The sequence below is a fragment of the Protomyctophum parallelum genome, assembly GCF_964188405.1.
Source record: "Protomyctophum parallelum genome assembly, chromosome: 5".
Classification (NCBI taxonomy): domain Eukaryota; kingdom Metazoa; phylum Chordata; class Actinopteri; order Myctophiformes; family Myctophidae; genus Protomyctophum; species Protomyctophum parallelum.
In genome coordinates this window covers 49376334-49448422 of record NC_139702.1, presented here as the reverse complement: position 1 = coordinate 49448422, position 72089 = coordinate 49376334, and the positions used below count along the sequence as shown (strand labels likewise).

The 72089-nt window shown below is 44.7% G+C and overlaps 1 protein-coding gene across 1 annotated transcript; it reads right to left on the bottom strand.

Annotated features, from left to right (window-relative positions):
• Positions 1 to 18149: 18149 nt before the first annotated feature.
• Positions 18150 to 64990, bottom strand: hhip (hedgehog interacting protein). The gene is made up of 13 exons (XM_083764701.1): positions 64131 to 64990; positions 58809 to 59001; positions 51751 to 51895; positions 49834 to 50035; positions 40452 to 40603; positions 38361 to 38534; positions 37438 to 37581; positions 36421 to 36539; positions 34421 to 34544; positions 32253 to 32413; positions 29849 to 29930; positions 19420 to 19568; positions 18150 to 18355 (listed from the first exon to the last, which is right to left on the bottom strand). The coding sequence occupies exons 1-13, from the start codon at positions 64455 to 64457 to the stop codon at positions 18159 to 18161; spliced, it is 2169 nt and encodes a 722-aa protein (XP_083620827.1). The 5' UTR covers positions 64458 to 64990; the 3' UTR covers positions 18150 to 18158.
• Between the last annotated feature and the right edge of the window lie 7099 nt (positions 64991 to 72089).

Here is a 72089-nt window from a genome sequence, read left to right as displayed (position 1 = left end):
GGCCATAGACTGAATTATGAAGACCACCACAAAGAACGAAGAATGGCATACAGTGGACCCTATACAGTATGGACACAACTAGATGACCTCAACTTTGCGGACAACCTAGCTCTCCTGTGACACAACCACAACCAAATGCAGGACAAGACAACCAAGCTGGCAACTACATCCCTGGGGACCGGGTTGAGAATAAACAGGAAGAGGACCAGCCTAATGACGATCAACACCTCTACTATGGAGTTACATTTGTCTCTTTATTAACCAAACAAAATAAAAATTAACCAAACAAAAGAAAAACATTTGAGAGAGAAAAAATCTAAACAGAACAAAAAACTATTTTTAATTCAAACAAATTAAAAACGCAATCAAAAAATATATTTGCAAGCAAAAAAAAATAAGATTTGAAAGAAAAGAAAAAATAATTGAGAACAAAACTTTTTTTTTTTTTTTTTTTTTTTTTTTTTTTATAAAATAAAAAATTAAAATTAAACTACATAAAACAAAATACTTACTAAATGTTTGGGTAATAATAATATGTGTTGTGCTAAATAAAATGTTTTTAATGTTTTTTTTCCTTCGTTTGCGAATGAAAGTTTTTTTTTTCTCATTGCAAAATGCCTTCTCTCTCAAAACCTATGTCTTTGGTCTCGATTTTTTTTTTCTCTCTCAAAACCTATGTCTTTGGTCTCGATTTTTTTTTTCTCTCTCTTGGATTATTTGTGTGAGGGGTGAAAGTTCAGAAGGCGGGTCCTACGCTGAAAAGATGTAAGACACCTCTCCATTGGCCACTGTCTTAAACCCTTGCTTAGGGTGCAAATCTCAACTGTTTTGGACGGGGGTCGGCTCGTTGGAATCGTGTCGCCCCCCTGGGGGCGTCTTTGGGGGGCTCAAGGTTCAGGGACCCCCAGGGACCCCCTGGGACCCCCCAGGGACCCCCAAATGGTAACTCTGTCATTTCTCAACCGTTTTTGACGGGGGTGGGCTTGTTGTGATTGTGTCGCCCCCCTGGGGGCGTCTTTAGGGGGCTCAAGGTTCAGGGACCCCGAGGGACCCCCCGGGACCCCCCAGGGACCCCCAAATGGTAACTCTGTCATTTCTCAACTGTTTTGGACGGGGGTGGGCTCGTTGGAATCGTGTCGCCCCCCTGGGGGCGTCTTTGGGGGCTCAAGGTTCAGGGACCCCCAGGGACCCCCTGGGACCCCCCAGGGACCCCCAAATGGTAACTCTGTCATTTCTCAACCGTTTTTGACGGGGGGTGGGCTTGTTGTGATTGTGTCGCCCCCCTGGGGGCGTCTTTGTGGGTCTCAAGGTTCAGGGACCCCGAGGGACCCCCCAGGGACCCCCAAATGGTAACTCTGTCATTTCTCAACTGCTTTGGACGGGGGTGGGCTCGTTGGAATCGTGTCGCCCCCCTGGGGGCGTCTTTGGGGGGCTCAAGGTTCAGGGACCCCCAGGGACCCCCTGGGACCCCCCAGGGACCCCCAAATGGTAACTCTGTCATTTCTCAACCGTTTTTGACGGGGGTGGGCTTGTTGTGATTGTGTCGCCCCCCTGGGGGCGTCTTTGTGGGTCTCAAGGTTCAGGGACCCCCAGGGACCCCCCAGGGACCCCCAAATGGTAACTGTCATTTCTCAACTGTTTTGGACGGGGGTGGGCTCGTTGGAATCGTGTCGCCCCCCTGGGGGCGTCTTTAGGGGGCTCAAGGTTCAGGGACCCCGAGGGACCCCCCGGGACCCCCCCAGGGACCCCCAAATGGTAACTCTGTCATTTCTCAACTGTTTTGGACGGCGGTGGGCTCGTTGGAATCGTGTCGCCCCCCTGGGGGCGTCTTTGTGGGTCTCAAGGTTCAGGGACCCCGAGGGACCCCCCGGGACCCCCCAGGGACCCCCAAATGGTAACTCTGTCATTTCTCAACCGTTTTGGACGGCGGTGGGCTCGTTGTGATTGTGTCGCCCCCCTGGGGGCGTTTTTAGGGGGCTCAAGGTTCAGGGACCCCGAGGGACCCCCCGGGACCCCCCAGGGACCCCCAAATGGTAACTGTCATTTCTCAACTGTTTTGGACGGCGGTGGGCTCTTTGGAATCGTGTCGCCCCCCCCCTGGTGGCGTTCTCAAGGTTTTGGAGGTTCGGGGACCCCCCGGGACCAGGGACCCCCAAATGGTAACTGTCATTTCTCAACCGTTTTGGACGGCTCGTTGTTATTGTGTCGCCCCCCTGGGGGCATCTTTGGGGGTCTCAAGGTTCAGGGACCCCCAGGGACCCCCCAGGGACCCCCAAATGGTAACTCTGTAATTTCTCAAAGTGTGTGAGAGAGAGCTATAGTAAGAAGAATATGCAGATGAATATAAATGGTTCTCTCTGTCTCTCCCTCCCATCAATAAAGATCTATCATAAAAATGTCAAGAGTTACCATGTGGAAGTCCCCAGGGGTCCACGAACCTCCAAAACCCTGATAATGCGCCCAGAGAGGCAACACGATTCCAACGAGCCCACCCCCGTCCAAAACGGTTGAGAAATGACAGAATTACCATTTGGGGGTCCCGGGGGGTCCCCGAACCTACAAAACCCTGAGAACGCCCCCAGGGGGGCAACACGATTCCAACAAGCCCACCCCTGTCCAAAATGGTTGAGAAATGACAGAGTTACCATTTGGGGGTCCCTGGGGGGTCCCCGAACCTCCAAAACCCTGAGAACGCCCCCAGGGGGGCGACACGATTCCAACGAGCCCACCGCCGTCCAAAACGGTTGAGAAATGACAGAGTTACCATTTGGGGGTCCCTGGGTGGTCCCGGGGGGGTCCCTGAACCTTGAGACCCCCAAAGACGCCCCCAGGGGGGCGACACAATCACAACGAGCCCACCCCCGTCAAAAACGGTTGAGAAATGACAGAGTTACCATTTGGGGGTCCCTGGGGGGTCCCGGGGGTCCCTCGGGGTCCCTGAACCTTGAGCCCCCTAAAGACGCCCCCAGGGGGGCGACACGATTCCAACGAGCCCACCCCCGTCAAAAACGGTTGAGAAATGACAGAGTTACCATTTGGGGGTCCCTGGGGGGTCCCTGAACCTTGAGCCCCCTAAAGACGCCCCCAGGGGGGCGACACGATTCCAACGAGCCCACCCCCGTCCAAAACAGTTGAGAAATGACAGAGTTACCATTTGGGGGTCCCTGGGTGGTCCCGGGGGGTCCCTGGGGGTCCCTGAACCTTGAGACCCACAAAGACGCCCCCAGGGGGGCGACACGATTCCAACGAGCCCACCCCCGTCCAAAACAGTTGAGAAATGACAGAGTTACCATTTGGGGGTCCCTGGGGGGTCCCTCGGGGTCCCTGAACCTTGAGACCCACAAAGACGCCCCCAGGGGGGCGACACAATCACAACAAGCCCACCCCCCGTCAAAAACGGTTGAGAAATGACAGAGTTACCATTTGGGGGTCCCTGGGGGGTCCCAGGGGGTCCCTGGGGGTCCCTGAACCTTGAGCCCCCAAAGACGCCCCCAGGGGGGCGACACGATTCCAACGAGCCCACCCCCGTCCAAAACAGTTGAGAAATGACAGAGTTACCATTTGGGGGTCCCTGGGGGGTCCCGGGGGGTCCCTCGGGGTCCCTGAACCTTGAGCCCCCTAAAGACGCCCCCAGGGGGGCGACACAATCACAACAAGCCCACCCCCGTCAAAAACGGTTGAGAAATGACAGAGTTACCATTTGGGGGTCCCTGGGGGGTCCCAGGGGGTCCCTGGGGGTCCCTGAACCTTGAGCCCCCCAAAGACGCCCCCAGGGGGGCGACACGATTCCAACGAGCCGACCCCCGTCCAAAACAGTTGAGATTTGCACCCTAAGCAAGGGTTTAAGACAGTGGCCAATGGAGAGGTGTCTTACATCTTTTCAGCGTAGGACCCGCCTTCTGAACTTTCACCCCTCACACAAATAATCCAAGAGAGAGAAAAAAAAAATCGAGACCAAAGACATAGGTTTTGAGAGAGAAAAAAAAAATCGAGACCAAAGACATAGGTTTTGAGAGAGAAGGCATTTTGCAATGAGAAAAAAAAAACTTTCATTCGCAAACGAAGGAAAAAAAACATTAAAAACATTTTATTTAGCACAACACATATTATTATTACCCAAACATTTAGTAAGTATTTTGTTTTATGTAGTTTAATTTTAATTTTTTATTTTATATAAAAAAAAAAAAAAAAAAAAAAAAAAAGTTTTGTTCTCAATTATTTTTTATTTTCTTTCAAATCTTATTTTTTTTTGCTTGCAAATATATTTTTTGATTGCGTTTTTAATTTGTTTGAATTAAAAATAGTTTTTTGTTCTGTTTAGATTTTTTCTCTCTCAAATGTTTTTCTTTTGTTTGGTTAATTTTTATTTTGTTTGGTTAATAAAGAGACAAATGTAACTCCATACTCTACCAACAACACAGTAGGAGGGGAACCCATTCAGGAAGTCAACTCCTTCACTTACTTAGGCAGCATCATAGACAAGCAGGGTGGAACCATAGAGTATTAAAAGGATAGAGAATAAACTGACGCGAAGCTCCGCCCCCTCCGCTATTCATGTCAGTGGAAGTTGCTCAGTGGCGTTTTGAAGCACCCGGAAGGCTGCCGGAAGTACCGTCTATTTCCGCATTTTTTCGCTGATTCAGCATTTGGACACCAAATTTTGGTGTCCAAATGCAGAAGTGCAGCTGGGCTTTAACATTGAGCGCTCGATTGCACGGGGTTTCCTCGTCAAGAATCCACGGGTCCGCCTGCAGTCCTTCCTCTTACCACTAGGGCCCAGCGCTTCAACATTGGAGTGCATAGCTGGCCCCTTGGGTGGAACAGACAGTAACGTCATAGCCAGAGTAAAGCCATCAGGGCAGCCTTCATCATACTGAAAAACATCTGGTCCTCCATGGACAAAGCCACATCAACTAAAGTGCGTCTCTTCAACTCAAATGTAAAATATCTACGGTTCAGAGACTTGGAGACAGACAAAAAGAACATTACAGAAGATACAGACCTTTATAAACAGCTGTCTGAAACGCATATTTAGGATCTGGTGGCTGAACAAAATCAAGAATGAGGAACTGTTGCAGAGAGGAAGACAAGAACCAGTAGAGAAGCAGATCCTCAGACACTCTGAGAAACCGGGTAACCAGCACCACTCGCCAGGCCCTGACTTGGAATCCCCAGGGGAACCTAAAAACACCTGGAGGCGGGACACTGAGGCTGAGCTGAAGAGACAGGGAATCAGGGGAGAGGCAGAAAAGGACAGGAGAAGAGTCATAGATGGCCCATGCTACACTGGGAGTGATGGGCCTAAGAAGAAGAAGAGCTTATGGGGTGCAGTGTGGGCCATGCATCTATCACTCATTAAGGACCCCTCCAAAACTTTCACTTGCAACATGTGATAAGGTGTTTGGCACACACACACATGCCCACAGAGAGAGAGAGAGAGAGAGAGAGAGAGAGAGAGAATGTAAGAGAGGGAAAGAGCCTTGCCAGATAACAGAGTGGCAGCTAGGCATCTGTGGAAGGAAGAGACAGAGACACATGAGGAAGTTTGCTCAACGATCGAGTACAGCAGCGAACACCTTTTCAACTCACTGAACTTGACCTTTTATGCTTTTAGTTGGTCTTGTTCAATTTAGGCATTTAGCGGATGCTCTTAATCCAGAGTGATTTACAGTATGCAAGAACAACACATGGTAATACAGTACATCAAGTATATAGTCATCAAGGATCATACAGGTAAGTAAGCTGCAGTAAGAACCTAACAACCTGTTTTACACACCTCCGCCTCCTCAGAAAGAACAATCTACCCTGGCCTTGCATAGAGGCCATCAGAGTTGTCAGTACAGTCCAGTTGTTCTAGACTGGACTGTTCAGGTGTACTCCCAGTAACTATCCACGATTTACCACCTCCCCACGAATTATACTATGGGACAGCTGGAACCCTCTTGCTCGTGTGATAATCCACAACCGTCTCCTTGGTCTTGCCGGTGTTGAGCCGGAGGCAGTTCACCTCGATCCACCCCTAACTATGTTGTCGTGCCACCTCGTGTTACCACCTACGATGCCGCTGGTGACGGCAGTGTCATCAGAGAACTTGGAGGAGACAGGTCTTGGAGTTGAAGCAGAAGTCATGGTGTAGACAGTGAACAGGAAGTACACCTGTGTTGCTCACTAACACAGACCAACATCCCGCAGTCTCATGCGGTCTACCTGTAAAAGATAGATGGTGCTGAAGGCACTGGAGGAGTCAAAAAACATGACTCCCATCATGTTGTTGTCCTTGGCATCGATATGAGTGTCGGCCCTGTTTAGCCCTACAGTAACTACAAACTGAATATTTTCCTAAGTGTAAGCAATCTTGTGAGAACCACAGAAGATGTACTCAATGTCTATGTCTCACAATCTATAATTGTGGGAACATTTGGCCCTCACAATGTATAGTAACACTAGTAGGCCTACACGCACACACACACGCACGCACGCACGCACGCACGCACGCACGCACGCAGTGGTTGACCCTGCAGGCTCCAGTGTTAGCACTGAATCCAGGGTGGATGCTGCTCTGTTGACTCTGGGCTGATGTAAGCTGTGATGAGCCCTGCAGATTAAGAGTGAAGGCAAACAAAGGGCCACAGTGTGTATACAGATTAATATAACAATACAGCCACACGAGCGCTGCCGTAAACCATTTGCATAACTCTTTTTAATGTGTTTTGGAAACTTTCCCCCGCGCCTTTTGCTTGGAGGAGATACCCCTGCCTGGAAACTTATACCTAGGTGGTCCATTCCTGCCCACGCTGGTTGTTTAACTAGGATCAGAGAGAAGGGAGGCAGGCAGGCAGGCAGGCAGGCAGGCAGGCAGGCAGGCAGGCAGGCAGGCAGGCAGGCAGGCAGGCAGGCAGGCAGGCAGGCAGGCAGGCAGGCAGGCAGACAGACAGACAGACAGACAGACAGACAGACAGACAGACAGACAGACAGACAGACAGACAGACAGACAGACAGACAGACAGACAGACAGACAGACAGACAGACAGACAGACAGACAGACAGACAGACAGACAGACAGACAGACAGACAGACAGACAGAGTGCCAGAGAGACAGAGAGAAATGTCGCCTTTTGAAGGCCACACACAGAGAGACCCCCCGCCCCCCCAAACACACGCACGCACGCATGCACGCACAAACACACACGCACAAACACACACACACACACACACACACACGCACATTTGCCAGCAGCCTGTGCGGTGTGTTCCGTTCATCTCTACATGGACAGGTTTTCGTAAAGCTGACAGGGGACACACTCGAGATGAGGCACTTTCATCCCAGACGAGCTATAATGTGGCTCCAGAGGCTTAGAGAGCTTAACCACCAGACCATCAATGGACACGGTCATACCTGTCCATCCAGACCATCAATGGACACGGTCATACCTGTCCATCCAGACCATCAATGGACACGGTCATACCTGTCCATCCAGACCATCAATGGACACGGTCATACCTGTCCATCCAGAAGCCAGTCCTCCGCTCCCCTGTCCTCTCTTTTATACCTTCCTTTCGCGTCCCTCCTCCTCCTCCCTTCCTCCTCTCTGCCCTCAGCCCTCTGTGGGGTTTTGCGTGTGTTTACATGACAGATTGAGCCCCAGTGGGAACCGTAATTGCATCATTTCATGGATGCGAGTCAGTTTGCTGTGGCCTGGACACCGTAAACAAGCTCCCAATCCAGGACAACATGAGATGGAGAGAGGAGAGGAGAGATTAGTAGAAAATGTGCGATGAAAGAGAGGAGATAGGGGAAAGGAGAGTGGGAGAGGAGGAGAAAATCAAAATAGGTGTGTGCGGTATGTGTTTGGTATCGGTTGACGCTGTTCTTCATCATACAACACAAACACATCATTTGACGAATGTGAGAATGAAAGAACAGCTTGTGGTCTGAAACTGAAAACATTCAAATTCGTTCAAAAGGGTCAGAACAATGAGAGACGTGGGGGTGGAGAGAATAATGGAAAGAACGCTACGGGGGAGAGACATACACCAAAAGGCAGATTAAGAATGAACGTGATAGCAACGGAAGAGGATGAAACATAGAGAGGCAGTGAGGGATGGTAAAATACACTGAGGCAGATGGACGAAAATGGGGGGGGGGGGGGGGGGAGAGAGAGAGAGAGAGAGAGAGAGAGAGAGAGAGAGAGAGAGAGAGAGAGAGAGAGAGAGAGAGAGAGAGAGACAGATACAGAGACAGAGACAGAGACAGACAGACAGACAGACAGACAGACAGACAGACAGACAGACAGACAGACAGACAGACAGACATGGGGGCATGAACATACACTGGCTGTGTTACAATGATAAAAAGAACTGAAGGAAATACAAGAAGAGAAATTAGTTTATTGTGGGGCAGTGATAGGAATCGACAGCAAGGCAATAGCCTTGCATGAATCCAGTCCCCTCCTCTCTTCCAAGGTGGTCGCTTGCAGTGAGTGTGGTTTGTTTTGATATGTGATAAGCTTTGGGTTTGAGAGCAAGAGAGAGGGTGTGTGTGTGTGTGTGTGTGTGTGTGTTGGGGTGTGTGTGTGTGTGTGTGTGTGTGTGTGTGTGTGTGTGTGTGTGTGTATGGGGGGGGGGGGGGGGGCAGCAGCAGGAGCGGCAACAGCAGCAGCCGGCCCGGCTGGAAAGCATGTCTTCATTAGTCAGTGGTCAGGGACAGGACAGGGAATATGAGAGTTCAGCTGCCTCGCTCGCGCATTACCACAGTAGTGCTGGGTGAGTCAGCCCAGGGTAAACATATGAGATCATAGAATACACTACGCAATTAGGGGTGTGACAAAACCAGATATACAACCGAGGGAGTGACACGAACACACGTGTGTGTGCGCGCACACCCACACACACGCACACACGATCACTCACACACATACATTAACACATGCTGCCATACACTCATTGCGCGCACACACACACACACACGCACACAGCACACTGAGAAAACCACCATGAATGTTTACACAGGCCAAATCCAGCATTCTCACATAAATCAGCACGGTGGAAACTGGCTGGAGCTGCATTTTTGTCAATGTCACCGGGGACCTGCGCAGATCAATGGCGATGCACGCGGATGTAAAGAAAGTCAACAGATTAATCACCTCAGCGCTAGACATCATGACTTCATAACTTAACACATGGTATAATATGGGCCCGGCCCAGTACGTACTGTATACGGCATTAAGACCAGTTACAGTGATATTTTAGAAGTGTTATAGGCTATACTGTAGTGGCTTGTTTGTAAAACGGTACCATACAATTTAGATCACGACGGAAACAATGATTCACCGTGCAGCAGCTGCCAAGTGTTGCTCAGAGATGTCAAGCGATGGCTCGGAGCTGGAAGTCAGAAATGAGTGGATGTGGGCAGACATTCCACAGAAGTGTTGTGTTGTTGTGTTGTGGGCGGGTCACATTGACACTTGGAAATAATGCTCTCCCACTTTGATGCTACCACAAAAGGATTATGGGATTGCTGAAGAACACATTTACATTTATCCATTCATTATTTCCTTCCTTCCCTCCTTCTGTTCTTGCTTGACTCCTACCATCCTTCCTTTCCCGTTTGAAGTTTGCTCAAAGCATGTAACCGCTGCATATGAACGACATGCCAAACCCGGCCGGAATACAAATGAGCAAAGGGTTATATGGGATTGATCAAGCTCGTTAGCCAGTAGAACAGTTTTTGGGAACAAATTCACATGACACAAATTGTAAAAAAGAAAAAAAAAAGAAAGAAAAGAAAATACATTTGAAATGTATACCGGTAACTAGAAACATGAGGACATGCTGTATGTTTCTGTATTGATTGCAGGCAGCTAGGGGTCATCGCCATCACGGCATGCTAGCTTGTGCTGGACATTTGTCAAAATTCTATTTTTACCAGACTTACAAAATGAGTGGACAATTAAACATAAAGATGACCAATTCAGGTCTGTAACTCGATTGGAACAGCAGGGTCCATTTGGTTCCATTTGTACACTCTCAGAGTTAAGGGGGTCCTTGCAAAAGAACATTTTGAGAACCACTAATAGGCCTACTATAGTGTCGTAGTTAATGTGTCATACATATTCTGAAGTAAATAGGAGACTTGACACTCAGTAATTGCATCCTATGATTATAATGGTGTGTAAAAAAGAAAATCTAAAATTTGCCACAGACGTGTACGGACATATTATTGACGATCCCTGCTTGTAGGGCTTCATCTGGGCCCAGATTGGACCACACCTGAATATCAATGGGGAAACAGGAGGATGGTCACCATGCTTCCCTTGCATCTATTTTAGCATTGAATATTTGTTTTGTCAGAAACTTGACTGTCTCTGTGTCTTTGTGCCTTGTATCCATTTATATATATATATATATATATATATATATATAGACAAAGACTGACACAGGTGAACTGAAACAGACAATCAACACTGGGATAGGTTAACAGGCAAACAGAACACATATAGGGTTACAATAATACAGGGAACTTGGGAAGTGAGACGGTGCACCCAGCAGGTAAGGCAGACAGGAAAGCACTGAACATTACCACAAAATGTTGTTGATGTACTGGGAAAACAATAAAACAGAATACAACACTGAAACAGAACAAGAATACTTAAGTAAAAGTCCAAAAATAAATTAACACGTACAAAGTCCCAAGAGCAGAGTAGCGGACGATGACAAATGGAAGCAAGAGCATTCGCTCTAATGACTCCATCAGTTTAGTGGCGTCTGTGGAAAATAAAAGAACGCAGTGCATCTTTTTAATCTCCAAGACTATTGTTTTGTTATTTGCTCTCTGTGTCTCCCCCTGTCACCCCATCAGCAGGGGCCGTGCCGACTCTCTGGCTCGTGTATACAACATTATAGTATGCACTTCCAGCCATCTCGCTCCTACAAATATTTGGTATACAGGCTCCTCATGTTTATTCAAAGTACTGGGTTACACTGTTTGGGAAAGATAGCCAGACGAGGGTCCTTGGGGAAGGAAAAAGAAAACTATTCCAAATGAAAAGTAATGATTCATGCCATAGATAGTATATAAACTCAAATATACGCCGGACCTCTCTCCGCCATTGGCCAGTTCCACTTTATGCAATTTTGATTGGCTCTAAACAGTGCACAGACAACTTAGTATTGCATTACTCTAAATACAGCAGTCTCTCTCTCTCTGTGTGCGTGCGTGTGTGTGTGTGTGTGTGTGTGTGTGTGTGTGTGTGTGTGTGTGTGTGTGTGCGTGCATGCGTAAGTGCGTGTGAGACTGTTACTCGAGTGAGGTGGGTGGTCTCCTTTCACGATCGTTAAACAGCACAAAACCTGATTGATATTTTAAGAAGGAAATTAATAACGCCATCAGCCATACGCAGCTCGTGTGCCTGAGGGCGTTATGTGCACAAACGTGTGTGTACACTTCTGTGGATGAATTCCAACATTCCATTTTAAACAAAGAATTCATGCCTAAATTTAGGAATGAAGTGTATATAGCCTACTCTCTGAACTTTGTGTGGTGTCCTCCTATATATATATCACAATGAAAAACTTCCTGTCAGCACATACCAGTAGCAAAAATCACAAATTTAACTGAATTATTGTTGCCTTGTCCCAGCTGACAATGTATGGAGCTTCTAAGCTCCATAATCTTTAATATTGTCTTCCAATACAATATTGTTAACATTGTTTCATTGCTGTCTTTGGTCTCCATTTTTGTGGATTCTCTTGTATAAATGGTTCTGTACAAGTAAAGTTTATTATTATTACTGTTTTACACTGTGTGTGTGTGTAGATGGAGCTGCACCAGAACACTGCCCATCCTCCTCCTTCCACTTTCAGCCATAAACTGTGTGTTTTCCATTCGGGCAAACGGCGAAGGTTAAGGGGAAAACCATTGGGCTCATAGCCACCATTGGCCCTGATTTAGCCTAAACATTTTCTCAACATCCCTCCCTGTACTGCACTCTTTACCTGGGCGGAGGAAAAACCATTAGTGGAAACATCTTTGAAATGTGACTTACCAGAAATGAGCCCAGAGAGTTCCCAGCGTGGCATCATGACTGACAGGCGGATAGGGTTAGATGGGAAGTGGGTAATGTTGTGACTTCACATCACGTTACTGTGGTTAAGACCAACTAGTTACCAAACCATTCCTTTCTACTTCTATTCTGGTGGCTGAAAGAGGAGTAACCCTTGCTTTTAATAGTTCTTACAGTATATGCAGAAAAGGTTCACACAGGATGCTTAGTTGCAGTACCAACAAACTAAGTGGATAACAAAAATATTGATGTTAAACCTGGTAGAGTAATGTTAATACAATATAACCATATCTGCCCTGTTTACTCATTTTTTGTTTTTTACAAAATAGAAGTAAATTGAGAAATAAAAACAGAGTGACAAATACAAAAAAAACTAAAACACACACAACAAAACACAAACTCCAAATCAAGACAACCAAACAACATTCAAAACACAACAAAACAATAAAAACAATATATAAAAATAAAAATAAACTCTAATATAGTCAATATACATAGCAGATCATGGTCACAAACATCATCCAGACAAGACAGGTTGGCCTATACTTAACCCCCCGTAGATTGTGTGCTATGCGGATTTTAAATAATCACAACTGCACTTTCTGCACGTCAAACGCCATAGGTACATTCTTTCATATGGTGTGGGAGTGTCCGAGTGTCCTCACATTTTGGAATTTGGTTGCTACTAACCTTTCGACTATTCTACAAGTTAACATCACACCCTCCCCATTCTTATGAAATGATGTATCCCAGTTGCCATTAAATAACACCCGTATTCGTGTCTTCTTTGCTGGCGTAACGGCCGCAAAGAAGATGGTTGCTTCGCACTGGAAACCGCCTCATACATTGTCATTTCGCCAATGGGCTTTGACCTTTCTAGACATCATTTATCTAGAAATGTCTACAGCAAGATTGCATGGTGCAAAAGAGGAAAACATTGAGATTTGGTCTGGTATTGCAGATTTGGTTAAGGGCATGGTTTAATCATTATTATTATTATTATTATCATTATTTATTTATTTTTTGTTTCCATTGCACAGTAGTAGGAGTAATGACATTTTGTGGCATCTTTGGTCTCGGGGGGGAGGGGTGGGTGGGATTGTTTGTTTTTGTGTTCCTTGCTTTTGCTGTTATGTGTTGTTTTTTTGTTTTCTTTAAGTCATTCATGTTGTTAACGTGTATTATTGTGATTTTTGTCTTAAAATAAAAAACATTTGATAAAAAAAAAAAAAAAGACAGGTTGGCCAGTCAGGCGACAGTTATTCAGCTTCAATCGGGGGCACAAGTGTAAGGCGGTCAACATGAGATAGAAAAGGCACAATTTAGTCAATATACAAAGCAGATCTCGGTCACAAACATCATCCAGACAAGACAGGTTGGCCAGTCAGGCGACAGTCAATCAGGTTCAATCAGGTTCAATCGGGGGCACAAGTGTAAGGCGGTCAACATGAGACAGAAAAGGCTACCATGCTTTACTGAATTTGGAGATTGAGCCACGCAATGTATATTTAATTTTTTCCAATTTTAAAAAATACAGTATGTCAGATATCCAACTGGGATTGTGAAGGGGGGTATGTTTTTTTCCAATGCATGAGAATAAGACGTCTTGCCAGAAGCGTCACAAAAGCGACAAGGTCAGATTGATATTTAGGCAGGGGGATAGTATATATCTGCCGTGGTTAACTTGGAGGCTGCCGCACTAGCTTCTATTGAGAAATGTACATCCTGCTGGTGTTGGGTAGTACACCTGCTGAAGTAGTTCTGCCTGAAGCTCATGCAATATTTCCCCAGGAAGAAATTTGGTCTCTCATGTGGGACATCAAGGTTTGTATCCTGGGCAGGACTTGAAAGTTACACATTGCAGCTTTAATTTAACTTTGAAAGTATACTCTCAGATGAATGACCAATTTAGACCAGTTTATATACTAGAGCGGTGCAGTGGGTCCTCTACACTACAGCAGTGCCCGTGGCCTACTTGGAACGATGCAAGTTGGAAATGCATGCCCCACCCAGTCAGTGTCCCTTTTCTGCCCATACATGAGTTATTTGTCAGGCATGCCCAAAGATGTCAGAAAATAGGCCAGCTCCATATATGGACCCAGGGCAGGGGCCCTCTCAGAGCCGGGCAGAGGCCTTTTTGAGGCGGTTCTGGACAATAGTTGGTCCGACCGACTCGACACCGGCCACTGCCCCCCCTGCGGTTTTGTGGAACGCGTGTCGAATTTGAAGTCTGTGGGGTAAACGGTTCTCGAGTTACGTGGATTACCCACACAGACAGACAGACGTACAGAGACTTGGTGCATTTATAGATAGATAAATATAATATAATATTATATATGCCAGAACAGGTCAGCTCCATACAGTATGGAGATCTAAGGGTGGTAGCGGGGACATTCTCTTGAGTGTATAGGGTTTGATGAGGTAGCCTGACTAATAAGCCAGACCGAATCAGCCGTTGGCAAAAGATTAAAGCCTGCCGGGACAGTGTGATTTGAGTCTGCTTTATTAGCCAGGCTATTGATATATGGAATGTCAGAACAGGTTCTGACATATATCCATATATGGAGATCTAAGGGTTTGAGGTCAGATGTAGAGTTGCTGGCCAATATTGATGACATCAGGGATCTCCATATATGGGCTAAAAGGGGAATTCCACTCATTTTCAACATTTTACTGTCATTAATATACCTAGAAGTCCCCCCATTCTGTGTTGCCTAGAACTGGAGGTCTGAAAGAAATCATTAACAGAGCACAACATCTCTAAGGTATATTAATGACATAGTAGAATATTGTAAATGAGTGGTATTCCCCTTTAACTGCGACAGCAGGTCAGATTTACTATGACATACCCGGGCATAATATTTGGTGCCCGGCCAACACACTGATGGTGCCGACACACTGACGGGAAATGCACAATTCCATAGTTAACTGCAACCTTTGGTCGCAAAAAACAGAGACATGCAAGTAATGTAGACATGCTATAAACTTTAATAGACATATTGATATTTCTGAAAAGAAAATGGTAGCCCTAGTTTTTATTTACAATACATGAATAAAAAAAAAATGGTCACATACAGTACAACGGTAAAAACAACGTAGACAGACTTAAATAATTATTTTATTTTGCGTAACTACTTAAATAATGAAAACTGGTTATTCTATTCACACCATGCCGTCTCAGCAGCCACAATGCAACTTTCACATTAAGTGCTAAAAAAATTATAATTTTCCCACTTTATTACAGCATGAATATCATTTTGACGCATCCAGACCAGGTAGATCAGGTTTCTTTATGTCAAAAACAAAAAACAAAAAAACAAAGACATGTGAGGTGGGGGGTAACAAAAGAAAACAAAAAAACAGACCTCTTGTTTGTCAGTTGATGTGGATGTAAATCTAGACACAGACAACTCTGTTTGACTTAATGCTATAAAGGAATAAGAAGTCACTCCAAACATTGTGTTTGTGGTGGGTTGGTGTGGGGAACAAAGGCAAAGGAGAAATGTAAATGTTTGTCTTCTCCGAGACCTTAAACACACTGGCTGGCGTTCCAAGATTGTCTTGTGGAATTCAGAAATGGCAAAACATCAAATGAACGGATAAATAGTTTTGAATCAGTCGGCAGATGGATTGTGTGTGGGTCTGTGCATTGTGTGTGTGTGTGTGTTTTGGCAGGATGTATGAGCATGTGTGTATACCATTTTTGTCTATGTGTATGCATGGGTGTGTCAGTATATAAGCTATACCCTATCGTACATATTATGTAAATATTTATTTTGTGTGTATTAACCCCCCTCCATCCACACAAACACATTAAGGTGGCACCAGACAATATAGCGGTCTGCATTTAATTGTTGTCTGACTACTTTCTTGTCTAGAGCCTGTCATGCCACAGCGATCATCAGCCTCTGCATTTCCTTTCCCCTTCAGACTGTATCTGTATTAGACAGAACCTGGCTAATCTTTAATCTGCTCTGCTCTCCGATAAGATCTGGAGACTCGCGACTGTGAACCTCTTCCAGTGTCTCGGAGGTGGCCCCCCCCTGACCGGATCTTTGATCATTCCGAACAGCGGAGACACTTTACACACTAGTATACGAGCGGTGGAGGTGTCATTGTCAGAGAGTAAGCGGATGTACGTGTATAGATGTGGGTGTTTTGTTAGTGTGTCTATTTGTAAGTGTTATTAGATTGAGTGAAAATACTGTCGTCGTCGTCGTCCCCCAACCCCACCCACGCACATGTCCTTGAAGCTCTACAAACAGGAGAAAGGGGGGGAAAAAACTACATAAGGAAGGAGCAACATGAAATGACACTTTACAAGCTTAGTGTAAAAACTGCTTTTCTATAAACACCATTCTCTCCCATATATTATTACGCTTAAAAAAATAAACGCTCCTCTATGACAGCAATAGTAATGCTATAGTATTTTTTGCAAAGCTAAGTAGTACTTAGATCAGCTCTATAGGAAATAGACATATCTTCTCTCTATACTCTCTCTCTCTCTCTCTCTCTCTCTCTCTCGCTTTCTCTCTCTCTCTCTCTCTCTCTCTCTCTCTCTCTCTCTTCCCTTTATAGTAACTGAAGTTGAGCTGGGGCTCAGTGTGTGAGGCAATGACAGGAATCCTTGTTGCAAACAATAACAATAATTCATGTATTAGCATGTGTGTAAATGAAAAGTGTAAATGACATGTATTGCTGTTACTGTGTCCACTGTTAAATTGAACAAATCTATGAATGAGAGATTGAATGAAAGAATGAATGCATGAATACAGTGCATGAAAGTTGATGACTCCGTTCAAAATGTACAAGACTGGCTTTGATTTTTTCTTTTTTTTAAGTACAAAGGCATGTGATCTACTCACTCATCTCTTATTTCAGTAAGCAGAAAACAGTCTTCTGTCACAGATCCATTCAGTACATCGATAGCACGTCAAGTGAGCATCGCAAAACAAATCTATACCAATGTATACAATATACCAAGATAGCTTTTTTATGACAATGTGCCCACAAACTAAAATAGAAGCTGAACCCCACACTGTAACTGTGACAACATGGTTTGTCTCTCTCCTACTAGTGCCTTTAAAATTCTATAAGCACGTAAGATTGTGTGCTCTACACAACACATGATTATCATAAACTTCTCAGAATCCTTTTTTTCATTTTTCAGTGTTGCTGCTGTATTGACTGGCAGTGAGAAGCAGTGTCCCTCCAATGTCTGCGTATGTAGACATTTGCCATTCATGATTTGGACTGAAGTGGGTCTTCGGATGCCAACATTACTCCTCCTCAGAGAAAACTACTGGGCGAGCTATGGCCTTGGAAATGTCTTGGACCCCGTTTTATGTGGAGCCATTTGTAAGGCAATATCTTTCAACCCCTCCTAACAGAGAGAAGGAATCCAAATAGTCTTGTGCTAAAATGGCCATTCCTGTAGGAGAGTGTCTTGTGGACTGGAGGTCTCCACTGTAGCTCTGCAAAAAAAAAAAAAACGTGTCGTTCAAACATGGCGTCGGCATGACAAGGGGTGCAAGGACACCGTATATGAATGAGTGAGGACAAATCTTCAATGGGACCTCCGGAACCTGAAGGCCATGCTTGTCAATCACCATCACCACTGTCCTGTTTTTGTGGACCTCTGGAGGTGTGCGAGATCAGTTGACCCGGGTGCAAGGGCTCTGCCATCCAAGAGCAAGTAGCTTATAGGCAAAGAAAACGAAAGAGGAAAGAATTTTGCGCAGGGATGGTTGATGAGCAAATGGCCAATTGGGGGTAAGATGGCAGGGGGATGGAGGGGTCCTGTCTGTGTCTGTGTGTGTGTGTGTGTGTGTGTGTGTGTGTGTGTGAGTGTTTGTTTGTGTGTGCGCATGCACATGTGTTATGTGCGTGTGAGGGATTTGTGAGATTGATGAGGCTCCCCTTTGTCAGGTTGTGTCCTCAAAGTCTGCTGGTGGTGGCGTAGGTAGATTTGTTGCGGGGGTGTGTGTGGGGGGGTTATATGTTGAGGCGGTATGGACTAGTAGATGTTCCTCCACAGCCCGCCTCCCCCCCTGCCCCCCCCACCCTCTCCCTGCCCCTCTCCCTCTCTACACACCCCTATACGATGTAGCTGGTGAGGTCAAGCAGGTAGGAGGTCATGTCAATGATGTGGTCCAGGATGCCGTCTTTCTCTTGGTCGTTGGGCATGCCCCGCTCGCCCTTCTCACACTGAGCCCCTGAGTAGCCACTCTTGCACAGGCACTTATTCGGCTCCATGCACACTCCTCCATTGCGACATCCTGGTTCACATTTAGCTAAGAGAGAGAGAGAGAGAGAGAGAGAGAGAGAGAGAGAGATTGTGAATTGAAGTGTATGTCGATGTTCAAGTGACCTTCCCAATTCCAGATCACCCTCTTAGCTAAACTTGGATTAAATCGATATATGACCTTTTAGCACAAATGTCTGACTGTACCTTGTGCTGTTTTCATTTCTGTCTAATAGTATTAAATCAGGATAACATTCTAGAACCAAATCATGCTAACCTAGGATGAAATCTATAGCCTTGAATCCTACTTGCATGAACCAAATCATGCCAACTCTGGATAGAATCTGTTTACTGAATCACAGATTCTAAGCTGCCATTTGAATTAAAGGAAATATCTCGCAGACTATTTTTTGGAACACCTGAGGCATGAGCCGTGAGCATCAACGTTTTGATCATAAACGCAATCTGGGAAAAGAATAAGAGATATAAGGTTTTTAAGATTTCATTGAAGTCAACAAGCGGGAAACTTTTTCATTGACGGACCGATTTCTCCGGTTTATCTCCTAGCAGCGTAGACGCTGATCGCCATCGCTGGCACCGGCGATCTCCATTTGAATTAATAGAAAAAAAGAAAAGAAAACACGTCTTTGTGCTCTGGGGTTTCATGAAAAACACATAAAACACATCCTTGGCAGGTTATGAGTTAATGTTCTGCTGGAGTCTCTTCCGCTACATTCTTGGCTGTCTGCTTGTTGTGGTATAGAATATATGTTCTGTATATTATACAGTATTGTGCTACATTGTCTTATTGTACAAAATGTGAGGTGCATCAGCTGTGTCAGTTGTGTCAGTATGTACAGTACTTATGTCCAAACTTGTCAATATGTTCCTGCACCAGTGGTGCCAAGACACATTCCTCTACAGCTACTGTACTTGGCCAATAACGTAAATCTGACTGTGATTTTCCTTGGTGTTTCCTCTTCAAGTCCACTACTACGGTTCTGCCTGCTATAGGGAAAAACATAATCCAGATACTCCGATATTTGGAACGGGTCCTGCGATAGCAGTGACAGCTCCACTGACTCCACTGGGGGAAAACGGGCACTCACTCACCGATTCGGCAGAAGGGCCCTTCCCAGCCAGGACTGCAGCAGCACTTGCCGGTGGGGGTGCAGTGTCCGTTCTTGCAGTGCCTGGAGCAGGCTGTCATCAGCAGCTCTGGGGGCTCCACCTGCCGCTGGCACTCCTTAGGGGCCTGGGGCCTGGAGCCAGAAGGAGGTCGGGTGGGAATGTTACATGCAAGGGTTGAAAGCATTGGACAGATATAACAGAAACACATCTGAAGCGGTAGATGTTAGAGACGGGGCTTTGGAGAATTCCGCTGCCTTTTCTCTCCCACGGAATGACCACGGAATGCATTGGGAGATTTCCACATTTCCTCCACACAACAGAACAATAATGATAATGATAACAATGATAACACACACCTTTTGTCATTTAGATTCATTAATGACATTTTTGAGGGGTGCTAGCCCCTCCTAGGTCCAGCTCTGAGGGTTTGTGTAAATGCAAACATTGAAGACAAAAGTGTGTAAACGCAAACATTGAACACATAAGGACGCAAATTGTGATTGGCCAGAATGGGATGATGTATGATGAGTGATGATATATGAGGGTGTGATTTCATGCTTTAATAAATAGATAAGACACGGCAAAATGAGAGGCAGGAAATGCAGACCGGAGTCAAACCAGGAACAGTATAGAAGGCATTCCTGTGCCGAGGGAAGCTCCCTAACCATTTGTCTATTAGGTCGTCCCAATGCACACCTTTAAACATGCACACACAGGTTTGACAAAACAAATAGTACACGAGCGAGCACGCACGCACGCACGCATGCACGCACGCACGCACACACACACACACGTCACACACACACAAAGGGAGGTGGAACCAAGTGCTTGTTCGTGATCTGCATTGAATCAAGGACCAGGGATTTGGGTCCTTATCGGCCATTTTATGACAACATCCCTGCAGCACATGGGCCCATGCAGTCTGTGCAGCAAAACATGTTGTGATTGTTTCATATCAGGATGAACATGCACACACGCACACCAACAAATGAGCCATAGTCCAATTATTTCATATCACGCTCTGGCAGTCTGGAAATGATAGAACTTGTGCGTAATGAAGTTCAAATGTGAAGCGCCTGTTCTCCACTTGCATGTGTGTGTGTGTGTGTGTGCGCGCAGAAGAGTGTGTGTGTGCCTGTGTGTGTGTGCCTGTGTGTGTGTGTGTACAGAAGTGTTTGTGTAGGCGGGAGCAAAGCGTAAACATCCCTGCTGTACTGAGCTAAACAGCTAATGAGGCAGGACACGTTCCTCCATGAATTCTCATTATCCAGAAGTTGAACACGCACACACACACGCACACACGCACGCACGCACGCACACACGCACGCACGCACGCACGCACGAGGCTGGGAGTGCAGGCCCCATCAATCATGGTGCTGCAAAGAGTGAAAGCCTTTATCTAGTGATTGTGGATTAACTACAGTACATCATGGGGTGGTCATTATGGCAGCATCCTGTCATGTTAAAGGTCAGGGAGTGTACTGCCTGATTTATACATAGTTATATGTGACAATCTGCAGACTTACAATGTGTTGCGATGCATGACGTGATGCGTTGCGAGCTTATCAATAGAGCCGAGCCTAAAACAGGCATTATGAGTTGATAGATTAGCAGCAGTGGCTGAGAACTTGTCTGTTGTTAATCATGCAAGTGTGTGTGTATGCGTGTGTATGTGTGTGTGTGTGTTTGTGTGTGTACACAGTCCACACATGTGCCTATGTGTGCGCGCATCTTTGTGTGTATGTGCGCGCGAGCGTGTGTGTGTGTGTGTGTGTGTGTGTGTGTGTGTGTGTGTGTGTTTGCATGCACCTTTGGACTTCACAGCTTAGAAAGTGCTACTCTTGTCCACAGTGACTGATGGCATTGTAGGGCAGGACCAAAGGGGTGTGCGTATGGTGTGTAGCGTGTGTGTGTGTTTGTGTGTGTGTTCTCAGGGAGGGGTTGATTCCCATGCTCCCATCAGCACCCAACTCCAGCCTCTGTCTTCCCCATTTCCACATTGGCTTTTGTTGAGGGACAGGCTGCACGTAGTAAAAAAGAAAAAGAAGAAGAAGAGAAGGAGAAAGAAGGAAGGGACCGTAGAGAAAGAGAGCAAGAGAGAAGGGAGGGAGAGAGAAAGAGAGAGAGTCCCTGGAGGATTGGTGGGGGTCTGCAGTGAACACTGTTAATAGTAGACGGGGGTCAGAGACGCAAACCATACAGCCTGTATCACTGCCAGCCTGGCTGAGAAAACAGCACCTGCTGCTAGCGCCACTTGACAAAGGCAGCTGGGTCAACAGCCACTGTGGGAACTTATCAGCTTTGGGAGGGGTGTGAGCAGGCCTGTGACCAGAGAGGGAGGGAGGGAGAGAGAGGCAGAGGGAGGGAGAGAGAGGGAGAGAGAGGGAGAGAGAGAGAGAGAGAAGCAGAGGGAGGGAGAGACTCAGGTGGAAATAAGGATGGATGGATAGACCTCCAGACAGATAGATGGATGATGGGACTAGAGGATGGATAGACCTCCAGACAGATAGATGGATGATGGGACTAGAGATAGACCTCAGACAGATAGATGGGTGATGGGACTAGAGGATGGATAGACCTCCAGACAGATAGATGGATGATGGGACTAGAGATAGACCTCAGACAGATAGATGGGTGATGGGACTAGAGGATGGATAGACCTCCAGACAGATAGATGGGTGATGGGACTAGAGGATGGATAGACCTCCAGACAGATAGATGGATTGATGGGACTAGAGGATGGATAGACCTCCAGACAGATAGATGGATTGATGGGACTAGAGGATGGATAGACCTCCAGACAGATAGATGGATTGATGGGACTAGAGGATGGATAGACCTCCAGACAGATAGATGGATGATGGGACTAGAGGATGGATAGACCTCCAGACAGATAGATGGATTGATGGGACTAGAGGATGGATAGACCTCCAGACAGATAGATGGATGATGGGACTAGAGGATGGATAGACCTCCAGACAGATAGATGGATTGATGGGACTAGAGGATGGATAGACCTCCAGACAGATAGATGGATTGATGGGACTAGAGCGCAACTGATGCCAGATAGTTGGGTCCGATGCGATCCCGATTTTGGAGATTGGCCAATGTGTTCACCGATATGTTAATACCAATAATACATTTGAAATCAATTAATTCATGATTTAAGTACTATATAATTATGAAACAAACAAAGTACATGAAATACTCACATAAACGGAACATTATTTTACAAAGTCAGATTTGTTCTTTGTCATAAATAGCCGATCTACAGTACAAGCTTGAAAATGGTCGATATAGCAGACAAACCGATACATTGGGCTCTAGATTGGCCCGCAGATAACAGCACTCCTTTCAGGAGAAAGGTCCTCCCTGCTGCCTTATCTGAGATCAACGTCTCGTACGTTCAACTGCAATATGTATGCTAGTGATGGTGTGTGTGCGTGTGTGTGTGTGTGTGTGTGTGTGTGTGTCTGTGTGTGTATAAGTGTTTGCAGATAAGTGTGTGATACACATGTGTTTGCGTGTGCGCACAGGTTTAGCTCGTTGGCACACAGGGCCTGTTTGATTGACATGAGGTATATGTGAGAAAATGACCGTGGAGTGGTGTACATTGTGCACGGGGACAATGGCTTAATCAAACGCCCCAGTGTGGTCCCTTTTGCTGTTTTGTCATCTGCCTCCATTGTTTGGGGGCTGCCTTTGTCGCCTCGTTGCTTGTTTTAATTGTGCGAGGAAATTTACTGTGTATTGTAGGAGCCTGGGCTATTCAATGGGACTGGCAAGCAGCTTTGTCCAGGAGAGAACCAGTGCTAGAGCCCCAGGAAGATTTAGGAGGGATGGGGGAATAAAAGAGGGGGTGTTTCTTTTTTTTTGGTGCATGCCCACACAGGCTCCTGCACGTGCGTGCATGTGTGTGCACGCTCCTCCCACCCACGTGGACGATAATAACGTGAACGAACACAAATATGGAAGCGCAAGAGAAGAGAAACAAGTGCAGTCAAGTATAGGGTGTGTACCTTCCCTGGTCAATCTAGTGATTTGCGACATAAACAGTTTAATACACTTCATAAAACAGGACTGGTCTTTCTCAGTTCACTGTGTTTTCAAGGTTCTCTGCTTCTTTGTAAATTCAATCACACAAGGCAGCAGCTGACTAAACCCCAATGTGTGAAAAGTGCTTCGTGATAACATTACCCCCCCCCCACTCCCACCCCCTTCTGTTTGGACAGAGGCTGATGCAATGGAAAGACAAATGACCGCAGAAATCAGTAGGAGATTTGACAATCCGTGTAATGATTTAAGGACTCCCTGCAGGCTACGCTTCTGAGAATGAAGTTAATTCCATTTGACTGCGGATGGACCCACATGCACTCATGCATGCAGACAGTAATTCTGTCTAATTAGACACGATACTGTATGATAATGATAAACCTTTATTTATCCTGATGGGATAAATGCAGGTGTAGCAACTGCCGCAAGAGTGAAACATGGGGACATGTAAGAGTGAAACCCAGTCCATAACAATGATGTGCAACACAACAAGTTCGAGTTGCAACTTGCAACCAGTTGCAGTGGTTGTAAGTGTTGCATCTTTTTGCGAATCATTGGTGTCAACTGGCTTTACTAGAGTCAGGGTTGATTAGATGATTAGAGGACTCAAAAGCTCCAGAGTAAGAACCAAATTGTTACATTGTTGTAATAGTCATGATGTCTGGTTTGTGTGCACACAGACCAGAAAACCAAAATGAGTAAACATATTTGAGACTCTGCAGCCGCAACGAGGTGCATGCTCAGGTCAGGAATATATTAGATAAGAATTCATTTTTATTGGAAGCCTAGTTAAGTAATTTTTGTTTATGTTTACAGTTAGATATTGGATTGTTTGTGGTTGTAAGAGTGTATGAATGTCATCCTTTTGTCCGCTATTCATTTTCTCTTGCTTTAGTTTGCATGAAAAATGAATTGAATGTGTTCAGGAGAAAGTTACGAAACAATCACTACTAGTGCAGCGACTTACTTCAGACCAGTGTCTGTGCTCCACAAGCTGGTAATAAAGATACAATTTAATATAATTGTTAGACTTGAATGTGTTATAGCAGGTTACAACTACAGCATCCAATGACAAATAAGTTGCAGGCTACACCATCATTTGTTTCTTTTAAGGCAGTCTTGGCACAAAGTGTAATGCACATACATTTACTATGGATTAGTGAACTTCTGTTCACTGATCTGTGCATTTCTATGAAAATATAATTGCTATTTTATGAGGGAGTATTATGTAAATGTGTAGTGACTATCCTGTCCTATGTTCATACTGGGCAGATTGAGCAAAACATCCAGAGAATTTGTAAGATATTGTGCCAGCTTCAACTGTGTCTGGAAGTATAGTGCAATTCGTGTAATTAGTAGGATCTAATTAATTATCAGAGATTTGGAAAATAACTATCTCCTCCCTCCTCTTCAGGCCCACCGCAAACAGTGAGCCTCATTCTCTGTCTCTGTCACCTCTCTTGCTCCTTTTCAATCCTCCCTCGCAGCCTCACATTGCAGTGCACGCATGCAAGTGTTTCAGAATGCATGGTGGCCTATTTATTATTGGAGGGGTGCTCCAGCTGACAAACAAATACCTAGAAATGAAGTCATCTGTTCTGGACATGTTTACACAAACACCGCCGAGGGAGTTTATGGCTGACGTTTCCCCCTTTACGCCTCCTCTACCACCCTCCCTGGCTGTTCCTTCTTTCCCCTGTGCTCCTTCCTAAACATGCACATGCACGCACATGCGCACGCACACACACACACGCACACATGCATGCACACACACACTTAACCACTAACCCTGGGATCCCTATTTTTCGAAATGCAAAAAAAAAAGAAAGACAAATCACCCCAAATAAATACAAGACGCGTGCACGCATCCGCCTGAGTGACGGCAGACGGAAGACTGCTGGGCGTGGGGTCAGATCAACATATGGAATGAATTATGTACTGGCCATATATGGAGCGTGTCTTGAGTGTACGGTTTGGTGAGGTCAGATCAACTTATTGAATATGGAGATCTAAGCGTTTGAGGTCAGATATAGTACTGCTGGCTGGCTCCATATATGGTATGCAGATCTAGGTGATGATCCAGTCTTCTCCATGTAGAGGGTTAGATGAGGTCAGTGTCATGATCTTCATATATGGAGATGGCCATATATGGTGGCGTGACATGTCACGAGGCGTGACCATACATGGAGGTGTGATGTCAAGAGGTGTGACCATATAGGCATGGCATTGCTATGTGTTGTGAGCTTGTACATATATATGTATTTTCGTACGGGTTGGTCGTGGCCCCGGCTAGCTACAGCTGCATACATACTGAAGCGCCGCTCTGTTTTGCATGTCACCCCAAAGTTATCCATCCCTCCCTTCCTTACTTTGCTTTCCATTCCCTGATAACAAAAAAAAAAAACTAGAGAAAAAAAAAGAAACGGGAACATGGAAGTGGAGGAGAGGAGAAGGGAGATGAGGAGGACCACCCGACTTGATAACAGGCTGAGGTCAGAGGCGTTAGCTACTCCCCCCCCCCCTTTATCCCCACTCCTCCTGTAACAAGATCCTAATAACCAAGTGGCGAGTGTGTTAAGGAGTCAGCGCTCCAACACCACAGGGTCTGCGCAGACTAAACAAGCCCGATAGATGGTGGAAAGAATTGTTCTTGGGGAGAAAAACGTGGGCCGGCAGGCCCTGCCAGAGCACATAAATACAGACTGGGGCCGCCGCCGCCGGGGCCCCTTCCAGAAACATCTGCACCGTAATTAATTGCGCAAAGACTTGGGTGGTACTGTCATCACCCTCGGAGTAATTAGCCGGGGATATGTTTCTATTGTGATGCTGAGGCATACATACAGTACATACAGTACACACACACACACACACACACACACACACACACATTCGTATGTACTGTACATGCGTAGACTAAATGACCCTCCCTCACTGTCAGTCTCTTTTTGTATTTCAAATTCTCGACTCCCTCTCTCTAATACATCTGATCCTTGTGTCTTTTTCTGTCTCTCTCTGACTTAACAGCTTAAATAAACCCTATGGGCTCTATTTTCGTTAGCCGCTGCCCGCAAATGACCAGTATAGCAGCTTGCACTGTCCCTAAATGGTATTTTGGTGCAGCGTTACCCACTATCCATTATGCCGACACCGTTATTTGTGCCTAAAGGTGTGGCTGTGGGCGGGTTGGCACGCTCCCCCCAAAATATGCTATTTTGGCCACACACATTTGGGAAAGCGCATACCTGAGCAGAGTTTAAAAGCACCCGGAAGCCGTAATGCCAAATCCGATTGGTATAGAGCCTGCAATGGAGATGTCTGGAGTCAATGCTGCTTCAGCGAACAACATGCATCTCTGTGATTGAAAATGTCCTATAATCAGCAGAGGTCAATTCCTTGTGTCCATTGTGTTTCCTCTACGCCTAAATCTCTTTGGCTCGCCTTAAATAGCAAAGCTTGTAGATCAGCTGTTTTTTGCAGAACGTTCTCCCCAGATTGGGACACTAGGGTGCATATGGTCCGCCTAACGGGACATTACGACATCACGGCCCTTCTCCAGACCTCGCTCCCGCAGTGTAGTGAGTTCCGTGCGCTGCGTCGTCTCTAAAGAAGCCCCACCTGCTGACATGCAGCCGGATGACCTCACTGCCGACCACTGATCCCCGCTTCCCAGCTTCGCTCAAGCGTGTCAAATAAGTGCACAAAGTTCAGAAACATGGGAGGTTTTACATAGCAACAAGTTCAGCTTAATAAGCTATTGGTTTGAATAAGACAGCGCCGGGCAAAGTTTGCTCACGTTCAATGTGATTTCTTTACAGCTGGAGAGTGATACGTCAATGACAAACACGTATTCGCCATAGGGAGGACACAGCAGGGGGATTTGTGGAATACTTGCATCATTTCCCGGTATTCACGGACAAATGTTTTTCACATGTACATGGCTTGGCACAAACAAACATTTTATAGATCCATCACTGTGTAAAAGTGATTTTTAACAACGTGCAACATATGGGGCGAGTTAGAGAACAGTTTTGACACAAGCACACACACATATATTTCAAATGATGTGTTCGCCCAGATACAAGAACATACAGTACGCACGCACGCACGCATCCACACACACACACACACACACACACACACATGGGTGGAAAAACACAACACACACATATACACCGTAAGCTAGGCCGCAACACATAGCATCACACGGTTGTGCCTGTAAATTATCCAATTATGATGGAAGAAAGGGAATAAACCTGCATCTGCGTTGATTAGAAAGCTCTGATTCAAAGGCAACTTCAGTGCACTCCACAGTAAAACTAAGAAAATGCATCCCCTGTACTTGTACATGTGTTCTTTCATGTGATTAAATAAAAGTTCCTGCACCGGTGGAGGAGGGAGGTCTCTATGCTGTCAACAGGTGCCTTTGCAGCCAGTTTTTCCCCTTTCCCCCACCGCGTTTTCACCCAAACGGCTGTCAAACGTTCCGAAAATAACCACCAGGCCAGCGTTGTGCTAGCAGGGTGAAAAGGGGCCAGCTCGTACGCGTCTCTGTTAGCAATACCTTGCACTAACATTTTCAAACTCTGCGCTTACTCTCCAATTAATGCTCAGAGTTTGTCTTGGCTGAAGAAGCCAATGATTGCGTGATGATGTGTCGAGGGGGATGCAAGTACCAACTGGGTCCCAGCGATGCATTGTGGGAGATGTGTAAGGAAGGAACAGGAGAGAGGGATATGAGAAGGAATGATGTTCCTGTGATTCTGCTGTTCTTCTGAATGTTATGTTTAACACACACACACACACACACACGCATCAAGGTGGCTCAAATATCATGTTCTGTGTACTGTTCAAATATGTCTCTTTCTTAAAATGTATACCATGATGGTTATTATTATGAGAACATGATGTCCACATCAGCATCCACAGTGGAAAAAGCTGGTATTGTAACAGATGACTTCAGACTGGTTTGATGAAGTCACATCATCATTTTGATGATGACAGACAGTATTTGCGCAAACAACCGCAGACTCACAATTAAATGTGCTTTATAGGAATTAACATCACAGTTGGAACACGTCTTTGACCAATGAGACTGCTTGGCTGCTGTATAAACAAAATTTGAGTGATTGCTTACTTACTGTAACTAGACCAAATTACAACTTGAAACTACAATAAACTTGGAAAATAAGAGAATCTAAGTCAGAGACGAGGGGCTAAATTGCAAAACGCTGTGGATCCATTTAGAAAGAAAATTGTTGCCTCTAGTTGATTACTCAATCTTTCAAATGCAGGTGTGATTACATCCACACAACTGTTTCTGTTTTGTAAGCAAAGATTTCTTTTACTAAATTAATTCACTCACATTTTATCTTGGTGTTTACTTTAAGCCAACAATCATTTTGCTGGGAGTAGTTTTTCAAACTGCAATGACTCATCACTCACACCTAACTGTGAAACAAACTTTGACCAATGAGACGGCTTGGCTTAAACTACCTGTTGTGGGCTGTTCACAGGCGTAACAACATGGTGGAAATATTTTGTTTAGTTCATTACGCTGCTGATCACAAACACACGTTGAAACTAAGGTTATAGTAAAGATACCAAGGGCTCTACAGTGATGTCACTGTTATGCAACATCGAAGTAGTATGCACTTGACGCTGTTTATAAACCAGTCAGTGACATCATTGACGAAACCTTGGTGTCTTTCTTTCTTTTTTATTTCTTCTTTCTCCATGGGCCCCCACGACGTCCAGGCCCTGTTGATGTTTATGCCTGTGGTTCTGTTACTAGACTGGATTGAAACCACCAAGCTATAAAAATACAAGACACGGTACCAGTGGTTCCCAACCTTTTCTGGATCAGGGCCCACTTGAAAATCTCGAAAGTGTCCACATAATTCCCATTATCCCATTACTCCGACAACTTGGCTTTGCGTATGGTTAGGGTTAGGGACAGGTTTAGTAATGCGGTGAGTCGGACCAACGTGCCGTCGGAATAATACGCCATCGGACTAATGACTATTGACACAAAAACACATTATGTGTTTTTCAGTGAAACCCTTATTTTGACCTGAGACGTGAAAACTTTTTCAAACACATTACTTTTTTTTTTAAGGTTTTAACCCATTACAACTGGGTAAGCGTCCGTGTCCTTTTTGCTGTTTGCGTTGGCTATTAAAGAATAGCAGCCACACTGCGTTTGTGACAAAAAATAACAATGAGTGTGAGATCTACTTATTTAGAAGGCATTTGCACAATTGTAGCATCTTCAATTCTTCATACATTCTTTTAACATTAGGGCCCACCGGTAAGCCCCGGCCCACAGGTTGGGTTGGCCATTAAAAATGTTGGACTGTACCTTTTGGGGTCCACCAGCTTGTAGAGCTTCCCACTGTGTGACTGGACCATGCTTTTACTGCTCGCCAAGATGTACACCTCACCTGAGGAAGAGGAAAATATTTAATAAAATGTACACCTCACCTGAGGAAGAGGAAAATATTTAATAAAATGTACACCTCACCTGAGGAAGAGGAACAGATTTTCATGAGAAATACAAATTGAACTTTCCCATGAATTATTCACAACACATAGACTGTATATTATAATGAAGGCTGTACTGCCCAACACGTAAAAGTAGTAAGCACTTGTGCATGTTTATGAATTAAGTTGAACAAATGGGAAGATATCTCTGGTCTGTGTACTGTATGTTCTCATTGGTTTGAGGCTTCCTTTGGGAGGTGAGATTAATCTACAAGGCTTGATATACTATACACACACTCATTATGAGGTACGTACTTGCATGTGGTGTTACCCACTGAAAATAGTAGATCTACAAGATCACAGTGAGTTGTGCTGCAATGCGTTGACTTGGGAGCTTGTAGAACAGTTATTTTGATGGGTACGACACCAGCACGGGACTAAGTATAAAGCCAGCCCAACACTGCAGCATTGTACTTTCCAATTGACCTTCTTACGAGAGAATTTCATGGATCCTTTCACTGTATCCTCATGATGGGGAAACAGTCGGATCATTTAACGAGAAACAAGCCTCAAAGAGAGTCTGAGGGGCCTGCACTTTGGTTGGGACACGTGCCCACTCCTCCACATTTCTTGCACCACCACCAAATCATGAACAAATGCGGAAATCTTCAAAAGAACCCAGCAAGAACAATGAATAGCCATTACTGGTGTTTGCGTGAGGCCTCAATATCATGTGTTGCGGAGCAGCAAAACCAGAGTTGACAGCTAATCATTCTGTGGGTGATGTGATGAGGCGCTGTGGTGGGGGTCGAGTATCCTCCAAATGAAGACTTTCATTCCGAAACGCTGCATACCCATTCTGGAACTGTGCTAGCCAAAGTTCATCAGAGTCAGCAAGACCATAGATAATTCCATCCTCAATAGCGAAGCAATCTTTATAAGCCACCGTCTTAAAAATGTATCTTAACATACAGTAATTAGTAACCCATAATGCACACTATTGGCTGAAGATGGCACCACACTCCTTGGCGATATGCACGGCAAGTTTTAAGTAGATTGGCAGGAGGGGGCTCGAGATGCGCGAAGGAGTTGGAAAGATATCTCAATTTGTAATGGACCTCTGGACCATTCTGCACCTTATCATTGTTCAGCTCAATGCACTCTGGATTATCTTCAAGCTGCTGATCTTCCAGGTGTGGAATAACACATCTCAGATTGTGTGTGAAAACATTATCACATGCTAGGTGGTCACAAATACACGGCCCACAGTTAGTGGGCCCTTTGAGCAGTAATGCTATCTTATGGAAATTACTGTTAATCCAGTGGGAAGTGCGCAGTGTTTAATATCCTGTTTGGGAACGCGTTAAGAAGGTCTGGACACTGGGGTATTCCATTTCCTGCGATTGTGACTTCCTGTTTGCCTGTGCTCGGGTATTGGTTTGGAAATGGCTTGAATCTGACCCTGTGTGCACGTGAACACAAATGCTCACAAACACACAAGGGCCAGAAACAATTGCAACAACCCCTCCTAAACATAATTCTGGGGGTCAGAAGCAAAATATATATACCACTATGCTGGTGTCAAAACTGTACAATCCTCTTGGTAAATAATCAAGCGGAACATTTCCCCAACACAAGGGATTGTTCATGTAAATACATGTGCCATTGTTCCATATACAACACCCAATGACTCTAAACAATGGTTTCTCCAGAGTTTTGAGATATGTCACGATGAATAAACATGGCTTTCAAGCTGGCTCCATGTCCTGACAAGCAGTTGACTTCACAAGATTTGTTGACACTTTTGCTGTCACTCATATCGACTCTTATCAAGCGAGAGAGAGAGAGGGGGGGGGGGGGGGGGGGGAGAGGTGGGATGGAAAGGGAGGCTGAATGTGGATAGGTTGATTTGGAGTGTTATATTATATTTATATTTTGAGGCGAACGCGGCTGAGAAATAAACAAACAGCTTATACAAAAAGCATACAATGCATAAGGTGATACATATATATTATTGTCATACTACATTGTAATGCTAAATGTAGCGCATCTAATACAGTGGTTCCCAAACCTTTCAGGTCGACAATTATGTATTATATATATATATATGTATATATATATTTTTTTATATATATATATATATATAATTAAAGTGATATATATAAAAGTGACCCATAAATGTTGGTCCGTGACGCACAAATGGGTCCCGAGTCTCCCGAGTCCCCACCCACTGTTTGTGATATCATGGAGGAGGAGTACATCCGACCAAGGCAGATACTAACCCAGTTCATCCTCTCCAAAGCCCAGGATGTGTCCCACCAGTGTGGAACCACAGGAGGAGGTTGGGCCCAGACACAGAGCTTTCTCTTGCCACTGTTCGCCTCCGCTGGCTGATGTTGATGAAGGTGAGGATGAGGAAGACTTCTGAAGGATTCGCAGGTTACTGAGACAAGCGGAACACACAGTGGTGGGTTAAAATTGGAGGTTAGGTTATAGTATACTAATGTATATATAATACATGGTATACATTAGTTTGCAATAGCCTTATTCCTCCTTGTCTTTATTAACCTGCATTAGCCAATGAAAAATTACTTTTCACAATAAAGAGTTTTTAAGGAGTGGTAGGAAATATCACATTGATTAATAGATAATACACTGGAATAAGACAAAGTGATTGCTGCAGTTATCAATCACTGCAAATGCAAGATAAAATCCAATTCATCAACAGTAGCATTGGTAATGTGTCAGTCGAGTTGGGTCGGACACAACTACTTCTTGTTGTGTCACAGTTCATTGATCCATCTTGCATTTCCCAACCCGGAGCCCACATGGTGTCATTTAGGCTCTGGCTTTTTCAGTTTCAAAACAAACTCTGTGCCAGAAACCTTCACTCGCAGCCGCAACATCTCTGCTGCCACAGAACTGTAATAAGGCACAGAATCAGCCACGACCGCACAATTTTTCAAACTCGATGCCATCTACCGATAGCGCGCTTCCCTTCCCTCCTCTCCGCTATTTATTTCCTCTGTTTACGCTAGCGTCGATGTTTGACATCAGCGAAGTAGGATGAATTACAAACCAAAGAAAACTGTGAACAGTTCGGGCCAAGGAATCTAATCTCAATTTACACTGAATGAGCTGAGCCGTGGTGGTGACAGTAACATGATACTGGTGTTTTTTTTTCCTTGGCATATGCCAATGGAAACCACACGCAGAACTCCGGGTTTATGTTGGCATAGATCTGCTGAGGAAAGGGACAGATGTCAGTTTGATCATCTTGGAAAATGCCCCCGAAAGCTCACAGATCAGCTGCGCTTGTTACCGCAGCAGCAGATTATAAACTGGATTGGAAAAGGAAGCCACTGTGGCAAAAAGGGCTGGTTATGGTGCCGTGTCATTGTTCTGACGGCGCATTATGGCATGTTGGTCCGACTCGCCGCATTACTAACCCTGTCCTTAACCCTCCCTAACCCTAACCGCACGCGAAGCCGCGTAGTTGGAGCAATGGGATGTCGGAGTTATGGCCAGTCCTTGATATTATATTGTCTCGGTAGGCCTAACCCTGAGAATGCCACTTTAGTTTTATAGCTTCACTGACTGTAGCAGTACAGCATCATAATGGTAAGTGATGCTACTACAAAGGGTAAACATTTTGGTTCGACCTTTCCAGAAATCAGACAGTAGGGATCATGCAAGGATGCCAGGTGATTATTCAGCAATGTGTGATGCGCCCTTTTTACAGCATAGAACAGAAAGTGACAGTAGTCTAGAAGTGTTGGGACTGTTTGTATGTCCCAGCCTGCTATGCCAATTAAAGGTTAGCACTCATCTGATGTTTGCTCATCATTGGTGATGTGTATAGGCAACGCTCAAGATTATGCTTATGCCTATAGCCCAATGTAAAATAAAGCAGATGTCCCACTACAGCAATGAAGAATAAATGTTTTCTCTTGATATTTTTTATGTACATTGTACATGTTAACATATTAACTGCCAGGTATTAATTCATAAATTATTCTGTGTGGAGAGACGGACGATCGTCTTTTCTTTCACCGGGAAAGACAATCTTGTAACCGCGATCATCGGTTCTTTAGTTAAGGGCCGTTGAACATAGCTTGTTTTGACCATAAAATGCAATCTGGGAAAATAATCAGAGACAAATGCATTTTTGTAAATCTGTTTAAATCTGTTTGTGCTAAACCATTAGCACAAACACTGGATCTCTGTTCACAAACTACACACCTAGTAACTAGTAACATATACCTACAGATTGTACAGGGACCTTTATTAGACCATTTTTTGAAAGAGAGGCTCTGTCTAGACTCTAGACAGAGTCAAGCACATGTCTGACCGGAGGCTTCTACCACTGGACCAGCGAATGGCCAAAGCCTCATGTTTTTAATATAGAGTTGTTTACAGCCATTCCTCACCAGTGAGTTTTTCTACTTACCCACTTTTGTCTCCAAACACATAACTGCCGTAAAGTCTTCTGGACTGGCAGCCCCTGTAGATGAAGCCACCGACAGGCGCTGCCCCGCCACTGGACTGCAGGTCATAGATGGACGGCTCATTTTCTATAGAAAGCCAAGGAGGGGGCAGAAGGCTGGTTAAAGTACTGTGCATCTGCTCTGTATTTTAGACATATTTTAAACGCAAAATGTTTAGTCTTTTTCTTCCTTTCACTCTTGTATAATACCATACTTTTGTTTTAGTCCACGTTTGTTTATGCACGCACGCACGCACACACACACGCACACGCACACGCACATGCACACGCGCACACACACACACACACACACACACACACACACACACACACACACACACACACACACACACACACACACACACACACACACACACACAATATATATATATATATATATACTGTATGTACTGTATATCACCATATGGGTTACATTGCAGTACATTAATTAATACCATGCACACTCCTGTGGTTGGATGCTAATGAGTTGCTACTTAAGACCTTAGCGTGATTAATGCCTACAATAACGACAAGTGTTCCTTGTTTGTGTTGTGATCAAAAAGGGATATCCATATTTAGTGCAATCTGTCAGGAGTCCATTAGCACATAGCGCTGTGTGGTTTCCATTGATGAGGGTTTGCTTTGGTAAGGAAGTAAACTGCGCTATTTCAAAGGTACTGAAAAATAATTGGGGTTGATCTCATAAGCGACCACCATCTGTTCTTACAGCTATCTGCAATAGGGCTGTGTGTCTCATTATCCTATAGGCCAGTGGTTATCAAAATGGTGTGCCGTAAGTCGTGAGACAAGTCCAGGTGTGTAACAAACACAAACTACATTCTTGCCATTTATACAAATTCAAAAAGTTATGAATTATCTTCTATACTCTTATTATTACTATTACTATTACTATTCATTTTTTTCCTTCACATTAAAAAAAGAGATCCACAAGTTCACAAAGTGTCATCACAACACGTGAACTTGTAGATCAGTTATTTAATTTTCGCAGATTGATAGTGTCTATTTTGCACAGATATTAATACAGGTGTTTATTTGCCTGTTGATGCCTTGGGCACAGAAAATTCCAAAACCACTGCCCAATCCTACAGTACATGGCCATTTCCCTGAATCATTAATATAATGTGTCTTACAGTATATGATTCTCTATGTGTTTATGGCGAGAATATATCTCGTTTAACGACCACCTTGTTGCATACCACGTTTTCCACATGGAAAAAATAAAATCTTGAACTGAATTGAACTGAAAGGTGAGCTTTGCTTCGGTCGCATACATTCGTCAGGAGGAGGGACTTAGGATTCAGGGGTTATCTTGGGTGGTCAAGACGGCATTCAATATTGTCGAGTCCCTTCTGGTATTGATTATTGCCTCAGCGTGCGCCACATGAAGAGCTGGGCCTCCTTCTCAGCTGTGTTTTCAACAGCGCTAACCCATCATCGAGATAGTCATTGTTGTTGACAACTATAAATCATATTCATGGACACAATCTCGCATTCTCTTGGCAGCGCTGTACAGTACTGTAGGAAGGAATCTCTGCAGATCACAAAGGATTTTATTTTTTTTGCTCCACGATCAAACTTCACTCTCTCCGCACTTTATCTGGTGTGTTTCTGAGCTTGCTGGAGATGGGCCAAAATACCATGTTCTCACAATATGAAAAGACTGGCACCGGTATCCACACTGAGCTGACATGTGTAAAAACAGATGTCATTTTTTATGCAAGAGGAGGAATATGAAAGGTTATCCAAAGGGATAATAGAGGTTTTCATAAGATTCTCAAGCTGTGCGGCCATGAAACACAACGCACACAAAGGTCAGGCTCAGTCATTTTCATCAGGAGCAACATTACCGCACTGCCATAATGCGATCCAGATCCCCACACAAAACGTCAATAATATCATCAACATTTTGCAGTTGGGGCTGTGGGGGGGAAACTGCAACTCACCGTAATCCTTTCCCTTAGTGATCTCTAGTATTCTCCCTGTCGACGTATTTTTCCCGCTGGCATCTGTGCAGAGGATGAGGAGACTTCCATTGTCTGTTTGGAGGCGATCCACTGCACACCTATAGACATGAAGATGAGGGTTGAACGCAGAAGAAACAACGGCAAGGCCTCAGCACAGACTGTTGATGCTGTGATAAAAGAGTTTAATTTGTGGTCAATTTTAACCCACCACACTAACTACATTAGACTAAATAGAGACAAAAAGGACGAAGAGTACCAGGCATCAAAGCCTCAGACGCTCAGACGATGGGATGAAGGAACACACAGGCAGAGATGAGCTGAAGTGTATAGTTGACCATTTATTCAATCAAAAGACAGAGTCCAGAGTGACGGAATAGCATCAGCTTCCCCGTGGCCATGCTGTGCCACGGGAGCACACGGACAGACTAACCACCCCTTCTGGCTAGCCTGCTATAAGACTCCCCTATTTCACTTACAACAGGACATTATATGCAGTTTTCCATCAAACAGTTGGGTTTCTGGGTGTGATTGAGACTTTTACATACAAATGGCATGGAGATGCATACAGAGTGACGTCTGAGATTTAATCAAGTGGCCTCTTCGTTGAAACAATAGTATGCTAACTTCCTATCACACCTAGCCAGGTTACTTGACTATGTATGCGTGATTGCCTTCAAACTTGCAGACATTTGACTTTAGCACAGAAATGTAGTTGACCCAAATTACACGATATAGTATAGAATTATTGTCCAGATACGACAAATTCCAACGTAGGCCTACTATTGAGTGATACTCTTAGGAATGAACTTGCTCAAGCAAATCTTACTGAAGACATGTGTTTCAAATAAGGGTTAGCGCTTTTTAAGCTCATTGCATATATGGTGGGAATGAGAAAACCACTGAGAAAGACTTAATTTGCTTTAATGTGGTCAGAGTTAGCTATTGAGTTTCATTCTCTATATTTAGGTTTTACATTCTTGTGAATGGCTCACTCACCTGCCTGGGTCATGCAGTCCATGTGCAAAGATTTCTGGTGGCTGGTTGGTGCTGTTGAAATATGGGTTGTCCTTGGGTATGGTGTAGGGTGACGTACAACAGTTTGTGTCCACATCCACCCTCAAGACAGAGCCTGTGAAATCACTGCATTCAAACAAAGACAACAGATTTATAATGGCAGGAACACAAATAATATCCATATAGGCCTACTGTATACAGTATGTCATGTGGTTGTGCTGTCTGATGGCTAAGCATTTTGGATGGTGGTCAAGGAGCCAGACCTGTTTCCCTTCTGGCAGGTAGTATCATCTAGTGCAGTACAGTACATTGATTTCTACAATGATACTGTACAACATATTCAATCGGGCAATGGGCATCCCTATTTTGGGCAAGTCATAGGTGAACATTGTCAGCATTTTAAAAAAACAAATATTGGCTGGCTATATATATTGAATAAATTACAACTTCTTCTTTCACTACAAAACAATTAATTCCAAATCATTGCCAGATACTAAGCTAAAGTATATTTATTTACTGATCCCAGAGTGGAAATATTCTTTCTGCATTTACTGTAACCCAGTAATGAGCTTCTTCCACGGGAAGCCTGGGGGAGCCAAGGATGGAATCAGGGAACTTCTGATCCCCAGACAGCTGCTCTACCTACTGAGACACTTCCGCCCATAATCTACAGCTCATTTCATCCTCTGTATCAATGTGTGCGTAATAGGCTGCGTGGATACTCAAAGGGTGAGCCTAGGACAGTATGATGTTAAGAAACTTGTGTTGAAACCTATTGCATCATTTGTTTTTTTTTAAATAGATGAAGCATGTCTTGATAAACAGGGAGTCGTTCAAAACGAGTCACTAATTCCCACAAAAAGCGATTTATATTGGTGGGACCCCATTTTGACCTCGGGTCTCACCTGAGACCGTCCATCTCCTCCATGTCATCCAGTGTGATCATGCCGTCTCCCAGAATGATGTGCAGGAGGCCGTCAGGGCCGAACAACAGCTGGCCCCCAAGGTGCTTCCTGTGCAGTTCTGCCACCTCCATCAGCACCCGCACTGTCCTAGTGTCCACCTGGTTTGGGTTTTTCCTGAGACAGGGAAAATCACAACACGGTCATCATTGAATTTCTCATAACAAGATCTATAGCAGATGAAAGCTTTATTAGTTAGAACACCCACGGTAGCGCATCCTTAGATGCTACCGCAAAACAACTGGCAGAACAACCTGTGCTTTACGAGAATTTTGCCCTACGGGGCATTTTAAGGCAAGCAATCCGATTGGTCAAAGACACGTTCCAGCCGTCAACAAGATAAATGATACGGTTTTATAGGAGAATGCCTTTAGAAATTCAGATGGGAATATTCACCATAATGCCCTGTAGCAATGTGTGAGTAATCGGCTGGGGATGCTTAAGGACAGTATGATGTTAAGAAAGTTGTGTTGAAAGCTATCCCAGACAGTCTACCCAACACTGGGATAAATGGCATCTGTTGTTTTGAAATAGATTAAGCATGACTTGATAAACAGGGAGCCGTCAAAATTGTCACTAATTCCCGGAAAGAGCGATTTATATTGGTGGGTAAAATGATACTGCAAGTGCGCCTGTGAGTGAATATGAAACGCTGACAGGACAAAAGAAGCCAAATCCAACATAAAATTAGTTGACATAGTTTTGTTGTCTGGAGACGTTTAGTCTGAATCTGATGTATATCCAAAGCTCCCATCATATGGATAAGGCACTGGGTGGATCTTTCTTGCTCTCTAGCTGTAACTCAAGCTCAGAAAGAAATGTTGCACCACTCCAAGTCCAAAGTGAGGATTTGGCTGCATAGTATCAGCAACAAATATTTAATGATGTGTTATTTTGGGCAGGGTATTTGGGTAGAGAAAGTGCTGAGTGTTTTCTAAGAGCGGCACGCCAAAGAGTGATTGACTCTCTTACACTGCCATGAAATTACTTAAACTGGCAGTCATCTTTTATTGCAACGCCCCAAATTAAAGACTACAGAGTAAACATACCATGGCTGTATGTATACCCTATTATATATAATTGCCATTGGATTATAATTTTTAAGTCAATTGTAACAGTTATGAGAGATGTAGGTAGCCTAGCACTTATACAAGTTGGTTAGGAGAGGAATGTCTTTTTTGTTCATCACACGTCATTGTGAAAGTGGTGTCACAGACATCATCCCTGAGAGACGTGCCATAATTAAACAATCATTACATCTTTCTATGAAAACAACAACGCCCCTCACTGTTAGCCACCCAAACCCCAGCAGAAAATGCAATACTGTACTGTCTGACAAACCTACTTTGACACTTCGTTCCTGATTAGGGTATTTCAAACACTTCTATCTTGTGACTTTTCTGGGATCTGCCAATGAATTGTGTGCTTTTTTGAAAACGACACGTGTCAATGCTGTCAGGGTGAGGGACGAGGTAAATATGCTGTTCTATTAATCCCTTCCAAGGTCTTGTGATTACAGCATATTTTTTGCAATATTAAAATCTCCCCAACACACTTCACAAGGGAGCATGACTGAGTTCTGTTCCAACACTTTCACCTCTCACACCCTTTGAAAAAACATGACAAGGGTTGAACGTTTCACAAATGTGTGGAGTTATACAGCATGAAGCATTCAAATCAACATACTCATTAAAAAACAGAGCAGGGTGAGTTTTTATAGAATATGGCACTTAACTTTCACCAACCTATCACCAACATTTCACTTCAAATGATGCCTTTCAAATAACTTATCCATGTGAAGAAACAAGAACTACCCCGTACCGTGGCTGGCTCAAAAATGAAGGTCATGACAGTATATCATTTTCAAATGAACCACAAAAATCATGGCAATGTCTAGTCATTAAGTGGGAACATAATCAATAATAAATCAATATCATTGAAGTAAATATTCCACTTTAGAATATAAGTATATATATATATATATATATATATATATATATATAAGTTTATTTGTGAATAAAACAGTCCCTTCACCTGGAGACGGTGTACTCGACCACGCGGAGAATGTGGTCGTGGGGTCCAATGGCCCAGCGTTCCTGGTTGGTGGTGTAGGAGACGTAGAGCTTTCCGTTCTTCTTGTAATTGGGGTGGAATGCCAGGCTTAGCAGGCCCCTTTCATCTCCGCCCTGCAGTCAGACGGCAAAAAGAAGAAAATGTACCACTGTGCGACGTGTGTCCCCCACTACTAATGTGACCATGACTCCCACCAGCTCCACGTTCACTATTACTACATGCCCTGGCCTATGGCTACCCCACCACCACCACCAGCACCACCAGCATCATCATCATCATTAACATCATCATTCACCACCATTCATCTACTCTGTATTTTTGGACCATTCCTTATCTGCTGCACTGCAGCGTGACTGATGTACTGACTACAAGAGCAAACACAGAGTAAGCTTCAGTTCCTAGAAGCATAAGGGACAAGAGTTAAGTAGAGTATTGTAAGGATTTGTTTTCTTTATCCATTTAGGCCTACTTTTCTTAATGCACATACAATAAAATAAATGATAAACTCAGTCAGTGTGTATATTCTTTTTACATCAGATTGTATGTGCGTGTAGCCGTGTACATTTCTGCTTATCTCTCCCTCCCTCCCCTTTCTCTCTCTCTCTCTCTCTCTCTCTCTCTCTCCCCTTTTTCAAACCCATACTTTCTCCCATCTCCATCTCTATACCGGCTCTTTGACAACACCATTACCAGCCATTATAAAGTGTTGACTCTGGGTAGTACTTTGCAATTCCCTAAACCCCCCCCCCCCCCCCCATACACCAACCCCCCCCCCCCCCCCCCCCACAAGCGTTGTCTTCAGCTCCAGCCTTGGTTGTGCATGCTTGTCCTCAGGGTCGGGGGCCCCTGTGACGCCCCGGGCCCTCACGGTGGCCTCCATTGTGCAGTGATTTGTGTGTGTAATCTTCGGGGGATATCTGTGAATGCTGTGCTGAGTGGCTGAAAGAATTTATTAGCTCACTCACAGTTCATAGAGAGCACAAAAGTGCAGAGTCCTTCAGCCCCCTTTTTTCTTTTTTGCCCCCACACCACCCCTTCGTTTCTTTCTTTCTTTCTTTTTTTCTTTTTTTTTTAACCTCCAAATCCATCCAGAATTCCAGGGCCATGCAGTGGAAGGAGTGAGGGAGGGAGAGAGGAACAATGATTTAAAAAAAAAAAATAGAAAAACAAAAGAATCTTTGGGGGAAAAGGAAAGTAAAACCTAAACAGGGGGAGAGCTGCCAGCTCCCACTGTCTTGGCAACATGTTTAGAAAACATCTAAATTGCTTGTGTAATAATATGTAAACCTTTGTCTCACCCCCGGAGGCTGCTACATCAGTTGTCACAACCCCGGTGGTCCTCTCATCATAGTTAGCTGTAATAATCTGCTATAGCGTTTCATTCCCTAGCCAAGGCAAGCCAGGTCGGCCCTTTGTGTGTGTGTGTGTGTGTGTGTGTGTGTGTGTGTGTGTGTGTGTGTGTGTGTGTGTGTGTGTGTGTGTGTGTGTGTGTGTGTGTGTGTGTGTGTGAATCGTACTCTCCCTCGTTATTTTATTCTGACCAAATAATTAACAGAATGCTGGGCTTTTCAAGGCGTCAAGAATGTTTAGAATGTGGCCCTGACATTTTCTTTGGCGCACGTGTAGATATATTAGTCCAAAAAGAGATCTGTCAACCCCTCTAATAAGGAATACAAATTAAAGAAATACCGTAGACAAGTGGACTTCGCCAGGACAGGATGGCAAGCGCCTCGCCATCGAACGATGGTGTCAAACTATGAAATGGGGCTTAAGTGGTCAACTGAGTGTGTGGCGATTTGGCGAACACCTAGCAGAGGGTGGGTGCAATACTTCATCTTGAGTGCTGTACTTCAGCTGGGCTGAGAGCAAACTTGGCATCACGTCATCGACGGACACAGCTGTCTTTCCACCCAGGTATTCCCTGACAAAATAGTTAAAGAAAGGAATGCGACATGAAATACGAAGGGGTCAGAGTTTGGGCTGCAGTGGCAGGGATTTGGAGAGGCATAGCCTAGGTTACAGCCCAGGGAACACACATCATAAATTGTGTTCGAGTGTCCTGGATCTCCCAAGTCCTGTTTGGATTGCCAGGCTGTGCCGGCTCAGTCAAACACTGCAGTGATACGGAGAAGGAATGACTGCATGACGGAATAGCTGCATGATGGAATGCAATGGAAGCAATGGGTGAGCAACAACAGAGACCGATGTTCTGAGCCATCAAGTGAAACTTTAAGTTGACAAATTACTCTTTACACCGAAAAGCAAAGTTTCCTGTCATGCTTAGGATTATGAGCACTATAGATATCAGATCATCAAGTGATTTTTTTCATCTTTTCTTTTCACAAAATCAGGCGAAGGGGGGAGAGAGGGTGTGGTGCATCACACACATGGACGCTAAATCATGCAGAAATGATCACAGCTTGCCAAAGAATCAGAACAGATTCTATTTATTATGTTTGTTATATTCTGCAACCTCAGTTTGAAATGTTTCGGATTTAGACAATGTGTTGACCCGAATCCCCAAAATAAACACACTTTTGGGAAAAATGGGTCAGAGACCAGAATTCCAAAGAGGGCTACATCCGGAGCCGGGGAGGGGGGGACCACAAGACACTGATTTAAATGGACTGAAATATTAGCTCTCTCACTAATGACCAGCTCCTTCAGCAGCATCAGGAAACAAACACTTCATTAGAGAGCCAGCCAATCTGAGGAACAACTTTGATTAAGATGACACAGGAACACTAACCCCTGGCACTGAGACTGCTGCCAAAGCAGCAGGAAAGGGTGGGTGGGTAGTGCGAACAAACAAGCTCACTTTTAGAGCTATCGTGCAGAGAGCTCTAAAAGTGAGTTCCACATTGACAGGTCACAGGCTGTGGGTAGGAACTCGGTGCTATGGTGTGGTGAGTATAAAATTGCGATTAACATTTCTGTTTGCCTTTTAGGCTTCGTAATAAAAGATTGCACAGGGCAGATATGACAAATAAAATGTAATACTTTTACAAAAAGAAATAATGAGGAAGCGATTGCATGATTATGCAAAATAATTGCAATCTTTCTATAAATTCACCACGTCTCTGTCTGTACGTACGTGTGTATGTCTGTAATGCACGTAACTCAAGAACCGTTCGCCCCACCGACTTCAAATTCGACACACGTTCCACACCACCACAGGGAGTGCAGTGCCCGTTGTAGAGTCGGTCGGACCCACAGTTGTCCAGAACCGCCACAAAAGGCCTCTGCCCGGGCTCTGGACAGGGCCCTTGCCCAGGCTCCATATAAGGAGCTGGCCTGTTCTGACATCACAACACTCCATATTTGGGCATGCCTGACATCACAACACTCCATAGTAGTTCCAAGTAGGCCAGTGCCCAGCGGGCACAACTCTAGTATCCAACAATGCGCCACATCTCTGTATGTCTGTAATCCACGTAACTCGAGAACCATCGCCCCACCGACTTCAAATTCGACACACGTGTTCCACACCACCACAGGGAGTGCAGTGCCCGGCCTTGAGTCGGTCGGACCCACGGTTGTCCAGAACCGCCACAAAAGGCCTCTGCCCGGGCTCCATATGTGGATCTGGCCTGTTCTGACATAACAATGATGTTCTGACATCTGCATAGTATCCAAATTTGGGCATGCCTGAGAAATAACTCCATATATGGGCATAAAATGGGCAGACATAATAACTGGGTGGGGCATGCTTTCCAACTTGCATCGTTCCAAGTAGGCCAGTGCCCAATGGGCACCACTCAATTCATCCATCCATCCATCTTCAATTATCTCATTGCCTAGAGCCGTGGTGAGTTAGGATGCAAGACTATTCTCTGTTCACTGTTCTCTGTTACACACTCACTCCACCATCTCCATATCTTCACCCCCACCTCTCTCCAACTGCAACAAATCACTTGTGCCATGTCGACCCAAAGCTAGTTTACTCCATTTCTCCTCGAACGTCTATCCTCATTTTTTTGTCTTTATAACCACCATTATTCTTCCACAGTCCGGGAGGGGGTGGGTTTCTGATTGTGTATCTCCAGGGGTATTATTATGGCTTCTTCTTCATACTTCACAAAACACCTGCCTCCACATTCCTCCTTTCCCCTCCAGTCCCTGTACTCCTGGGTTTGTTCTCTGAGTTTGGCAACGTCAAGATATTGGCGGCATTCCACCATAAAGCTGGGAGAGAGAAGAGGTTGAAGATGCGGATGAAGATGAGATGTTGTACTGTATAAAAATGTCTCTTGGATTGATTGACATTTAGACAGTGGTTCCAGCTGATTTAACGATCACAATTTAAGTTGTGACTTGCATGCCGCTGATCCATCTGACATAACATGAGGCGATTGTGATAAATACTTATGTGGTTCAACATGTTCAATTGATATCCTTTGATATCCTTTCCCTTTTTTAAAGTAGGCTACCTCAAGTCTCACTTTGCCATGATTTTATGACACACTGGTCCTCCCTGAGTGTTGTTGCTGGTGGTGGTAGTGCTAGTAATGGTGGTGGCAGTGCTAGTAATGGTGGTGGCAGTGCTAGTAATGGTGGTGGCAGTGCTAGTAATGGTGGTGGCAGTGCTAGTAATGGTGGTGGCAGTGCTAGTAATGGTGGTGGCAGTGCTAATAATGGTGGTGGTAGTGCTAGTAATGGTGGTGGCAGTGCTAGTAATGGTGGTGGCAGTACTATTTCCATTCCCTATTGGTAGTCTCTCTTTTCTCTGTTTCTGCATAGCTAATGCATTGTTACCCTGAAGCTTTTCCTCCTTGGTGGCCTGTGGGCAATGCTCCCCAAAAAGGTATTCAACTAAAGTTTGATTTGGAGAAAAACTACGTCTGAGGCCTCGCCTGTATGTGCACGCACGCATGCACGGCTGCACGCACATCTTTTGAGGGGCGATAGCCCCTCCTATGCCCATCGTTTGGTGTATGTGCACAAACTTTGTCCTACACAAACATTAAATCCTATTGACAATGAATGGACAATTTTTAGTGTTTGTGTAAACACAAACATTGCATAACACAAACATTGAAGACGAAGGTGAGGACGCAAATTCTGATTGGCGGGAATGAGATGATGTACGATGATAAGATCGTCCCCTCACTTCACAGGGGCGTGATTTTATTCCACTTACAAAGACAACTCCATATTGGAGCAATGTTTTTCTAATATATGTTACGATGTTTTTAGCTAACACTTGTACCATCCATTTAATTGGTATGCATCATGAGAAGAAATTATGACAAGCATCCCATTACATCATGTGAGGTGTCCTCAAGTTAAATTGGTTAGTACATTAGCAGAATAATGGTGTATTAGCATGACTCAGGGCTCCCAGCTCTGCTCTGCCGGTGTGAGTACACACTAAAGATGAGTAAGGGGCTAATTTGTCATAGGCAGGGTACTTAAGTTGGACAGGATGAGAGATGCTCCGCTGGCGAATGAGAAGACCCAACAGCTGTTCACGGAGCCAGGACAGAAAAGACTTAACACGCTGTGAGCTATTTGTTTCGCTGTGAAATATTTTATTGCAGGCCCCTTCACCCTTGTCACACACACTAATACACTTCAATGGAGTGTTAACCTCGCCTTGCCGCTTGCAGATGTCTTCATTTATAAAAGGCTAATTCTCTCTCTCCCCTGTGTTAGGCTGTGTTCTTTGATTTAGATTTTTTTGCTGTGTAATATGTTGCAGTTTAATTGACTAGAAGCTGAAACTTGGCTTTTTTACCGGGTTGTGGGGTGGAGGGCGGGGCAGCCATAGTAGAATATAGGGGGTGATTTATATCAAAGAGTCATCCATGTCAGCGTTTATTACGGCATCTGGAAATGGTTGGTCCAGTCAAGATAACTGGCAGAGCATCTCTTTTATGCACTGACTTTCTAGTCCAGTATTATAATAAGATGCCAGGTTAGTAATACATGGAAGAGCTAGGAGAGATGCAGCACAGCTGGCTATGTTGTTGTACTGTAAAAAGAGTTTTATCTAACTCTGTTTCTCTTTTCCACATAGGAGTCTGGAGACTCCGTCCAGGACAGGATTCAGACGCGCCTCCTGCAGGAGACTTGGCTCAGATCTGACTGAACCCATTTGATTTGCCGTTATATGAGCCTGTTGCGACAGCATGCCGTGGCCGACGTTCCATCCCCAGCAGGGTTCGAACCCACAACCTTCAGCGTAAAAAGGCCTATGCAATACCTGCTACACTAGGGCGGCTCTGTGTCTGAGTGTGTAAGAATGCTTCATTACTTAGTTGAGTTAAATTAACACTCAGCTATTTTGAGGTAGTAAGTAGTGGAAAGGCGAAAGGAAGACGCTGGACAAGTGTGCGTGTGTGTGTGTGTGTGTGTGTGTGTGTGTGTGTGTGTGTGTGTGTGTGTGTGTGTGTGTCGAGAATGACAATCATGCTGAGGATAATTAACACGACTGTGACAGAGTGAGACTGTCACATCAAGTGATGCAACCCAAGAATCCACTTCCTACCAGGAGAAGGATGCCAGCAACTGTCACACAGAAAACAGAGACACACGCATGCAAACACAAACACGCACACACGCACGCAGGCACGCACACACGCACACCCACACAAACCCATTAATGGCTGTGGGGTGGTAGTGGCAGGGGGAGAGGGTGATTGGGGGGGGGGGGGGGGTTGAATGTGGGGCAGGGGTGGAGATTGAGTTTCAGCGGCAGTAGAACACCCACGGAGCAGCCGGGAGCCTGCCTGTGCCACCACCACAGCACACCATTGTTTCTGAGCGGGTCAGCTTAATTGGCACGGGGGGAGCAGAGAGGGAGGAATGGAAGGAGATAGGAGGAGGGGAAGGAGGAAACACAGAACATTACAATCAAAGCATGTAGCGTGGGGCCCAGTGATAAACCTGTTATCTCCCCCCACACACCCCCCCGGGAGCGTCTCTCTGTATAGAGGCAGCCCCATCCTGTTGATGCAGCCAGTAAACACCTCAGTCCCTCTTTAGGCTGGTGATCTCCCTGGTTCTGTTCACCCCATGCGGCTGGAGCTGGGGGTGTGGGGGTTGCTCTCTGGCCGCCGACATCACAGAATAGGACCCCTGGGGCAACACTGGGGCTCGAGCCATGTCTAATTGTTATAATGATGGTTTCATCCCCAGACCAGACCAGTTAAAAGTTTAAATGATAAGAGGAGAAGGAGGAGAGTCGAGCAGAAGAGAGCCGGGGATGGAGAGGAGAGCAGAGGAGAGGACAGGACCGGACATCCCACTGGGGGGCAGTTTGGCCGGCCTGTACACTCAGGGGTCTTGTCAGCAGAGTAGCGGGAAGCATGGGAGATAGATAAACTTCCTGTAGGAGAGTGTGCCCACTTCCCCTGAAACCATCCCATCTCGCCTCATCTCTCGATGCAATCTAAACTATTTACAAACAAATGTAAAATATAAAACCCTGGCAGTCGCAGGGAAACAGTGGGAAAGGAATGTGAATATTACATGTTGCCCCCACGAGAGACAGTGATGGTATCGCAAATATTGATGTAAGGTACCTCGTAGGTGAGATATCCGGAGAAAAACGTCCACGGCCATAAAGATAGTGTTTCAACCAGCATCAGGCTCCAACACATTAATGAAAAGAATCAGTTCCAACTTTTACTCAGGTTCAGGACATTTCTGTCTGATTGGCTAGTGTACTTGTGTCCTCTGAGAGAGTACTGAGCCAAACATTAGTATGATCCTTCAGGCATAGACAAGAAGCCCTGGCAACGACTACCTCCTGTCAAGTCTCTTCCTATGAACTTCCGTGACAGTCAGAAATATGGGGAAACATGCCGGGAGATGTGAAACTTCCCCTCATGCAGGTAGCGTGGCTTCCTGTCTCAAACAAACCACCCATAAGATTACGGAGGTATACCTATCCAGCTACGTATTGTTTTTGCATTTCATCGACGGAATGTAATGTAAAACTGTAAAAACATGCCTACTTCTTAATCCAACTGACTTACTATCTCCACAGTTCATTCTATGTCTCAAATGTCTAGTTTGTTCACACTGGGAGAGAGAGAATACTGAGGTTAGGGAGCGTGTGTGTGTGTGTGTGTGTGTGTGGGGGGGGGGGGGGGGTGTCAGTGTGCAGACAGGGATTCTGATTGTAAGGAATGAGATAAGATGGAGACAATAGAGCGCCGAAGTCCTGACGTCACTTGCTCATCCCCTGGTTCACGGAAGTAATTTCTCTATGGAGAATAACACAGGGTCATCTTAAAATCATCTCCAAAAAAAATCAAAGTGTATTGTCTGGGAGGTGGCTCTGTGTCGTTTATGACCGTCAGTCACTCATATTTGATACCGTCTGTTTCTAGCGAAAATGTAACAAATTCAGCAGCGGTAACATTAGCGTTTTCTCTCAGTCAGTTGATTATTCATATCCATATGAGTGAAACGGCTTTGATGACATGTATATTTTTCAAACACTTTTCAAACATCTGAAATCCTCCTATGGGGATTACAAAGCAAATAAAAAGTACATGAACCCGTGGACTGATATTGACGTCAGACTTCGGTGCTCTATGAGTGATCGGTGTGTGTGTGTGTGTGTGTGTGTGTGTGTGTGTGTGTGTGTGTGTGTGTGTGTGTGTGTGTGTGTGTGTGTGTGTGTGTGTGTGTGTGTGTGTGTGCGTGCGTGCGTGAGTGTGATGTGGTGTGGTGGGCAGTTGTTAGGCACTCAACGCTACCATGTGCCATTATAGTCACTGCATTGGCTACTAAAGAGAAACAGCATTTGAGGCATTCAATTAAGAAAGCCATTAAGCCATCTTGGGGGAATTAGAAGCAAATTAGCAGTGAGCGCAATGTGTTCACACAGTTAATTAGCAGATAATAGCACAGTAGCTGGCTGCGTTTGCAATTTATGAGTGACTGCTTGTTTGGTGTAATTATATAATTGAGTGTTAGCAGTGAGAAAGGCACCACTTTAGGGGATTTGCATTGGCATGTGAGATGTTCCATGCAGACTCCATAAAGTAGGTCAGTGCAATAGAAGACGGTTGTCACGGCACTTCTAAAAAGTAAAAACACATTACTGTAATGTGCTATTCAAAGTTTAGCGAAATACAGATAAATAATGGTGTCAGGCTGTTTTTCTTTGTTTCTCTCTTTCTATCATTCATTCTTTCCATGCTTCCTTTAACATTTTACCCACATTTCACCTAAAACACCTCATTACCCTGTAATTGTACTGTGGGACACACAATACTGTGCATAATTATGTGGGGCACACAAACGTGGGTGGTAACATTTTTCCCACTCTCAGGGATGTATTCATACTCATAATTCAATTCTGTACATGTGTGTTGTTCGTGCCTACCTTGAGGCCGCTCTGCACCAGCTTGTGAATGTCCAGGAAGGGCTCTTTGAGCAGCTCCAGCTGGTGGGTCAGAATCCTGACGAAGCCCTCTCTCTCTAGGACAAAGAGGCGCTGGGAGCCGTCCCCACAGTGCATGGCGGCCACCGGCTGCCTCAGGCCACTCAACACCTCCTGGGCACAGTAGCAGTTGTGCTTGTGTTTCCTGCATGGCCAACCGGATCGGGCAGGATACAAAAGGTTGGAGGTCAATCAGTGGTGGCAGCAGCCAGTGATAATCCCGTTAGGAGAGAGAGGAGTGTAAGAAAAAGTAAGTAAAAAAAAGTCAGAGAGAGAGAGAGAGAGAGAGAGCAGGTGGATGAGTGTAGTGGCGGGGGAAATTAGACAATCAAGCTTCCACTTCAGGGCAGTTTGTATGTTTGTACTGATACTTTCTGCCAGGGAATTAATTGCATTCACCTGTTGCCACAGGTCTAAATAAGACCCTGACTAGATGTCTAAGAGGAATCAGCATCATTCCGAGTCCCTTAACAGCTTAAGATGGACCACTCAAAATACGGAGCAAAATGGAAAGAGCTTTGTAGCTATCTGCCAAGTGATGAAGAAATTCCACTGCACCTCAACCATGTGAAGGCATGAGGCCTGATGTGTCACGCACAGAAGCAGGACACAGCAGCAGCAAAGGAAGACACTGGAGCAATTTAAGCTTCTTTACTGAAGGGGCTAATACAAAACACTACTAATATATATATTTTTTTTTATTTATATTTTTTGTCCCATGATTTTGTAACCCATTTTTCACCCCTGTGTCAATCATCCTGTGATGTGATCCTGGGCTCTACACACCCTCCGCCAACCTAGGGAGAGCAACGGACTTAACTCATGCTTCCTTCATGCTTGAGTGTCCAAGTTGCTCCTTTACACCTGACAGGGGGGAGTTTCCCTGGTTGTACGTAGCGTGTGGAAGGAACACGTTATTCCAACCAGTTCCTTTCCCCTCCATCAGGCGTCCCGGCTGGCCAGGGGGAGGCAGTTTAGAGACCAGGATTACTGCATGTTTTTGTGAGGGTACCTACCCTAGGGGACACGGGGAGAACATGCAAACTCCACACAGAAAGGCCCTTTCGCCAACCCCGCCTTCGGGTATGGGCACTGATGACGCGGAGGAGGAAACACGCCGCCAGCACCCACAGCGCCCCGAGCGGGAATCGAACCCAGGACCTTCTAGCTGTGAGGCGACAGCACTACCAACTGTGCCACCGTGCCCCACTACTAATATTTTGATGTTAGTGATGACATACACTAGTCTTGCATTCTCATTAGTGGATAAACTGGGTGGAAATAATTCAGTTTTCGCTAGGTCCTCTCTGCGGTTCTAGCCCCCCCTACATAGCATGTAGATTTCCCCAGACATATTGGTAGGCAGAGATGTCCGATTGTCTGGTAGTGGCTATGCGAGACTAGACATACGTTGGCCGGGCTGCAGAGCTTCATATCTTGCCCTCAGGGTAAAACCAGAGATAAAGGACCTCCTCTCACAGACAAAAGGCCAAAACCCTCTGTGATGTACAGACATTTCCAGCGAGTAAGGCGGCCCAAATGATGCACGATAAGCATTTTCATTATGCAGCCAAAGCTGAGCAAATGCACCCCTGAACAAACTTTGGGATCAGAGGACAGGGAGGAGGGAGGGTGTTGTGTATGAGTGTGTGTGAAAATGGGCCGGTGAACTTGGATCATGTGACAGATTTGGGAGGGCAAGGAGCACACCTGTTACCACCAAAACCAAACCACAACAGTGTTTCAATTTCTTTCTTTTTGTTTTGGAATGATCAAATCAAACATTATGATTCTAAATAATACAACATAAATCATTTAAAATATTTATTTAAAATAAATAAAACAAGTCATGCTACAAACCTGCTTATATCTTCTATTTTCTCATCTCCTAAGTAGTTGGATTCCTGGCTTCGCGGTGGCTTTCGTTGAAAATCTGGAAAGCACAGGCTGCCGTCCCTTCTCCCATAGTATTGGCAGAACTCATCCACATCGGCTTGGAACAGCTCTAGTAAACAGAACAGAGACAGACATTATAGACAGAGTCTTATGCACATACTGCATACCAAAAGGACCTCATGTGCTTCATGCCTCACATGGTAATGTTATATAGCCCTCTACTTGAGAGAGAAAGAGAAACGGAGAGAGAGAAAGGAAATAAAGAGAGAATGTGTGAACGTGCCTGTGTGTTGGGGATGAATGTAGTTACACTGGATGAGCCAAACCAAATCCTGGCTAGACTGAGCTGAACAGAACAAGTGAAGAGAAAACAGGCCAAACCAAACGGATTTCAGATCCAACAGAGAATTCGGCAGAATGCTATCCTTCTCCCCAAGCAAAGTGCAAAAAGATGTTGATTTGAAGATTTTATATATTTTAATCTTTAATCATTATAGACCTTAGTCTGAATTCAGTCTTCAGTCTTGAATTCAGTGTCATGGTCATTTGGTGGTGTTTGTTTTGCACTCTGCATACGGTATCTCTAAAGCAGTGGTTTTCAACCTTTTTCATATCAAGTTCCATTATTTATTCGCCTCTCAGAACCAAAACTAAAGATTATTTTGTTGTCGTTGGATAAGGTTTTGTCCACAATTCCATCAAGGTGGTCCCTGGACTACTAGATTAAAAACCACTGCTTTAAAGTGTTACTGTAGAGTTCTACCTCCAAAATGTGAATTTTAGATCACCACGTGTGACGTACTGCAATGAAGATGTGATTGGAATAAGTGCAGACTAGAGGGTCCTCCACTGCAGATATTCTCGCAGGTGCGTGGACAATTCAGCATGTTGATTCTAGGGGTGTGTCATATTGGAATTTTAATGAGGGCTTGATTCTACAGTCGTGGAAAATTGGCAGAATTGATAGATTCTGGAATGCTGAGGGTAAAGATAAAGCATAGATTGAGGCAGTAAACTCCATTGTGGATTTTCTTTAGTGGTGAGAGAAATGCTTTACATAAACATGTATTAATCAGAGGTAGATTTTTAAGATGATTTCAAACATAGGACGTGTGAACTGGGACTTTAAAGAACAATTATAAATTGACGCTTAGGCTAGCCTCGCTTTGAAGTATCTGTTACTGTGGAAGTATACTTTAGTCAGTTTGCTTTATAAAATAGTTCCCATAAGCATAAAAACTTAAAAACATTTCTTCAAAGTTGTGTACATAAATAAGAACTTAAAACGGCAGAAAATGCTTACGATTGCTAACTAGCTCCCTGGTTACGACAGGATTTGGCCAGAGCCACCAATAAAGCCCAGCTGGAACACTGATGTTTGGCGTGCAAAACCTCTGCGTTCTTTTAATTTATGGGTGTCAAAAAATTATGTTATGAAAATGGCATAGTGTAACCCACACTTTCACTACTCTCCTTCAAACAAATCCAAAAAGTCTCACATGGGACTCTCAAATAACTTCCATGTTTTCTGTGTATCATGGAGCAGCATGTGGGTGCAGTGTGTGAAACGTGAGAGCTTCTAAGGCAACAATCAACCTGTAAAATGGGATAGCACGATTCCAACCACACGTTTAGTAGTTGGAAATATAATTTTCTTCAAAAATGCAAATAAAGAAGCAATGTTTCGCAAATGTAAATGTAATATTCCATTCCAATGCTTGGGTTACGGGTTAAGTTCAAAGCTAAAATGCTATCAACCCATTCACACTTTATTTCTCTTAGACGGGTTTATTTTAAATGGTCCAACAACGCTAGAGTAATCTGAGTAAACGTGATCTGAGTAAACACGGCAATCAGACGGAACAGCCCCGCCTGGCTGAAGGGTCCCCACACACAGTCACAACATTATTCCAAGGTTCTAGGAACTACTCCTCTCCTCTCCCCTCCTCTTTTTCTTATTGTGCATGTATGGTAAACCGCAGAGGGTAGAAAGCAGCATGGTGAATCTTGAGACAGGGCCCTTTGTGACCTAAAAACAATCTTTGGTTATATTGTTTCCCTTACGCTAGCCCTTGGTGGGTGGAGGAGAGCAAATACACCCGCGATAAAAAACACAAACAGGACTCTCTCTGCCTTCTTTCATCTCCTTCTCTCCCCCGGGTCTCTCTCTCTCTCTCTCTCTCTCTCTCTCTCTCTCCAACACACATGCACATGCACACGCACAGTCGCGCACGCACGCAGGCGCGCGCGCACACACACACACACACGCACGCACGCACGCACGCACGCACGCACGCACGCACACACACACACACACACACACACACACACACGGGCTGACCGCTCCAAATACTGGAGGTGATAGGATATCCCCTCAAACATCTAAACACAACATGGAGATCAAAAACACACACACACACACACACACACGCCATTCGTGCACACATATAAACATATACAAAGACACAGACAGACAAACACACATGAACACGCACGCATGTGCGCATACACACACTGCACACTCACACAGAGAAACAGACAGCTCTCTCGGGCTATACCACCCACCTACTTGCTGCCTGCAGTTATCTTAACCGTGCTGACTGGGGACCTCAGGTGCGGTGAAGAAAAACGAAGAAAAAAAAATAGAAGGGAGAGAGGGGGCGAGTGAGGGAGGCCTGTAGGCAGAAGTGAGAGTGGGGCCAGTAAATGTCTTTATGGAGATATGGGGTCTAAGTATGTAGCGCTAATCAGGAGCAGCAGGACAGTTATGGATGCTGTAAAGAGGCTACTGCTCCACTTTCAGTGCCTCCCGTCAGCAGTTTGAATTGACTTACATTTACAGTAAATGGCAACCCATACGGACCTGCACTTCTCAATCAATGGCTAAAGGTTGTGATACAGAAACCAGAAATAGAGAGGTAGAGAGAGAGAGAGAGAGAGAGAGAGAGAGAGAGAGAGAGAGAGAGAGAGAGAGAGAGAGAGAGAGAGAGAGAGAGAGAGAGAGAGAGAGAGAGAGAGAGAGAAAGCATAAGAGAGAGAGTATGAGTGATAGAAACAGAAAAGGATGAGAAAGAGAGACTGAGTGAGAGAGAAAGGGCAGAGAGAAAAATAATGTGTGTGTGTGTGTGTGTGTGTGTGTGTGTGTGTGTGTGTGTGTGTGTGTGTGTGTGTGTGTGTGTGTGTGTGCTTGTGTGTGTGTGTGTGAGAGAGAGAGAGAGAGAGAGAGAGAGAGAGAGAGAGAGAGAGAGAGTGCTTGGGTCCACATCTCCCGGCTCCCCAGCACTCTAATGTTCTGCTTCCATCTGGTTATCTTCCAAGGCAACCTGGGTGGGCCACCCAAAGTACTTGACATCTTGATGCACTTCAGCAGTTTTACATACACACAACCTTTGTAGAAAAATAAATGTGTCATTCGTCACCACATATGCTGATCTGCAGAGGCCTCGGGGGTGGGGGGGTGGTTGTGGGAGGGAGAGGAGGATGATGGTGAAAGCTGGGAGGCAGAGAGGGGAGGGTGGAAGCGAGACTGCACTTCTTCTTTTGGCTTTTCCTCTGGAGCTATTGGCTCTCTGAGGCCTCGTGTCCGTTGGCCCGGCGTTAAGCAATGCGACTATACACAGATACCACCGACAGATGTCATTTCATTTACACCTTCAGTTACATAAGCAAAGTATGCAAGCCTTTACGTAACCACCCTATACACGTTTTGTATGGGGAATAGCGAAAATATGAAAATGTGTCATTCTGAGCTTGCATTTTTGTTATTTTTGGACATTTAAAAACAAATTGTGACATGAAGATGTGCCTATGACAGTTGAAAGTGATCAATATGGGTGACTGTACAAGCTGACACTCTTATTCTGAGTAACAAGACCCAATAGTGAGTAACAAGACCCCCATACATAACCATCAAACAGCAATGAGTACAATGCCATAACAAGCAGTTCTCAGGATTTGACTATATAGTGGATAGAGGTGCCATCGGAAAAGCAGTGGCAAGAGCGAAGATGGGGGGCAGTTTTGAATAGGCTTTTGTTTTTATTCATAATATAGAAATGAAGACGAGGACAATCTCTCCTCTCCTCTCTCATACCTTTGTCCCTGGTTTCCATTCCAGTTCAATCATAATTAATGAGGAATGGTCTCACTCTTTATTTTACAAGGGAGTCCTGGCCAAGATAGCAGCATAAGCATGTTCACATAAATGACAAAAAATAGTAATACATGTAGTAATACATAACCATTAGATACGCTTTTGAAAGGAGCACAATGACCTAAGATGGTGTAAATGTCTTAACAGTTTGACTGTTTTTTACGATTAACCCGCATTTTAATCAACCCCCCTTCACTGCCGAGATTGTTGTATTACCTTTAGAGCATACGCTGAATTATTTGGGCTTTTAATCCGCGAAAATCCATCAAAAAAAGCTCCCGTGGTTTGTTATGATCTGTGTGTAGCATCCACCATCTTGGTGCACGCGGAAGACGCACACAAGATTGGTTTCAATGAGGCGTTGCACCCAATGCATTTCCATTGGCCTCAATTTCCAGAAGCCCTAGCAGCCCACAGCATGTGACGATTTCCGGTTTTGTCATCTCAGCGAAGGCATCCAGTCTCATACTCCGCTACGAAGACGGATTTTCTTTTGATTCATTACATTACGGCGGATTAAACACATAAAACAAAAGGCGGGTATGTCCGATACGGCAGCGACATTAACCTGGAGTAATCCATTCAAGGCACGGAAACTGTTAATATAAATATTAAGTATGATTAATATTAATACTTTTATTATACTAGAATATATATATATATATATATATATTCATTCCGTGGGTAAAAGCCTGTAGGCTACCCACATATTGGTAGACTATATTAGCCCAATATTGCCGTTACGCATTTCACTTGAATAATGTTGTTGTGCGCACGTGCGTGTGTGGAGAAAGACAGTTATTTAATGAAAGTGAAGATTATAACATCCTGTATTGGTAGCCTATATTAGCCCAATATTGCGTTATGCATTTCACTTGAATAATGTTGTGTTGCGCACGTGCGCGTGCGGAGAAAGACAGTTATTTAATGAAACTCAAGATTATAACGTCCTGTCTCGCTGCCGCAGCGCCGCCGTGTGTGTATAGCCTGTGTGTGTGTGTGGGGCGTGGCGAGAGAGAGAGGCGTGGCGAGAGAGAGAGAGAAAGGTCGTGGCTTCCAGGCGTGCGTGTGTGTGTGTGCAAGCCAGGCGTGCGTGTGTGTGCAGGCGTGTGTACTCGGCAGTTGGCTGGCAGGTGAAAATAGCCAAAGCGTTCTGTGTAATCGTAATATGTAGGCACAAACAAACTACTGACAAAGTACAATGTTGATGTAACTAAGAGATTCGCTGAGAGAGAGCGATATTTTAAATACAGAGATTTAGAAGGAATAAGCAAAATCGTGAGGCTACAATTCCTCTCCCGTTCCTCGTTTCTCTTCTCCTGCGGGAGATCAGAATGAGATTCTGAGAGCGGGCTGCCGTTGTGAGTGTGTGTGGGTGTAGTGTGTAAGATGGTGTTGTGGGTGTTGCAATAGCGACGTAGCTGTTGTGGCTTTGGGTTTCTTGCCATGTGTTGGGTACAAGTTCTCTAATATATAATAGATATAACGATTTGTATAATTTATTTAATTAAACTTTAATTTATTATTACTTTTTGAGTGGGTGACAGCGGTGGATCTCACTTATGAGCAAGCCCTTCGTAATGGCGTTTGATTTGACTCCAGAGGCATGCCATGTGGGTGGGTTGAGGACAAGTGTGTTTGAAACTGTTCCTGTTTGGAAATCTTAGCAGATCTAATCAGCCCATGGTGCAGAGATAGGAAGAAGTCTGGCCAAATGGCAGCAGAGAGGACTCAGAGGAGTGTTTGATCACTTTTGGAATGCACAGAGACGCAGGTACCTGCGATCTTAAGAGAGCCCTTCAAAGGGAACAACTTCTGAGGAGCGAACGCCTGGCAGGCGGGCGCAGCGGTAGCAGCAGAAGATCAGCTCCTATCATTCAACAGCACTGTCACATATCCATGAGGGAAAACTGTTGAGTCATGAGTTTTTTTTTCTTTCTTTCTTTCTTCATTATTCTGCGTATGTGGTGGCTGTCTCTGCGAGGTCGGAGGTAGAGTCTGGTGGGGGGGGGGGGGGGGGGGGGGGGGATTGGGCCCAGCCAAGCAAGGCTTTGATTATGTTTACGTTCCATTGAATTTACCAGCCCCAAGGAAAACAAACCAGTGATGTATGAGCGGCATTTTTTGAGACGACAGCTAGTGTCTAGGCTAGGCCGGGGATTGTGTGCTCTGCTGGAGGCACTAGGCAAGGCGAGGTGAGCCGAGGCGAGGTGTCAGGGGCTGTCATGTCTAGACCGTATAGCTAGTGCAAGTTTACACATCCTCCAAACATAGTGTGAGCCCTTAAGAGTGGGGAGGTGGCTTGGCCAAAATGAATGAGTGGCTCACTAAATCATTGCTTTTTGCTACAGTTTTCTGGCATTACAGGCAGTTTTATTTTGCTGATGGGTTCCCAGATTGGGCTAGATGATGCGACACCAACGGGGGAGAGGGAGAAGGTGTCGTTTAGGGAGCACTGTGAAGTCAGTGAGAAACACAGTGAGTCAGTTAGGGAGGCACGCTCAGCAACGGATGGAGGTGAGGTCAGATGGGGTAAGAGCTGGATAAACAAATATCCACAGAGCGGAACCCTGACGCACCACTTCTTCTTGCGCGGCGTGTCCTGATGTACGCGTGCAGGCTGATTTTCAATAGGGAGCGAGAATTTTAATAAGTCACATTAGGGGTTTAAACATGTCTACGATGGGGTTGCTTGTGCATGTGTCTGTGCACATGCGTTCGTGCGTGTGTGCGTGCGAGAGAGAGAGAGAGAGAGAGAGAGAGAGAGAGAGAGAGAGAGAAGTAACAACAGATGCGCACATGGACTATGACACTATGACAAGTCACCTTCATGGTACTCCCCATCACCACATCCACATGTGGTATTTACCTGGTATGTGGCCCCTGCAGGTGTAGTAGAACTCGCGGCAGAAGTCCTGGCAGAGGCGTGGCAGCTCAGGCTCCCTGTGCGGTATCTTATCCGTGTCTGTGGAGTGGAATAACACCTGGGCGTTGGGGGAACAGCGAGCGCACTTGATCTCCTCCAGGAGACGTCCACATTCCGTGTTATTGGTGGAAAAAATCTGGAGGCCCACAGGTCGACACATACACAAAAACAACAGCTGGTTAGAATGATAGGCTTTTACATAGCAAATGACCGTACTTTCAACTTGTAAACTTATGCAATTTCCAAGTTGTTCTAGTTGTTCACAGTTACAGTTTGTGTCATATCCAGAGTAACTGATAGTATCAGACTGGGTACTGTGCATGAATCCTAGTCAACAAACGACAGGATGAATGGCAAATGATATCACACCCATGTGAAGTGAGGGGCACTCTTGTAGTCGTACATCATCCAATACAAAATGTATATATTTCTTCATGAATTAATTTGTCAACTTATGTTATTATCTTTTAACCATGATACAATGTTAAAGAACTCATCTTTTCACCGTGATCATGTGAGATGACAACTGAATTTAAGTGATTGGTTAGCCCATTTGCTTGTCTACATGTCTAAAGTTTCCTTTCAGTGTCAATGGTATTTAATGTTTGTGTTGCCACAAATTTACGTCATATTTCAGGAACATATGACGTAATTCTCCTCTCATTGTCAATGAGAGACGTGACGTGACGTGCCAAAAAGCCGTATAAGAATGACCCCGTCATAACTGCTACAGGTGCAGCAAGCTCTTGTTACTTGCGCAAGCAGAGCCACGCAAGTAATAGTTTTCGTCCAGTGCTTCGATGAGTATGTCGCCGTTTGATGCGTATGCGCCGTGCCAGCGTATGACGTAATGACTACTTGTGCTTGATATGGCAGTGGTGTCAGATTACATACATGTATACATAAGGGCATTACCTTTAATCCTCCCGACACTAAAAAAACAAAAAAAAAAAAACATATCGTCATTACGTCACCATCGAAAACCAATTACACTCTGGCATTGGGTCCTTTAATCCACATCTTTATTACGTCATCATTGAGAGCTATGTTGTACCAGTTATACCCTGACGTCATATGCTGCTACGATACATACGCATCAAACGGGGCCTACGCAAAGTAACCACATTATACCGCTAATCAACAAATTACATATACAAATACATGGAGGCATTTCCTTTAATCCACCCGACACTGATCGAGATATACGTCACCATCGAAAGCCGTCACTCATCCGTATTAATTACAACATTACGTAATTGATTGTTGTTAATTACGTAACGAAAGAATGAATTTGAAATGCTTAAATAGAATTACCTTCATGTTCTTCAACAGATCTCAAAATAGCGTCAGACAGGACAATACTTTTCAAGTAAGTCATAGAACTGTATGCTAGATAGCCAAGACAAATCACCAGCATATTCCTGAGCAGACTAACGTTGGGCCAGGACAAAATAAATCCTTATTATATAGTTATTTACCATACTTTTACTACACAATAACTACTTTTTTACCTCCAAAAACTAGGTACGTAGCAAATAGCTAAACCTAATAATTCAATATTTCAAACGTTCTTTCACAGAGAAGCTGAGATTTGACCGTTTGTAGCGGTCGACAGTACTTGCGCGCTCTGCTTGCGCTAAATGGCCTACTTGTGTGCAACAAGCAAGTAGGCACTCGACAGAGTGCAGTTCTAGTTTATGATCTATAATCAGTTTGTGTGCCGCAGGCTTTGCCTCAGCTCACAGCTTCACGTTGCGTCCAAGTCAATGGACCTTTAATGTTTGCCTTAAGCAGTGACGTCATGTGGCAGCCACAGTGGGCATCCCTCACTTCACACACGTGTGATTTCTTCCTGCCCATAATGAGTCTGACCGCCCGGGTTTGTGGAATGTGTATTACTTGTGATATTGCATGCTACACTGCACGTGTGTAGCCCATGTCAACCACAAGAGACCACAGGACTGTTCTAGGCTGAAAGCCCAGTCTGTAGGGCTGTCACTTTTCCCAGTATATCTACCTGTTACATTTTTAAACGACACTTAACCTTCCATGCAATAACAAAAATGTGGAAACTGCAAAAGCAAAGATTTGCCATGGGGAATCCAGATACACTGATAGCCAGTTTAATTTTCTCTGAATGTTGAGGGGTGCTAGCCCCTCCTATGTCCAGCTTTTAGTGTGCGTGTAAACACAAACTTTGTCCTAACACGAACATTAAGTGCCATTGACAATGAATGGAAAGTTTTGAGTGTCAAACCTTGCGTAAACAAACATTGAAGATGAAGGTGAGGATGCAAATTCTCATTGGCTGGAATGAGATGATGTATTATGATGTATGATGATAAGAGCGCCCCTCACTTCACACGGGTGTGATTTTTTTATATTAAAATAGCTCTGTTTTGGAGACATTCACTGCTTGCTCGCCTAAGTTCACAAACAGTTCAAATTAATTTACAACTCTAATGTCTGCCAGACTGACAGATTTGGTTTTGGGGACATGGAATGGATGAAGCCAAACGGAGGGCTTCAAGATGTTATTTAGGGTCACCAAGCAAAAGTAAGCAAATGATTAATCCCAGCTAAATTAGCCGGATTATTTACATAGCAAATTAGCTGTAATAAAACACAATGTAATCTTGTCTTGGTTCCAGAGTGTTGCTGTCTGGTTGGGCAGCCAGGCAGCAGGGCGGGCTGGTAGTGCTTTGCTCTGTGTGAGGTCCATGTGTAAACACCAATTTAGAGATAGACAGGCACATCATTCCTGCACTGGTATCAACAAATTAGCAGTCTGTCGAAGTCAATTAGACCAGCAGATCCAAGCCCAACATATGGACACCTTACACTTCCCTCCCACCACCGTTCTAACTGTCAAACCGAAGGAAAGTGTGAGGAGGCTCCATTTGGTTGCATACAGCGCCTTGTGTTGCCCAACAGGTGGCACATCTTCTGACAAGTCAAGTATAAAACATCTAGGGTGATATTAATTCAGAATGTTTACCCCTGCAATAATACTCACTCTTCAGAGCAGGCAGCTGGTTGGTTAATAATAACTACAACAATAGGAACATGTACAATATCTTCAGTGCCTGTAAAATGTTGATACCATCTCTCTCTCTCTCTCTCTCTCTCTCTCTTGCTCTCTCTCTCTCTCTCTGTCCCTCTGTCGGCCTCCCCACCCCCCTATACTCATCATGCCATATAGAGGTGCTGTGGACATGCCTGTCCTCATGCTCTAAATTGCCCATTGATTCTGTGTGCCATGGGCTGGCACAGGGTCTGTGGAGAGTACCATTTGTGTGCTGTCAGCCATGCCCTGTGCCCATATGTTACTGGGATGGCCTCCAATGATGCCATCATCCAAACCAGAACAAGCAGACCTTTGTTTGTTGTTGTTTTATTTTTTTCATTTTTTTTCACTGAATCGTTCCTCAAAAGCAGAGGGGAAAATGACAACGCAGCTTGACTGTTGCACCTTTACCGGGGACATGCTTAGTAATGGAAAGCCGCCGGTCAGTCAATGCACCATTGGTAATCAGACAGCCTAGACATGCCACCGTGTGAGAAACTTAATTTGCCATTTACCCAGTATTTCCATGCAATTACAGATGGCTACCATTTCCATAGCCAGAGTTTAATCATATTGCCAATACATTGCTGCATTTATAAGCAAAGCTGTTACAGGCTTAGCCTACTTATATATATATATGATGGGATCTGCGTAATGGCTTTTGTCAGTGAGATTGCTGGACCAAACATATCAATATACAATTTGAGATTTGAACACAAAACTGACTTTCCATTCAATTATGAGTCTATGCAAGACCGATATGGTAAGGCGGTTGGGGGCGGGGAGGGGGGACTCCAGGCTGGGAGAGACTTAGCTCTGATGTAGGCAACACTAAGCTTTAACAAAACACTTGTCCTCTGGGAATAGGTGTAAGCTGGCTGGCAGTAGGGGTGGGGGGGCAGAAAAGGACATACACCCTCTCAAAGGCATTAACACTTGGACAGGGCCGATGACTGGGGGAGAGTGATGTTCTCCGGCTTCAGCCATTAAGCGAAACTAACAAACACAATGGTGTTGTTGTTATTCTTTTGCTATAAGCAAAAAGGGCTCCGTGTGTGGGCAGTGTAGTGGGGAGGAGGAGAAGTCGACTCTGCCCCATTCAGTTTTACCCTTCCTATTTGCATGACTTGAGCAAATTAAATGATGCAATATGGCTTTTTGTCACAACACACAGTGAGATACCACCCAGCCACTGAATGATTCGAAGAGTGGTTTACATGAGAATAGTCCGGTAAGATCCCAACAGATTCTGCTGTGGCCCCTGAACATAATGAAGTTTCACACGTCACGCACGCGCACACACACACGCGCGCACACAGTGACACACACACACACACACACACACACACACACACACACACACACACTGACACAACTGAATAACATGAATCTAATGTAACATTATTTGGACTATGTCACTATTTAGGCTATGTCATACAGCGGTCCACATGTAGGGCCAGGCTAACAGGCGACGGACGGAGCAGCGAGACACGTGCCATGAAGTTTAGCCTAATTAATAGGCCTACCTCGGAATAAAATAAGTAAATAACTAAGAAAAAATTTCTTCTGGCAAACGACAACGAGACTGTCAGAGAACTACGCCGTTTATATAAAATAACTAGATAAGACTGTTCACAGCGTTAACTATAATACCGGCGACGGCGACCCGCAACGTAAAACAGACAGATTTCCATGGTAACACTGAGGGGAGCAGGGACATACATTACAACTACACTACAGGCGTCTCTAGCACACTGCCTTGTAAAACAAGAAACTCAAAAACGAACACAACAGGCTACTAACTACACAACTAAACAACATGCGTTCAAATGGATTCTGGGAAGTGGGAACATATTTGTTGGGCAGCCAAACAAACAGCGAAATGCACGGTCCCCCCCAAAAAACAAGCCTAGCGTCGACAACAAGACGGACGGGGGAGCGCTGCTGAGACAGTTAGGTAAATCAGCGAGCTTTCCCCCTTCCATCCCCCCCAGCATTACACCACCACAATAAGGGCAAATTCAGCTGTCAACAGCGCGTCGGTATGACAATAAAAAGGTTGTAAATACGCTCTCCCCAAAGGCAGTTTGGCAGTTGAAGCAGGCAATTCCCCAACTTTTTCTTTCTCCCCCCCCCCCTCCCTTCTTTTTTTTTTACAATGAAGGAATGCGGCGTGCTGCTGCTGCAGCTGAACGTACCCTGGCATCCCGCCGGTGGAGGATCTGATACGCCGCGGCTTTCCTGGTGGGACAGCAGGACACGCGGGGATAGAGCCTGTGGCAGACCTCCGTGCCGCCGCCGCTGCCGCTGCCCGTGCCGCCGCCGCCGCCTCCTCCTCCTCCGCTGCTGCTGCTGTCCACTGACAGCTTTCTGTCGCGTTTCTTCAGCCGCTTGGGCACGCTGCCGTCGTAACATCTCCGCCGTCTCGGGCTGATCTCTCCCCTCTCTCCGAACTGCTTCGCGTCCCCGCATTCCCACACGTTGACCGCAATGGCCAACACGAGCACGAATTGCAAATGCTTCATAGTAGGAAAAAAGTACTGCTATTGGTACTAATTCTAATTTAAAAAAGAAAAAAAGGGGGGAAAGGGGTTGAGGAGGGGGGGAGAAATAGAAAGAAAAAAAATGTTCGAACCAGCAGGCAGAGCTGTCCAATTCAAAGTTTGTAGGCTAAATGCCTGATAATGCTGTTTTATTAGACTATTATCCCACACGTTAATGATAACAAAATTGCAAAAGGCTGTGTATGCTTTTTATAAGGACTATGTAAAACCAATTACAGCAGGCACATTTTGAACGGTTTGCTGTTTAGAAAGTTATTTAAAATAAATTAGGCTATAAATGGCAATATAATGCAGCTTATATATGGAACAAATCTGAAATAGTAATGAAAACAGCACAATTTCTCTTGATAAAAACAAACAAATAAAACAAAAACAAAACAAAAAACACCGTGAATTGCAACGAGCTGTGTTCCTTCCCTTTAGAATGTAAATTCCGTTTCCAGCACAGTGGTTTTTTGTGCGTGGGGGTCAAAAAGTAAGCATAAAGTTTTCTCTCAGTGCGTCCTCAGAGCGCTCACATGTTTTTCCGTCCTCTTTCCTCCTTCTTTTTAACCAGCGCGCGAGAAGAGGAGCGAGCACGGTGACGTAAGAATCACCGCGAGTGCGCGCATGTATCCCAGTCAGTCGCGCACATGCACGTGGGGGGAGGGGGGGGCGCCCTATACCTGTCAGAGGCTCAGAGCAGAGCGAAGTGTCCTTTGGAATAAAACCTGTTGTCAGAGTGTAGGTATAGGCTACTACATTCTCAGAAGAATGCCTATGGAAGAATGTGAAAGTGAGTCTTTGAAAGAAGTTGTTCATCTCTAGAGAGAACAGATGCTGAGTCTATCCACTGGTGAAACTCAACTGTAAAATGTTAATCAGACATGGTTAATTTGACACTGAATCTGCAGCAGATAAACATTTTGATATGGATATAGGAAACCTCACATCCTTGCTGTTTTTATAGCCTACTTTAATTGACTGTTGACCCTTCTCCCACATATAGAAAATGTTTAATGACTCCATGGCCAAACCTTTGTTTGGTTTGTCATTATTTCAATCAAAACATAGTCACAAATAGCTTCTTCCAAATTCTTTAAAGGTCAGCAGTCCAAAGATAAAAAGTGATACTTTTGCAGGTAACTTATTCAATTATAAAGGGACCTAAATCTTATGTGATATGATATCATATAGTTTTGTTTCGTAAAATTTAGATCAACTGTTGATTCCACTTTATCCTAGGAGGCTATATTTCAGCTGGTATAGCCATTTTCACTGTAGATGCAGAATTTACTGAAAATAAGCACTATGAAAGAAAGAAAGAAAGCTTAAAACCACTTAAATAGTGACCACAAGCTGAACACTTTGCTACCCCCTACGTTGACTTCTGAGACATTCTGATTCAACTATAAGCTGTCCATGATAAGACCCAAAGAGCCAAATGTGGGACAAATTCCTCCCTCATTCCCCATTCTTCAGAAGAGAGAGAGAAATGATAGCGATCCGAAAGGGAATGTCCAATCGTGGCAATTACAAAAGAAACAACATCCCCCTCTTTGGATCGACAGAGGATCTGAAAACAGTTACTACATTAGCCGCACCTGTTCTTACTTGGGGGTCTGTCCGGCACTCACCAGAGCTCCCAGCTCGGCTTATCTGGAGGAATCTGGAGCGTGTGGAATCCAGGAGGGGGTTCATTTGATTGTGGGCAATTATGAAAATGGCTCTGAGTGTGCTATGAAGCCGAGGCAGGACCCCTGCCAGATCTGACCTCCTCAAAAACCCCACCACCACCCACACTCCCCAACTACATTCTTTACATTGCCCCCATCCGGAGATATTTCAGGCCCAAGTATAGTAGCCAAACGGCTACTTGTGGCAACTGAATGTCCAGACTGAGCGCAGGAGAGAGGACCATAGGTGAATGAGGAATTTGCTGTCCACCATGGACCATTGAACCAGCCAACAAGCTAGATCAGTGGTTACCAAACAGTGTTCTGGGAGACAAGTCCATGCAGGTGTGCTTTCGGATTTTATTATTATTGCAAACATCTATACAAAAAGTTATAAATATTTTATAATTCACTAAAAATATCAGTAATTTGTGCTCTTTTCCCAAAACAGGCAAATTCTTTACCCTAAAAATATATATATTCTAAAAACATTGTGGGGCGTGTTGTAAAGTAGCTTTCACTATGAATACGCGTGCCTTGAGATTTTGACTTGCCCATTGGTGTGTGGGTACAAAATGATAGAAAACCATTGATGTATTAGATAGGGCAGTGTAAAGGAGCAGTATGGCTGTGTTGTTGAGCAGCATGAGAACATGTGGGATGCAGCTGTGGAGCCCAGAGGAGCATGCATACATCTGCTGGGAGAGATAGACCATTAGAGGGAATTACAGTGAGGCACACCACGGTCCCGAGTTAACACACAGTTCCTTAAGAGGCACAGTTCATACACAGGCATGGTTTCTGTATATGAAGAAACGCATGCACACATAACACAAACGTACACGTGGACATGCATGCATGCACAAAAGCACTGGTTCTCAAACATTTTTATGTCGAGGACCAACAAACTGATGTGTATTTGGCTATGGACATCCATCAAAACACGCACGCACGCACGCACGCACGCACGCACGCACGCACGCACGCACGCACGCACACACACACACTACTGTACTTACCTGTATCCATACATCCATCCATACACACATAGCCACCTCTTAGACTCTAGTGACTATGTCCACCCTTGTAAGTATATTTATTCAATAAATATAAAAATTGGCTTCTGGGAGGAAAGTTCGGAAGACCTCTGACATCACCTTGATTCAGGCATAACAAACAAGCCTGATACGCCCATATTTAGGCACGTCACTACGACTCAGGCATAACCATAAACAAACCCAATACGCCAATATATGGAGACCCGGTTGTCTAGGGCCACAGATCCAACCGCTATATGCACAATTATACGGTCATGTACAGTATATGGGACCGCCATCAAGTTGTTCGGATGTCCAGTGAGTGAATTGACGTTGCTGCCATCACTTCTTTTTTAAAGTCAGGACCGTTCTTGTAAAAAATGTTCCATCTTCTTCTTTCGCATTATTTGTATTTTTGCAAGGGCATTGAAAACAACCTGCAAAGTCAAACTCCTCGCATGTGTGTGTGAATACCAATAAACGGAGTCTGACTCTGAATCATAAAATTGATTCGACAGCCTTGACAGTGATTAATTTATATATTGCATATTCACCTTTAGCAAAACAAATATTACCAAGCAATGAGGACAATAATTCACTATAGAAAATACCACCTGCTTTGTCCCTATTTTTAATTCTGCAGGGTCAGTCGGGGGAATTCTAGTGCTCTCGGTGTCTGGCCCCTGAGGAGGGATAGCATAGATCCCAAAGGAGTATGGTTAGGTTTTGTGTGTGACCACACATGGATCAACAACATAAGTCTGGAGTTCTGCAAGCAGCTCAGTCCACTGCCGCCTCCAATGTTTTTGTGAGCCGAGGCAGCAAAAGTCTGATGCTTTATTCTCATTTTGTCTTTCCTTATTCTGTCACTCTGTTGTTTGCTTTGCAGCGCAGGATTCTAATCAGGAACATAGGTTTGATGGCAGCACTCCATTTACACTGCCCAAAGGTTTCTTTTCACCCCACTCCCAGGCAGACACAAACCACCACCTCACACCTCGCAGTTCATTCCCCCACCTAAAGCTGTCTCTGAGTGGCTGTCGTTGGAGGCCAGCGCTTAGCTGTGGGTCCGCCAGGGTTCATCTGTTTAAGTAAAATGGGCCTTTGAGTCATCATGCCATAGAGCACATGCTTAGCCTGCAGTGTGAACTGCATAAAGAGAATGAGAAACACATGCAACATGTGAACAGAATCCATGTTACTGTAAATAGCAGTAAATAGTGGTGTGCATCTCTGGCAACATTGCCACTTTCTTCAACTTGAGTCATTATAGGAGAAGGGTGTGGGTTTTTTAATGCATGTGTTTTTGGTGCCGTATATTACATGTGATAGGACCAATAAACCTTATTTTATACCAAACAGTCCACTGTCACAAATCTGAAGCGAGCACTGGCAGCAGGACACGTCCTCTGCTGTAGAATTGCAATGCATCTTGGACGGTTGAAAAAAACAATGTGCCCAATCTGCCCACATGTACTGTACCTGCATGTATTGTACACTTAGCTGGCATGGGATCAAATGCTGCCAGTGCATTCCACTTGTGCCTTATCTTTACATTTCCCCTATGGCTTTCTGAACACTGTCCATCATCCTCATAACAGCACCCCAACCCACCCAATCCTTGTAGGATTCTACACAGCAGAAAGATTTGAGAAAAACTAAATCACAGGGTGTGTGTGTGTGTGTGTGTGTGTGTGTGTGTGTGTGTGTGTGTGTGTGTGTGTGTGTGTGTGTGTGTGTGTGTGCAGTGTGTGTGTGTATATATATATATATATATATCCATTACCATTATGTTATCCATATTCCATAATTATTATTTATTGTATTCATACTGTAATCAGTATGCCATTGGTCCTGCTTTAATTGAATTATACAGTGCATATAACATCCATCTGCACCTATACCAGCAGCAGCAGCAGCAGCACAGTTGCACTTACGGGACAGTGTGCCATTTCTATGAAGTCACCGCTGCTGCACCTCTGACTTACATGAAGCCATTAATGTCACAATGCTGTTCACAGCCATTCCACCATTTGTGGGCTTTTCTTTCATCTTGTCCATCCCTCAACTTGCACACAGCAGACACACACACACACACACACACAGCTCACAACGAGCGCCAAACACAGCGCCGTTATGTGTGCAACTCTCACACCTTGTTTAATGGCCTTGGCTTTGGCAGCAGTAAGACCCAAAGACACACAGAGCTTGGAAAGTGTTCACGATGTCATTAATTGTCCTGACAACAGCTTAATGAGGCACTGCCATCTGTTTATGAATGCTTTGGAGGAAAAGAGTGAGCGAGAGAGAGAGAGAGAGAGAGAGAGAGAGAGTGTGTGTGTGTGTGTGTGTGTGTGTGTGTGTGTGTGTGTGTGTGTGTGTGTGTGTGTGTGTGTGTGTGTGTGTGTGTGTGTGTGTGTGTGTGTGTGTGTGTGTGTGTGTGAGAGAGAGAGAGAGAGAGAGAGAGAGAGCAAGAGGTGATTGAAAAAAGAGAAGAAAAAAATCTGATCTAGTAGCAATTTCCATTTTCAGTTGTGTGTGTGTGTGTGTGTGTGTGTGTGTGTGTGTGTGTGTGTGTGTGTGTGTGTGTGTGTCTGAGTCTGTGTGTGAGCGCGTTGGATACGTGCATGTGTGTGTCTCGATCTCCACTTGAATGGATCTAAACACACGCGTATGCTTTTTGAAGTGTGGTGACTTACGCAGAGTCATCCGCAGCGCAAGTGAGTCAGTGGCTTGGCCCGGGCTGTCTGCCCGACATCAACAGCCTCTAAATCACTGGCTTCAACCATCAGACCACACTACCTCGCCTTTAGTTCCCTCCTCCCTCCCGTCTGTTCTAACATGATTTATACCTCATTGCGCGACAGTGTTGTGCGCAGCAAATCGGACAGAAAATAGCCGATCTACAAGCTCACAGCACTGTGGAATGTGGATGCGACCCGTTCTGAGCTTGTAGATTGGCAATTGTCAGCACAAGACAGCGTCATACAATGGAGCATATACTGTAGGCCTACATGAAGCATTTTCCTCCCTGCTGCGCTCTCCCTCTGTACCACCCCAGAGTGTCCTCAGGCCCTATTTGACTAAAGTACAAACAGGGCATGAGTACATGAAACCACCCAGGGATCCCTTGCCTGGTGGCACGAGATGAGCAGCAGCTTCGTTGTGCAAGCCCAGAAGACGGACTGGCCCTGCAACTGTTTATGTGACACTCAATGCCTGATGCCTGTGCACTTGCATGTTTACAGGCACACACACAGATGCATGCACTCACGCACGCACGCACGCACAGGTTCATGCAGATATACAAACACTGACACAGCTCCAGGGTAGGAAATGGAGTGCAGCAGCGGCATTGGATTGCAATTCTCCGAGTCCTCATCAGGAAGCTGATCAGTGATTTGCTTCAGAGATGCCCCCTGAGGATATTTCCAAACAAGGACCTTTTAGGGTATCTTCTGACACATGCATGGGGCCACATGACCTGCCCTCTTTAACCGTTCAAAGACTCTTAGATCTCTGATCACCTTTCCTTCAAAATGTGTCTCTCGTTTTTGCACTGTAATGCAGATGCAAGGGACTGTCCTCAAGCCCATGTTATTACCTGCTACATTATGTTATTTTTGCATCCATCTTTGTTTCTGTATAGTTGAATTTGACAATGTTCACAAACGAATATAAAATAATATATTTCTGAAAAAAGTCGACAAACACATTAGACACAGTACATTACCAGTAGACATCCACATTGGCATACAACAGATCTGCGGTTATTTAAAGTGCCACTACCCACTATGTAATCTGTATTGTATGGTAGAGTATGTTAATATACAATATAATTTAAATGTTTACAATTGGGGTGGTTGTATTTTGGGGTGGTTGTACTATTGAGACATTTAGACTGTGTCAAAGGTCATGTCTCTCTCACCTAGACACAGTACATGAATTGTGACCTGATGGTCAAGATTAAATGTATCCCCTGCAAGCAGGCAGGCTTTATTAGCTCAATGGTAACAAATTACAATGTCAGCACATGTACAGGAAACGGGTAGAAAATGGGTAGAAGAGGAAAGTTACATATCTCTGCTGTCTGGAAGAAACCACCAAAATGTAGGCTACATTTTCCAGAAAATTAAAAAATATCCAGCTCAAGTGAAGTTAGAAGTTTTTTTTGTTGCATTGGTTCAATATTTCTTTTAACCAAATAGCGTTGATTTATGCAAAAAAGAAAAATCCATAACCTCAAAAAATAAGTTAGGTGGTTTCTTGCAGACGGCAACAATATGCTTTAACCTATTTCCATGTTGTCTCACACGCACAGGTTCGTATAAGCATCGGACTACAGAAGAAATGTAGCTTTGGCTAACTCTGGCCCATTTACATTGATTAATGAGCTTTGTCCCTGTCAAATAAATAAATAAATAAATGTACATCGCAGAATAAGGATCTTTTCCTTCATCGTTTTTGGTCCTTCCTGAATACCATCATAGAAAGTGGCATATCCCAGAGGCCAACAAGGGGTTAATCTGCATCAGATGGATGTCTTTTCACGGTCCAGTTGTTTGTAAATGTTTCCAGTGGGGGTTACACAGACCCCAAAGTAGTACCATGTTCAGCACCACGCATATGTGTGTGCAAATTGCAGATTCATTACAGTTTAGCATCAGTGCAACTGCAAATGAATTGGAGGGGGAGAGGAGAGGAGAGGTGGGGTTTGACGGGCTGGTAAGTGAGGTCTGGTGTGGGTAGCATTGATGGTGGTCCCTCACTGTTGATGCTCTCTCTCCCCTCTTCTTTTCCGCCCCTCACCCTCTCCGTTCACAGTACCCCCACCGCCCTCGGCCCATCTGTTCCTGCTTGCTTTGCCCCTCCATCAGGCTCTCCATCAGGTAGGCTATATG

Coding starts and splice junctions, on each gene's coding strand:
- hhip (XM_083764701.1), bottom strand. CDS start 64,457: ATGAAGCATTTGCAATTCGTGCTCGTGTTGGCCATTGCGGTCAACGTG. Junction 37,582..38,360: donor GAGGAGATGGACGGTCTCAG/GTGAGACCCGAG, acceptor GTTTGAATGCAG/TGATTTCACAGGCTCTGTCT. Junction 29,931..32,252: donor CTTTGGAGAGGATGAACTGG/GTTAGTATCTGC, acceptor CCTCTTCCTCAG/GTGAGGTGTACATCTTGGCG.